The sequence below is a fragment of the Aphelocoma coerulescens genome, chromosome 2 (assembly GCF_041296385.1).
Source record: "Aphelocoma coerulescens isolate FSJ_1873_10779 chromosome 2, UR_Acoe_1.0, whole genome shotgun sequence".
In the NCBI taxonomy this organism is placed as follows: Eukaryota; Metazoa; Chordata; class Aves; order Passeriformes; family Corvidae; genus Aphelocoma; species Aphelocoma coerulescens.
The window spans coordinates 90754043-90826131 of record NC_091015.1 but is presented as its reverse complement, the minus strand read 5'-3'; positions in this window follow the sequence as shown (position 1 = coordinate 90826131).

The following is a 72089-nucleotide window of genomic DNA, read 5'->3' as shown; positions in this document are numbered from 1 at the left end:
TCCCTCTTGGGTGACAACGCTTCCGAATAACCGCTCGAGAGCCGAGGGCTGTCGGAGCTCTGAGACCGCTCTTTGCAGCATCCAGCGGGGAGTTAAGGGCAGCGTTGAAATGAATGATATCAATGCAAAAGGATGCAAACCACAGCGTGTGAACAGGAGCTTTGGTGCCCTGGGCACACAGGATATTTCGGAGGAGAAATCCCCTGGTGCACCTGGCCCCAATCAAGAGCGGCCACTGCTGAATGCCACACTCCAGTGGCGTTTTTTATTTAATTTTTCTATTTTATAGGGTTTCATTTTTGCTGAGTTTTGGTAATGCCTGAGGTGTGATGTCATTGACCCGCCGCCTCTCGACCAATCCGATTGCTCCGCTACGTTCTGGCCTCGCCCCTCACTGTTTCCTCACAATGCGGAACCTTGGCGCTCGATTCCCATTGGCTTCCGCCCAGGGGGCAGGGCTTAGGCTGCCTATATAAGGCGGCGGCGGTGGCGCGGCCTCAGTTGCGGTCCCGGCACGGAGGTGGCCGCAGCAGAGAGGAGCGGGCGGAGAAGAGCAGAAGCCCCAGCGCTGGAGCCCCGGGAGCGGCCCGGCCCTCAGCGCCGCGGCCCTGGAGCCCTGGGCAGGGGAGGGTGTGCGGGGGTGGCTGGGAGGGAGATGGGACGCGCCGCTGCGCCGCTTCTCGCCGCCGTTGCGCCTTTTCTCGCCGCCGCCCTTCTCGGGTACCTGCGCCGGCCCCTCCAAATGGGAGTGGGAGCACCAGCACCCCCGGCTCAGCAAAGGTAGGGACGGGCAACTGCCGGGGCAACGAGGGACAGCAACCCCGGCTCGGCAAAGGTAGGGCTTGAGCAGCACCGGGGCAACGAGGGACAGCAACCCCGGCTCGGCAAAGGTAGGGCCCCAGCAGCGCCGGGGCAACGAGGGACAAAATCAGAAGAGTTCAGACACCACCCGCAGCCTGCCAAAAATAAAACAAAATAAAATTGGCAAAAATCACATCAAATGCTTTGATTGATCTTTGCTTTCCCAGCGAGTCGCTTGTGATGCAAACAAATGCCAAAGCCCCACCCTCCCCATGGGAGAGGAGGCTGGAGCCCCCCCCCCGGCCTCAGCCGGGGTGAGGAGCACGGATGGCCCGGGACTGTCTCTGTCCCTCTCCATCCTGGGGGGACTTCGGGCCTCTCCTGTCAGGGAATGATCGGGGGTGGAGGGATCTCTGTCCCTGTCAGCCCGGGGGATGCTGGGGGCGGTCACCCCAGGGCTGAGACAGAGAGCCCCTGGCCCCTAGAAAAAAAAAAAAAATAGGAGGGAAGGTCCGGACCAAGCACGGCTATCCCGCTGTTCTTCCCTGCTCAAAGGCTGCAGGCAGCTCTTCCCGCTGCCCCGTCTGTCTCACAGCCGGGGAGCCCCTTCTGGCCGCCGGGTCCCTGCGCCGGCCGCCCCGAATCGGAGGGGGACCGAGGCCATGTCGACAGCCCCGAATTAAAGGGGAACGAAGAGCCCCTCCCCCCCACCCCCCAAATCGGAGGGGGACGGAGAGCACCCCCCGACCCCCTAATCAGAGGGGGAAGGAGAGAGGGCCGGGCCCCCCAAAAAAACAGGGAGATGGAGCCCGCACCGGGCCCCCCGATATAGGAGGAGGACGGAGCCTGCATTTGCCCCCCCAATCGGAGGGGGACAGACAGCAATCCCGGCCCGGCAGTGGGAAGTCGGACAGAGAAGGGCCGGGAGCTGCGAGGATGGTCACAGTGCCGTGCCCCCAAAATCGGAGGGGGGCAGAGGCTACGCCCGCCCCCCCCAAATCAAAGGAGGATGGAGCCCGTGCCGGCACCCCAAAATTGGAGGGGTTCGGAGAGCCTGCGCCGCCCCCCTCCCACTCCGCCCTCACCCCCTCCCCCCCCAAATCTAAGAAAGAAAGAGAGGCCGTGCCGGCCGCCCCGAAAGTGGCATGGGGGAAGCCACTATCCCCTGCCCCCCTAAATCGGAGTGGCACAGACACAACGCCGGCATCAATCGGAGAGAGACGGACAGAGAGGGCCCCCCCAGAAGCACAGCGGGACAGAGACCACCCCCGGCTCGGCAAAGGCAAGTGGGATGGACAAACTCCTGATCATCCTGCAGGGTGAGAGGGACAGGGACATTCCCCCCCACCCCAGAGTCCCTGCCAAGCATCCCCCGGGGCGAGAGAGACAGAGACCCCTCGAGCACACCCCCTAAAATAAATAAATGAATAAATAAAATGGCTGAAAATGCAACCAAATCACAAAGCCCCGGCCCTCCCCACGAGACAGGAGGACGGAGACAAGGTTGGCTTTGCCACAGGGGAGACGAAGACAGAGGTTCCCTGGTCCCTGACAGGGGAAAGGAGCATGGAGAGCCCTGAGCCCTCTCCCTAGGCAAGAGGAGGATGAGACCTCCTGGCAACCGCAAAGGTGAGATGAGAATGGCCAAGCCCCCGGCCCCCGCAAAAGAGAGGAGGACGGAGAATCTCCCACCCCTCGGCCAAAGTTAGGGACCCCCATAGTCCGCCCTCCCCACCCCCCATCCAAAATGGGAGGAGGATGGAGACCCCCAAGCCATGCAAAAGGGGAGAGAGGATGAAGGTTCCCCGGTCCCCCATAGGGGAGAGGAGAACGGAGACACCCAGCCCTCACCCATAGGGGAGAGGAGGATGGTGACCCTTCCCCCCCCCGCAAGTGCCCCCAAAATGGAGGAGCACGGTAACCCCCTCGCTGCCCTAAAGGGGAGAGGCGGACAGAGAACCTGCCGTGCTTCCCCCCCTTGCCTTCCCCCATGCACCAATTCAGGCTGTGCGCTGCTCAAAGGAACAGCAGCTTAGCGGAAAACCATTGGGGGGTTGTCTTGGTTTGAAAGACAGGTGTCTGCTAAGGAAGGCAGAAGCCTCCCTTGGAATGGCAGCTGTAACCCCTTTCCCTCCGAGTTATTATACTTTTGAAATCAAGGGCTTTTAGGCAAAGATGCGGGAAAATAGGAATAACAGTTCTTTACTATTATATATATAACCGGTCAAACAAACACCAATAACTCTGGCAGTAACAGCAAACACAAACCCAGTCCCAGCCTTCTCGGCTGCCGGGCCCTTTCCCCTCGGGTGCAGTTCCGCTCGCAGCCGGCAGGGATCGCTGGCGGCTCCCGGTGAGCAGGGCAGGTGCGATGGCTCCCCCGCGGCTGCAGGGGATGTTCCGGAGAGAGCTCGGGGAGCACGCGGCACTGGTGCCCTGGGATCCCGGGGAAGGGTGGAACAAAGGCTTCACAAACCCCTGGGCAGCCGATCCCCGTGTCCAGCCGGACTCTCGGGAACAGGAGGCTGGAACGGCGGGCTGGAGCGGCGGGCTGGAGCGGCAGGGACGAGCACAGATCCCAGAGGACAGACGAGATGTATCCAAATGGGGAACCCCCCGGAGTTCTGCCCGCAGGTCGGGCAGGCAGGGCGAGCAAGGCTACACAGAGGCGAAGGCTCGAAGCGGCAGCGGGGCAGGGTGGCCACAGCCCAGCCTCCAGCGAGGCAGGGAAAACAGCTTTGGGATCCCGGCGTTGTTTCCAGCAGAAAGAAAAAAAGGCCGAAGAAAAAAAACCCCAGCAGCTCCTTTCTCTGCAGCTTCTCTCTCCGAACGCCGCCGAGAGCGAACTGACCCCACATCCAGGTGAAAGAAAAGAGTAGCCAGGTCTTTTGTCTTCTCTTAAGCACCCAGCGATTTGTATCTTAGTAACAGAATGGGGGAAAATTCCTTTAACAGAAAAAAAAAAACTAGATCTCTTAAAACCCCAACAGGGGTCACGCTTGACAAGATGGACGTGAGACAGCAAGGTGCACTTGCAGCGACGCAGGGCAAAGATTGCCTGGGCTGCCTTAGGAGGAATTTGGCCAGCAGGGCGAGGGAGCTGAGAGGCTCTTCTCAGGGCTGTCCAGTGATGGGCAAGAGACAATCAGCACAACTTGCAAGAAAAAGAAAGAAAGAAATATTGCAGTGGCTAAGTGTCGCAGTTTTGGAGACAGACAAGCGACAAGACACACTGGCTTCATGCACAGCAGCCAACTTTTATGGAGTCCTCCTTTCCTTAGCTAGAGTTAAAGGTGCGCGCCGTCGATCCCTATGGGCTGAACCAGTTGCCACCCAGCCATCCAGCCCACAGCTGCTTGCGTCCCCAGCGGCCTGGGCCTGCTCTCCAACAGTCCGCACTGGTCAGATTGCATAACCTACTGGGCAGGGTACTCCTATCATTTCAGTTCTGTCTTAACTATTTCAGTTATAAAACATGGAGTTATAAAATTGGATGAATTCTTATTGTGAGGCCTTCAGGCCAGCTGCTGACCACCACAATAATTCCCCCTTTTTTTTTTAAATATAAAAGCAGCATCTGTCATCCTGTCTGCAGGGCTCTTGGAGACAGGGTTACAAACACGGTACAACAGGCCGAGGCCCTTTCAGCCAGAGATGTATCCCATTGTATCATTGGCGATGTAACAATCATATCCAAAAGCTGTCAGATGGCATTACCAGCGATACAAACTCTCAAAGTGGTACGTGGCAGGCTTCTTAACTTAAAAGTTACAACTTAACAACTTAACTCTAGGAACAGGAAACTTTAGAACCATGGTGTCAGAGACGGAAATCTTATATTTTATGACTTAAACATTTTCTTAAAGGACTTTTAAAACTGTATTACAAAAGCTGAAGACCACAGCCCAAATGGAGCCCTGACTGAGGCCTGACACTGCTCTCTGATGAAGGTAAGATAAAGCAACAACTCAGGGCTGGGGACATTCACTGAGCACAGGCTTAACACCTCCAGGGTGACGACCACAGCCCCAGAGCTATCAGCTGCCGGGCTTGCAGAGAGCCTCGAACCTCAAAGGGGTGGAGGGAGGAGAGGCTCTGGGTACCTTGGAAAAGCCTGTGGTCAGAGGTGCAGTGACTGCCCATCCTCCACTGTGCAGAGGAGCCCAGCTGAGGGGTCCTCACCAGGGGGGAGGAAGCTTATCCACAGCAGAAGGGGGTGACATGGCCCATCAAAGGGGCCCCCCGCCAAGGGGCCCCCAGACCCTGCACCAGAGCACCAGAGATGATGCAACACACCCTCAGTGTTGCAAGGGACAGTGTGTCAAGCTGGCTCCTGCAAGAAAGACACGTGGACGTTCCCACCTGGCCCAAAGTGTATATTAATCCCTGGAATTCTGCACTCTTCAGCGTGTGGCGGCGTGTGGTGTGGCAGCATGTAGCGGCGTGGCCACAGCGGCAACGGAGGACCCTCACCACCAGCAGACCGGATGGAGGGGAGCAACGAGACGTCGTTGGGACCCTCGGATGGGTGATATGCTTCCACCTAACCCCTGTCACCTCTCCCTGTTCCCCCACCCCCCACGCACACTCCTTTTTTCTTTCTCTTTCTCTCTTTTTTATCTGTTCTCTTCTCTTTGCCTCTCTACTATTAAATAAAATACATCAAAGTTTTGGCAACAACGTCTAACCTCATTTGGTTTTAATCTCATTTCTGGGAATATTTTGAACCTTCTAAGTTCTTTCTGGTTTATGCTCAGAGACTTAGCTTTCTTTTCTTTTCTGGGTTTAAACCGGATCGTAGCGCTTGGTCATTGTATTTTCCAAATTTTTTCAGATATCATGTAATAGTTATTTGTGGACTACTTTCTTTTTTTAGCACATCAATATTTCCTACCTCAAAAAAAAAAAAAAAAAAAAAAAAAAAAAAAAAAAGGAAAATAAACAAACAAACAAAAAACCCCCAACATTTTTATTTGTCGCAGTAGGTACATGTAATTCAAATGTTCAGGACTGACAATTCAATTCTGATTGGGGAACACTTCAAGACACACGACAAACACTTACTGCTTTCTTCTAGCAGGAGCACAATATGGCAGCAGTACAATGCTATTCCCATTCCAAATGTACACTATACCCAGGGATACCAAGTTACCAGCTACTGCACTGGCATACTATTGCATAAGTTTCCTTCTACCTGATAGATTTCATGTCCATCAGTCACAAAGATATTTGTTACTATGTTACCAATGACTTATGTGGGTCTTCTGTCCCTCTCTTTCCCTATATCAAATAATCTTTAGTACAGAATACTTTAGAGTAGCTCAAAAGTGAATAAAACAGATAGACAGACAGAGATATATTCAGCATTGAAAGCAAAGTGATATTAACTTTGTCTTTTTCACTTCAGATGAGCTTAGTTCTCAGTTGTCTTCTGAATTCAGACAAGTCAAAGGACTTTTTTTCCTGCAGTTATTTTTACGTGATGAATTAAAAAGTTGCAAAAACCATCTCTAGATGGAAAAGAGAAACTGCTTAGTTACACACCACTTTTATTTTCCTTCTTCATCAGACATGGAAATGAAAATAGACATCAGCAAAAGGATAGGTAAATTAGACAACCTTCAGGTGTTTGGTTTTATTTGGTGTTTTTTTTCCACTTCTGTACATACCCACAGAATCTATTTTAATTTTATAACTCAATATACATTTTAAAGGTTCTCTGTGAGGAAAAGAAAAATCACCAGGCTTTTAGGTAGATGCACAAAACTCCAGGAATGGAAATTATTCTTCTTAAGAGATAAGAGTAAGAATTTCTTTCAATAAATGCCATAGCTGACTATCAGTTATGCATGAGAATACAGACAGACAAAAAAAATCTAGAGTTAAACATCCAGTCCTTACAAGACCCTCCTTAATGTAGGTGTAACTGGAGAATTTGGAATAAGCAAGCTGCAGCAGATAAAAACATATTTTGGCTCACTAGCATCTTGCTGTTATGGTAATTACTAAACACTCACCACCATATTACATCTAGTGAGTCCTTATCCACTCTTCTAAAAAAACCTTGAAATCTGAGCACAGCAGATAATTGATTTTAAGATGCTGCATTAAAATCATAAGTCAGAAAACTGTCACATGCATGTTGAAGTGCTTAGAGTTTACTGTTAAGTAGCTGGTTGCTCATCAAACTGCTGAAAAACATAAATAAAGACAGCTATGGCAAATAAATATATTGCTTAGTGATTTTAACTTACATATTTTCCTGGTTTTGTTATTGGCAATGCAAAAAAAAAGTACACTAGATGAGTGACTGCAACAAGGACTGTAGTAACAGAAAAGTAGATTACTGCTAAGAGGAGAGTTTGTGTACATCACATTTTGGGAGTGTAATAGAATTTTAAGTAGTAAGCATACAAATGTCTAGCCAAGCTGTAAGAAACTTGTTTTATTGCTACATTTAAAAGTTAGAGGAAGAGAAATCCTGAAGGTGCTATTTCATTTATACAATGTAATAAATAAGTTTCTAGCAAGGTATTAAATATTAAAATGAAGATGACATTTTAAAAGAAAACTGATTCTGGAGTGGCATTCTTTGCACCTGGAAGAAAATATTAATAGAAAATAAACTGAAATTAGGGAGAGAAAGACACAAAAATATTTAATTCAGAGATATGGTCTCAAAGCTTTAATTTTTGAAAGGCATATAGTTCAACAGGTCATAACAGGACTCTGTTGATTTCTATCCAATAAAGATTTGGTACCTAAATACCAGGTTTTCATGGAAAAAAGAAAAATGCTTGTCTGTTCCTTTCATCTTGCTTTTACAGGCATTTGATGTTGATAATGAGTCTTATGTGAAGTACGACAAACAAATATTATAGCCAGCTCTTTCTAAACAAAGATAAAAATTGCTTCTCTTTCCGGGTTATGTGCTTTTTGAAACATATGCTTCAGGAATTCAGGAGTTGTAGCATGCCTCCTTGCTTGAAGGGTACCAACAAGGGTAAATCCAGGGGGATGTGCGTGGGGCAGTTGTTGAAGATACGTGTTCAATAATCAGTTTTACAATGGCAAATGTGTCATATGTTGGGGTTTTTTTTCTAATTTCCAGTGCTTGTGTTTCTTTCTTAAGTGCTTTCAATATATAATGTTAATGAGTCATAAATAGACCACTGAGAGTGAACACATGGCCAGAGCATGGTCTTGTATTTTCTCTTTGAGTTCTGTCCTGAAACCATGACACGGGTAACAGAGGAGCAAAGGGAAACATGAGCATTACCTGTGACCTTGATTTTTTAACTCAAAAGATACTCGGGTTTAGTTTTCCTTTAAGATATTCATTTATATTCTATTATATCACATTATATTGTATTATATTATATTATATTATATGTTATTATATATTATAATATATTATTATATAATATAATATAATATAATATAATATAATATAATATAATATAATATAATATAATATAATATAATATAATATAATATTATATTATATTATATTATATTATATTATATTATATTATATTATATTATATTATATTATAATGATTCTTCTGTGCCCCAGGTAAAGCCCCAACATACGCAACACTCACGTTAAAAAGGACCTGTGTGGTATTTTTAATAAGTATTTCCCAGAGATACATCATTTCCCTTAACAGGGCATGTTTTGTTCTCCTTTTCCTACTCATTACTGACCACATTTACAAGCTCGATGAGTGGGTCCGTGGGAATCTTACAAGGTTTAACCAGACCAAGTGCAAGGTGCTGCACCTGGGTTGGGACAACCCCTGATATCAAGAGAGGCTGGGGGATGAACAAATCAAGAGCAGCCCTGCTGAGAAGGACTTGGGGGTGCTGGGGGATGAGAGGCTGGACATGACCCAGCACTGTGCACTCACAGCCCAGAAAGCCAAACATGTCCTGGGCTGCATCCAAAGCAGCGTGGGCAGCAGGGTGAGGGAGGGGATTCTGCCCCTCTGCTCTGCTCTGGTAAGACCCCACCTGCAGTGCTGCATCCAGCTCTGGGGTCCCCAGTACAGGAAGGGCACGGAGCTGTTGGAGTGAGTCCAGAGGAGGACCATGAAGATGATCAGAGGGATGAAGCCCCTCTCCTGTGAGTACAGGCTGTGAGAGTTGGGGTTGTTGAACCCCATTAATTCCACAAAGTCTATTTCTCGAACTTGTCAAGGTCTCTCTGGATGGGATCCAGTCCCTCAGGTATGTCAACTGTACCACTCAGCTTGATGTCACCTCCAAACCTGCTGAGGGTGCTCTTAATCCCATTGCCTATGTCACTGATGAAGACATTAAACAGGACTGGTCCCAATACAGACCTCTGAGGGACAGTACTTGTGACTGATCTCCATCTGGACATTGAGGCAAAATATTCTTCTTATTTTGTTGGTTCTTCTGAGGTATTGGAAGCCCCAGATACACCATTTTCATACAAAATTTCATTTTCTGAGCTGCAGCAGAAGATAACATTTCTCTGTTAAACACATTCCATCAATTACTCATCAAATAATTTCAGAAAACACTATTTAATTTACTATTATGATTGGATGATCTATATGAAAAACTAATTTCACAGTATAATAGTTCTTTTAGTAAGACCCCTTCTGTTATTTTTAATCTTGTGGGTATTGCAGGGGTTTTCATCATTTCTTAGCAACAACTTTTTTTTTTTTTTTTTCCTTTCTGGGAATCATTGCATTTTTGCTCTCATTCTAGCTGACCACAACCACTGATACTTTTGAAGCCCTGTAGTAGTTATAACTGTATCCCTCTTAATTAATGAAAAAAATAGCCTAAATCCTCAATCCTCTTCTTTTTTTTTTTTTTAATGAACCCTGAGTTTAGATAAATTATTATCTTTGCAATGAGACATGTTTTTCATTAAAAATACCTGGAGTGCCTATATTTGCAATTCTGTAGGTTAACCATTTTTGAAACATTTTTCAAATATACTTATTTTGCATTTATCTGCAAAGCAATTTGATGTAGTATTGTTGCAGCACAATAGAACATGCTGAAGGATTCTGATGGATTTATTTTTTGTTTTTTTTTCTTTTTCATAAAAATATATTACTTTCAACTGAATTCAACCCTGAGAACAAAATACAGCCACTAGTTACTGTATCTAGTCTCCTTTTCTAAAAAAAGTTTAATTGATTTAGGCCTGCAATTTTATATTGAACAATAAAAGATGTGAAATTTGGGATTTCAGGAGTAAAAGTGAGCAAGACACTTTCATTCTGCAGTAGAAACAAGTAATCTGGAAGATAACTCCACAATTCATACAGCCAATTATATATAATTTTAACAGTAATTTGGATATCTTGAAAAACATTAAAAATTTCCTGCAGTATAATTTAGGGTGTGCAGTTTACCATAGAAAAAGGAACAGGCAGTTCTAATAATCAGTGTCATCACAACTGAATAGCCCTCAGCAAGTCTGAACAATGTAATTCTACAATTTTCTGTTTGGGTACAGTTCTCAGACTAAATCTGACAACTTTTAATAAAAATAATATCCCTTTAAAGAAATTCCCAGCAGAGATAATCCAAACCTGTATTTTTTGTGGAACTCAAGTAATAAATCCTGATAGCATGGCTTGCAATTATCTTCAGTGAGCCAAAAAATGTTTTCCCCTGAGAACAAAGTATCTTTCCACTTTATTAACTAACACCACTATTTTTCCCCAAAGAATAAAAAAGAACAGAAGCCATGACATTGCATACATTTTTGAATATCAGAATATCTGAAGTGGTACTAAAAATGTGCAATTTTTAATTAAATCTATGTCATTTTACAGAAGATTTGCCATTGATTTATAGAACATCAGGTCTGAACATTCTTCCATTTGACTAATGAAAGCCCATAAGTTCAAATTGTGCTTAGGAAGCTTTGTTTAGATACAATCACATAATTCCAGTTGATAAATTTCAGCATTAAGACTCTTAGCTTTACACTTACATTATCAATTTTCAGAAGAATTTAGGAAAGCATAAATTCCTTTGCTCATGAGACAAGGATCCAAATCTGATATTGCTATTTTGCCTGGTTCTTGGAATAACTGTTGTCACCATTCTGGGTAATTCCACACTCAGATATTATTGACCCTTAAATTGTCACATAATGTAAGTCTGGGTTTTGCTTCGAGGTTTCATGATTTTCTAGGATTTCCTGATTTCTTTTTTTTTTCCAGGAATGGATAGTGCTTGTTACTATAGTGAAACAAGCAAGTAATTTAGATCCATACAGACAATAAAGAATTGTTTATTTCACAGCACTACAATGGTAAGTTGAATGAAGTGATCCATGTAGGAAAAGGAATATTATTTTTCATATAAAAAAGTCAGCTGGGAAGTTCAAACCCATTGTGATATCTCCAAAAACCCAAAATTCTTCTGTTGCACTTTAACAAGAATTGCCAAGAGCCTAATTAAATTTTTACAAAATATTACACTCCATCTTGAGGGTGGAAATTGTTGTTGCTCTTATTTTCTTTCTGGTGTAAATATGCAGCCTTTCTCTTTGCTAAGGAATTGAAGAAGCTTTGCTGGAAACATCAAACTTAAAGACATAGCCTAGACATTTTCAATTTGACTTCTCTTTTTATTCTAGAATTTATTTATCCGCCATTAAAATCCAAGTGGTGGTGCCAAAGCCGTCTTCTCTATCATGAGACACAACTATAACAGCCATATTCCAAGAAGTTAACATTAGAATGAAAACTTGTTATAAAATGACATGTTACAAAGGTATAGAGGTTAAAACTGAGATCCCTCCTGTTCTAGGAGAATTTTTTTCTGTCCTTTTACATGAACCCTATAATTGATTAGGAAACTAATAGGCAAGTAATGCAGAAATGACACTAAATAGTACTGTGAAACCATAGTCTAACATCTCCAAATGTAATCCAACAAAATTTGCTGTTGTCAGACATAAAGATATTTGCTTCAGTGATCTATGATTTTACAGTGAGAATAACCAGGTAAACACATGAACCATTAAGAAAAACAGCCAATCATATGCTGAACATTTTTCATAAACAAGATCTTTCAAAAATCTTCTTACACCATGTGTCCTATTAAGTTCATCAATATGAAAATTGCCTGTCATTTCAAATTAACAGAAGATTTAACTGGCTGCAGCAGTATTAAGCTGTAACAATGTTAAAGCAAACAATAATAAACTTGCATTATATTTGAAATTCAGACATTTACACAGGGCTCAATTTAATTAATGTAGTATAGGTGAAATATGAAATATTCAAACAGAAGATACCTATTCATAAAAAGAAATGCCTATCACAAATCAAAAGATTATGAAATAATAAATATGGAAATGAAAATTGATTGCTGTGGGAAATCTTGATGCAGTGGACAATAATACAGGAGAATAAGAAACTAAAGGCACATTGCAACACACATATAATTGATACAAGAAGTTCAGATTCTTATCTTTCACTTGAAAGAACAGTATGAAATTTAAAAGATCAGTAGAGCAGTAGGTTAAAGTAGGTTAAATTTGAAGAATACATAATATCACATGTCTAAGTTTATATGGGTAAGAATTAAAAGTTAATCATATGAGCACACTTGTTAGACTATTCTATCATCTTCATATTAAGAAAATTAAATATTCTTCTTTGGAGACACAAAGTAAACAAAGCTTAACAAATGTGAATTTCATACTGAACTGAAAGAGACAGCCATGGATCACAAAAAGACACAGAAAAAGAAAACAATGGGATTTGAAGGGCTTCAGCTTCATAGAGCACTTTAGAGTATTCACCCTGATGAGCCAAAGCTGATTGAGCTTTTAAGATGTCACATTCAGAGGGTGCAAAGCACTGCAGTCAGAGAGGTAAACCTCTGTCTCCACCCTGAGTGGGAACCCAGTCAGCTCTTTCAGAGTCCTTCCTTGTAGAAGTACAAGCAACTCTCCTAGCAGGAAGTGCCTTGTTTTTCTTCAACTTTCTCCTGAGTATATGAACTGGGGCTTTTGTAAGTATGCACAAATACTTCTTGCATGATTCTGCCTCGAGATTCACTTAGGAGCCATTTAATTTTCTACCTCCCTAAAACAGTAGGGTACTATTTTATCAGGCTTTCACACTATTTACTCTGAGATTTCACTGAATTTCTATTTATAATTCAGATAGTGCAAGAACTTTCTTTTCAAACCAAAAAATCCTACAAGAAACAAACTGGTCTTTTACTAAACAAAATGAAAAGAAGAAGCAAAGTCTTATCTTGGGTAATTGTGTTCCAAGAAAATACGAAGAACACAGTAAGCCTGTGAAACGTGTTCAATTCTGCAACCAAAGAGCATCTAGAATGAGAATATGAGAGTGTTTATGATATCAGCAGAGTGCATATAAATACCAGCTATTGGAAAACTTTGTAATATTAAGTGATGTACTTTGCAAGGATATATGTCAGAGTAAGGGACCTGAAAAGCAATGAGGTTTGTTGTTCTTTGACCAATAGAGAAGAAAAACTGTATTATAAATCTTGTGGTTTAAAACTTGCTATGTTATTTTAGTTAGGGTTTCAAGATTTTTTTTTCTATTTTAAATTTATGTTAATTTCATGCAGGATTACAGTTGTCCAGATTAAAATACCCTTTTTTTTCTAAAGACTAGAGTACTCCTTAACCTATGATATTTCCACTTGTTTTCATGTCAATTGAAGCAGCAACTGCAATAGTGTTAAAACTGATGCTTGTAGTTCCAAAAGTGCCACCAGAAGCAAGAGACTGAGGCTACAGGGGTAAAAATACACAATCTAGACAGAAATTATATCTTAATTTAAAATGCTAAAATATCCTCCTGCTTTTGAGGAGTATCTTAGAAACATCTGTTATCTGCAGGACAGAATATGAGTTTTGGTCAGAATATATTTCATTTCAATATTTATTATGTGTTATTTGGCGCAAGCTGACTCTTTAGGAAATGAGTTGTGTTACAGCATTGATTTTAAGGTAGATGTTTTATTTCTTTATTTTATGTTCTATGAATAAATGAAAACCATGATCTTATTCAGAATTAGAAGAATTGAAAATGTAGTGGTGTGCTTCTCAAGTCATGGAGCACTTAAAATACTGGAGGCTGCTTTAAATTAAGTTCTTCATCAAAGTACTCAAGGTACCTAAATATCTAGTCAGTCTGAAAAAAAAAATTACTAGATGTGTCCCAATCTTTGGAAGGGTGTTCTACAGGATTTACTTCTTCTGAAGAAAAATTTAACTTGTTTGATTGTTGTAGATGCAAAAAGACTTAAATGTTAGAGAACTTTGATGTAATACCACTAAATCTCAGTTAACTTTGTAAGACAACAGTGGAAGGTAAAACAAATCAGGATATATTTTCTTAGGTCTGTCAGTGTGAACTAATGACTTTCTGCAGTGGCTTCTATTAGTCCATCAGAAAAAGTCAGATAATTTAATAGTACATGGAAACAAAATGGATTGATTCAAACTTTCCATGAAAATAGAGTATTCCTTTCTCATTAAGCAGTGTCAGCAGATTCTTTTGAACAGGAGTCAGTACTGATATGAATTCACCCAGGTAAACTAATTTTGTTACATTCTGAACAGAGAATGCTAGCATGAAATTAACCATGTAATTAACAAACATAGCACTTTGCAGAATCAAACAGCTTTTTAAGAGGATCTATTATTTTATTTTTCTGCTTGTTTGTACCTTTACAATCAAAAATTAACATGATTATACAAAAAGCACAGCCTCATTAGTCCCCTCAGGGAATTAATTAACCTATTTTATCAAGGAAACCGCAGCAACCCTCATAAGTTATGAGTTGCTGTGTTTAAATACTGCCATGTAAGCCCAACAAATGTAATGAATGATTAAGTCTTGGAAAATGAAGTAACACATTTATCATCTGTCTGAATGAGAGACTACAGAAAGTAAAAAGTGTTTCCTTTCAAAGGATGAGATGCATGAAGGTATATAATTTCCTTCCCATATATTATGAAGAGTTTAACAGAATTTTATTACTTAACGCCAGCTCTTGTCACTTTCATAAATCAGTAATCTAAATTAATGAAAAGATGACTGATTTACCCATGATTTAAAAGCCTTGGAGTACAACCGAAAAGCCAATAATTTTACAATATCAATTTTGTGTTCTTCCCAGAATGTTTGACCTCACTGAAGGCAGAGCTTAGGTAGGTAACAAAGTGTGAGCAAACAGTCCATGCAGAACTGTTCTTTGGCCAGTGTACCATACTACACAATCCCTCTTTTTTCCTGGGCAAAATAGATTATGATAAGGCAGTGTTATTCAGAAAAAGTTTGGGTAAGCTTAGCAGCAGATAAGATGAATCATAAATCTTTCGTTTCTTGCAGTGTGAAGTCCAAATTATGAAACCTCAAACCAGAAGCAAAATAGTCATAGCAGCATAAAGATGTACCTTCTAGTATTTAGTACTAGTAGCCTCCTGCCAATGATGCACTGTGCCAGAGTCCTTTGCTTGGCACTGACTCAGATGTCAGCACTCTGTGCTTCTCCTTGCTACCATAGAGGAATGACTGAAAGCAGCACAGCTTATCCAGGCTGACAGCACAAATGCTGAAAGAAGCGTGGATCAAAAATAAAACAGAGGAACGAAGAACTGAGACAGAAGACTTCACTGGCTTGTGAGCAAATGGTTGTGGAGGGACAAATGCGTGTAGAGAAGAAATGGAAAGGTTTCCAAGCATCAGAGCAGCAAGCTGCACAGCTGTACTCCCAATTCAAAAATCAAACTTTAGCCAAGAGCTCATTACAGCCAAGACGTCTACTGGGAGCTGTCACCCTCTGACAACTGATGATGAGAGTACAGTTATTAAGTCAGTTGGCATATATAAATCTCCAGAAACTTCTACTAGTTTATCAGGTCCATGCTACAGGGAGCTCTTCTTGTCTTCTTTACAGTAGTTCTATGAAATAATGAACTCAGTTTCAATCCAATGCTTTCACAGCAATTTTAGGTGTCCATTTCTAAAGGCAAATAAGGATGAAATGTGCATAAATATTCTATGACTGAATTCAAGGTGAAGAACTATGACTCTTGGCTCAGGCTAACACAAATATCATCATATTTACAGGCAATTCATGATCACCCATCAAAAAGCTCAACTCCTTTTCTTCGAGGTTTACTAGAGTGGCATCATACAGACCTGACAGTATATGGTCATGGTACAAGCTAATTGTGACATAAAATTCTTCCATTCTGAGGCTGGATTATTTTTATAATTTTTCAATACCATAGCTCCAGTATATTTAGCCAAGTACAGGAAACCAAACACTCAAACACTTCAGCTACATGGAAAAATAAGATCATTGAATCTTTAAACTGCATTACAATCTTGTTTGAACTTCCACTAAGAGTTAAAATGGTGTTTAGGTTTATTTACATACAATGTCACTCCGTGTGGACAAAATTTGAACCTCTTTACTTCTTCTTAGAAGCATCCATTCATGAATTAGTTGTTTAGCTAATCTATTTTAAATTCGTACACAAATGATTTAAAACTCTTCATACTGTTTAATTTTACATACAAATATTTTACTCTATTTCTTTCATAAATCTAAAAAAACAAGCTAACCACCATTCTATAACTGTATTTCATAAGCTCATATGCACATTTATATCAAACTTCATTTTTCCTCTTCTAAGAAAAACATCTCATGTAATAAAATATTTCTTCAATACAAATAAATAGCACTTACTGTAGTAACTTTATATATGAATAAATCTCATGGACTACTAGAACTGATATATTACCTGTAAAATTACTTTAAGTGTTCTGAACTCACCTTTAATAGTATTTGCAGGATTGCAGACATCTGAAAGAAATTATGTATTCAGTTTCTTTTCTGTAGTTAGTATGCTTCAGTGCTGCAGCCATAAAACTCAGTTTTGATCCCTAAATTAGTTTGGATTTCTGAAGGTGAATTTTCACAGAGAAGAATCCAGCAGTAAGTGTGGCAGAGATAGCTATTTACAAATGGAGAAATGAGCCCAAAATAGTGCTAGCAATTAAAGCTCCATTAGCTGGAAATTTGTCATGCCGTCATCATTAGAGAGCTTATAAAAACAGTAAAGAAAATTCTGTGACTCAGAGCCCCATTGGTGTTGGCTTTACACAGTAGCCTGAGGTAGCATTTACTCAGACACAACCCTTTTCTGCAAAGAACAAAAAACACAATAACCTCCCAACAAGAGTGATGACCTCTTTGAGGGTAGACTTATTTGTTCATCATGGAGATGGCAAAAATAGCACCAACTACTTTGTCCTGTTGCAGAAAGTTTTCAGTTTAGTCACAGCAACTGCAGCAGTAATCACAAGATCATGTAAATAGCATTTATCTGAATTATCTGCTAAATTATATATCTAGATTATCTAATAAGCTACTTAAAAACCAAGCAAATAAAAAGTAGATACATACGTAAAAATCAAAACCAAGCAAATAAAAAGTAGATACGTACGTAAAAATCAAATATCAAGCATTCAGAAAAAAATGTTCTTATGAATAACTACAATTTCATTTAGTACCTATCTCTTCCAATAGAAAATTAAAGCCAAATTTGGCTTTGAGTAGCAGGTTTGCTGGTAATAAGAAATAAAAAGAGGAATAATTAAAAAAAAAAAAAAAAGGAAGCCTTACTTAAACCTTCCCTAGTGAGAACTCTGCCTCAGTAACTGATTCATACTGCTCTACATTGATGTCTTCTCCTATTACAACTCTGTTGGGAGACTGTTTAGCATGAGAGTGGGTGGCGATAATGCAGCACTTTTCCCTTTTTGATTCCCTTAAGACTAGGGAGAACTTAGAGTCTCTTTGATCAGTCTTGATTCATGTCCAAATGACAGCCCTCTATCATTCAGAATTCATTCATTTATATCACACCTTCATCTTCCCACTGACATTAATATCTGCACATTAACATTCAAGAAAACTAACCTGATAAATGCACAGGCTTTGTGTATGACACATTAGAAATTTGACAAACGTTAAATTCACTCACATAAAACTGCTAAGGACTTTCTAAAGGAAAACTCAATTAAATTAATATGAATTCCAGTTACTGAACCAGCAAACCCTTGAACCTTTTGGTAGGTCAATGTGTTGCAGCAAGTGATGCATTCACTCAAAAGGCTTCCTACGTCTGTACCGATTCTGAGATGCAAGGAGTTCCTGGAAGTGCAGAAGATAATGATCATAAATAATGATGATTCACTAATCTCCACTATGAATAGCAACAAGTTTAAAAAAAAAAAAAAAAAAAAAGACATCAGTAGAATTCCAATAGAATATAATTCTTCACAGTGACATAGGTCAAGCACAGGAAGGGGTTGCTGTGAGAGGCTCTGAAACCTCTGCCCAGGAGGATTTTCAAAGCTCAACTGGATGACACCTTGCATGATTGATCCAACTGTGAAGCTAGCCCTGGTTTGAGCAGGGGATTGGTAAAGATGACCTGCTGAGATCTCACTCACCTTTTTTCTTACTTTGAGTCCTGTGATCTACTTTTCTACTGAAAAATACTGAACAAATTTTAAAATAAAATAAAGCAATAAATTGAAGAAATGAACTCTATGTGGAAAAGTATGTATGTGTGCAAAGCAAAAATTTTCATTCTTAATTTCCAATGGAAAAAGTGTGTTTTAATACCAAAAATAACCCCACTGATAACAGCTATCTCTGAAATAGAAGTTCGAATAACTACAAACAGAAAAGAATTGTATGTACTGCTGCAAAAGTTGAAATGGTGAGCATGAAACAGCCAGAATTCAGAAATCCATTCCTATTCAATATATGAAGAAAGAAAGTAAATCTATCTGAATAGATATTTCTGTAAGAGGCGAATGGAAGAATATGCACATGTTGCAAACTGCTTCATAGAACTGAGCTTGTGAATGAAAACATGGAAATCGAATGAATATGTATTATTAAAAACATGAACAGAATTAAGGCCAAAGGCAACACTTCACTAGAAAAAAATTACATTTCACTGAAGTGGTGAATGATGGAAAGAATCCCATGGACTATGTCAAATTGGGAAAAATATGAAATTTAAATAAATTATGGGAGGCAAATGAATTATATAAGAAAAAAAAGTCTCAGACTTTCTTTTTTCTCTGTTACTCAAAGATTTCCTTTTCACAAACATTTCTCCAAAAGGGTCAGAGCATTTGCTGAAAGAGCAGCACCAAGCTTCTCTTCATCAACTCACCAGGATGTTGAGCATCAACCAATACACGTGTCAGAGCCTGACCAGAAGAGGAACATATATGTCGTTTAGAAAATAAACAGAATGGAAAAAGATATCAACACCAGTTAACAAGAGTATGGATGAATACCTGTTCTTGAAGCACTGGAAGTTAGATAGTACTTATTCTAACTGCAGATTAGGCCATTTCTCTGTCTCTCAGTAGGTGTAGCATTTACCTTTGCTTGAAATATACGTGTAATCCAGCCCTACCACCCTTCAGTATGCATCAGCACCTTCCTCCCTACACCTTGCTTTCCCAGGCTATCCAGAACTAGCTGGAGGCAGAGGTTGAAAAGATATTTAGGCCAACTCGTTTTATGTTGCATGTGTTATTTAATTCATCTGATGCATGCTCAGGGCAATGGTTGTGTTTCAGGTGTCTTGACCTAATAAATTTTTAGGTAAGCTTAGCCTTGGCCTACAGTTTCAGCAAAAATTTATGTGGTATGTGAAAAAGAAATCCAATCAATTTCATCCACCTCTTAAATCTACACAGCCTTATTAAGGCTTTATTGTTTAATTTTATAAGCTGCAGATTATTGTCAATAATCTCGAACAGTCCTTAGACATTCATGACTAAACATCTCTTAAGTCGTTAGTTGATTGCTACCAATCAGCAAGTTTGCAAGGGTTATGGTTTCAAAATTTAGAATAGGAATATTAAACTCTTTCATGAGATCTATAATTACAGAGGTAAAGTAAGCCTCCTACCTAAGTGGCTTTTTATTAGAACTTTTAAAAAAACCCTCACAACACAGTAGTAAGATTATCATGTATTGCTTTTAACTCAGAATAACCACCACACTGAGAAAATAATTATGTGGTGTTCTGCTCTTTTGCAGTATTATCATCTTTCATTATATATACTGAATATTGCACTGAATGTAAGGGGAGTGGTTTTATTTCGGGGTTTGCAGGGTTTGGGTGAGTTTTTTCTCTTACCATACCTGTAATGCATATATATATTAAGCAATTATTCTTTGGATTTTTAAATTTTCCATCTCCAAAGTACAGACAAGCAAAAGTCATAAACAATTCACTAAGAGGAACAAAGCATAGATACTTTAGGCTAGTGTTTGCAGAACGGGTATCTCTCATAAGTTGTTTCCAGGATTAACATGCAGGCCTTGATATTTTGCTCTTTCTCTATTTTTAGTATGTCTTATTCTCACTGGTTGTATATTTGATTACAATTTTAGGCATTCAGTTCAGCCAGTATAGCTGCATCTTACTCATATCATAAATCTGACACAAACAGGACCATTAGCTACAGAAAAATTAGGAATAAATCCTCTTCTTCTGGACAGCATGTGGCTCTTTGAATAACATGCAGGTCCTTTCTCTCTCTAAAACCTTGTGCTTTATATGATATGTACATTTCAATTTTAGCAAAGCAAGAAAGCAGGAGTCTTCTTGCACATTATACAGTCTTCTATTATCTTCAAAGCTGATCTAATTTATCCATTATAAGTGAAGCAGAAAAACATGACATCTGATGGTCTAATTAATATAATCACTTCCTAATAGCATGGGTTTTCAAGTTCAGAGTTTACTTTCATCATCCTTTGTGCAAATAAATTTGATAGATCAAATGTTGACATGAATCCACAGAAATGGTGATCTAACCAAAGCCTTTTTAGCAAGTCATGAATTTTCTGCTTGAAATCTAATCTTGGAGGAAAAAAAATCTGCATTTTTTTCCCTCTTTCAGGATGTGAGCTGAAAGAAAAATGAAGCAAACATATAAGGAACTGCAGTTATGGTTTCCAGCTGTCATTTTTCACCACTTGGTGCTGTGCATTAAGTGAAAAACTATGAAATAACCTCTTACAAAACAGAGGAACTGTATTATTATTCATTTCAAATAGTCTTTAATAGAAATAGCTGTACTCAATTTCTAGTATGGTAATGTTGTAGCCAGCCTTTCAGATTATATTGGACACAAACTTTACATGTCAGATGCATCTTGGATCCCTAATCATCTTCTGAAACTTAGCTACACCACATTTCCAACTCTTCCCAGGCTTATCCAAGCAAAGTATTTTGCAGAAATACATTCCAGTAACTGAGGAAATTCTGAGGACAACATTTACTTTGTTAACCCTGTATTCCTTTGACTGTCCAGACTCATTTTACTCAAAAAGATCCACATTGTATTGAAGCAGTGACTGTCACAAAATTAGACTTTAATGAAACTAATACTAAATTATTTTATTCCAAGCAAGGAAATATGTTTATTCTAACTAACCCTCTGTCATTGTTTAATCCTAAACAGCAACTAAGTCCCACAGAGCCACTTGTTCACTCCCCAAGCCCAGCATCCACTAATTATGTATTCCTAAGATTGTCTATGTGATGTCCATGCCTTATAATATTACAATAAAAAGATTTGCAGTTAGTGAACACTGCCTATCTTTGAGCTATTATTATGGCAGTCTCAAATTACTGTGGAATAATGCACAATGCCAAGGAGAGAAAAGGGTGGGCAGACCGTGTTTCATGATTGATGCCGCCTATTCTGAAAATCACTGCCTCAGTTCTTCATTTTTTTCCTTCTTCAAGGACTACAAATGAGCATAAAAAGGCAGGTTTTTGCACAGAGTTGTTATTAAGGCCAGATTAACAGGGAGAAAAAGTATGTTAACATGACTCTCTACAGTACACTCCCTCTCTCTGAAACATATCCTGGAGTTTACTCTCGGTCACAGCTCTGCCTGCACTCTCAGGACACATCTATTTGAAATGTCTTCATCGTCTTGACAATCAGAAACACAGAGCTGTAGTCCAAAATGGGTGAAGACACTTCCTCACCTACAATAATCTATTTCTCAAATTTTGATGGTTCATGCTCCTTCTTTTTCCGCAATGGTTTTCATTGCCCCAAGAAGTTAAATACATATTCTCCAACTTTTCTCAAGTCTGAAATTTTGTGTGTTTACAGTTCTTCTCAAGACTTTTGATTGTATGTTTTATACAATTTTTTAATGAAATCATAAACTACTCATAGATTCCTCTAGTCCTTAATCTCCAGAGTAATGTCAGATTTTGCAAGAAGCTACATGCAGCTCTTTTGACTCCACATATAATGCATATCATAGCACAAAGAATGAGTTCCTTAGTTGAGAGAGATTAAATTGTGATGTGTCTTGGGCACTCCTCCTCTTTTTAACTATTGTCATATGAAAATACAATACTTTTCAGCCTTGAGGAGAGGTGACTGAGAGGGAACCTCATCATGTGTATAAATATCTAAAGCAGGGGTATCAAGAAGATGAATCCAGGCTCTTCTCAGTGTTGCTGACCAATAGAACAAGAGGCAATGGGCAGAAACAGATTCACAGGAAGTTCCACCTGAACATGAGGAAGAACTTTACTGTGTAAGTGAAAGATTGCCCAGAGAGGTTGTAGAGTCTCCCTCACTGGAGATATTCAAGAACCATCTGGATGTATTTCAGTGCAATGTGCTCTAAGATGACCCTGTTTGAGCACAGTGGTTGGATCAGATGACCCATGGTAGTCCCTCCCAACCACAAGCAGGGAGGTTGACCAATTCTGTGATTCTGTGACTGTCTATACAGTGTATCCATTCACAAGAGCAGACATTTACAAAGGATGCATTAATACTTTACTTGTATGAAGAAAATAGATTTTGTTCAGCACTGTGTGCTAATATCCAGATTTTCTTAACTTTGGACAGCAACACATGTACTTGCTTCTTGAGCAGTGAACAATGATGCTTTATTCTAGTAACCTGGATGGCAATAAAAAAGTATTCCCAATAGATGTTTGTTGTACATATGTGAGGATGATTGCCATAGGGACAGCCTGCAGGAAAATCAGAACAACCTTATTTATTCCAACAAAGAGCAGTTTAAAACAAAGAATTCTCATTATCGTGCTGATATGGTAATATTTTTTTATATCTGATGAAACCCTGGTTTCTCTTTCTTTTTCAAATTGCTCTTTTTTCAAACCTCAGCCACATAGTCTGCATTTCCTGTTGTCATGCAGGTCTCATATATACAACTTACTTTTCTGAAGTGTGAAGCTCTTCCCTTCATTTTGATGGGCTTCAAAATTTTGGTTTTGCCACCTTGTTTTTTAAGAAACTCCCATCCCGCCACTACATTGGGTTTTGTCTCAAGAAAGAGACAAAGACCAGAAGAATATTTTTTTACTTTTCTGTACTGTCTTTTATCTAGTAGCATCCCATTGCACTAAGAGTCGTTACTATATGCTCAATATTGATGGTATATAAAGAAATAGCATTACTTTATTGCTAGATAACACAGGTAAACAGCTGTGAAGTGTCTAATTACCTAAATCAGAAAAGGAAGAACATCAGTCCTAAAAAGTATGACCCAGGCAGATTAATGGGGAAGAATGATGGTTAAAAAAACCCCAAAAGTTAATATTTTTAAGGAAACAACTGATCATGATATAAAATAAAAGAACAACAATCAAAGATGCTGATACATAATGCAATCTGGTCTGTTCTTCAAACAGCTATTCTTGAGTATGGTAGACAAGTATTGCCAGTCTATGAGGTTGATTTGAAAAGAAAACACATTCAGAGAGACAAGAAATCATTTACTGTCGTTTTCAAGAAAGCAAATAATTCTGTTATTTATACAAGACCTGACATTTCTGCAAGATTGGTTGCTTTTAGACTGATGATCAGAACTACACCTGGGCACTTAAAAATAAATAAAAAAACCAAATAAAACAACCTAACTTTAAATGTTTTATTTAATGCATTATCTATTCCTATACAAAGGGTATATGCAAATTATTAAAAAAACCAAAGAAACATTATGTTATTTGTATTGCCTAAGTTCCCTACATTTACAAATTATTAAAATGCCCAGTGACAGCCTTTAGTTACAAAAATATATCAAAAATACTGATCCATAAATAATTTTCATTCTGGGAAGAACTTGGGATATAGAGTGAGACTTTTCTATGTTCTACATAATATTAAAAGCAAAAAACAAACAAACAAAAAAACCTTAGAATTTTTTTTTACAGAAATCACTAGTGAAATGATCACTGAAAAAAATATTCTACCCAAATCTCTGAACTTCAGACTAATGTGAACATGTACTAAGCAGAATTTCTACTTCCTTCAAAATTTCACAAACTGCTGCATCACTCACAGGTTACATTTGTTTATCTGATCTGTAATCTGTCTTCTGGATATAGGTGAAGCAACTGAGTCAAAACACCCTACAGTTCTCCTTTTCCGTTGCAAGAAATAATATCTCAAAGGAGAAAGGAATTTTCCCTGCATTATTGTTTGCAGCTGTGGCTACACTATACATGTAATATATTAGTCAATAAGTAGATTATAGCCATAGTGAAGTTCTTTAGCATAGAAACTGTGACCATAATGTTTTTAGACTATTTGAATGATACTGTCAGTAGCACAAGTAAAATTTGTTTTCAAACCACTTGCATAAAAAAACAGAAGGCCATACTGTCACCTTGGTCTGCATATATAAGTCAATTTAAAAATATTTCTCTCTTCTTCATTTAACTTTAGTTTTATTCCACAAGAATATTTCATGAAAGGGAAATAATGGAGAAAACTCTGTCAAATAAGGCAAGGTAGATAGCTGTTACTTATTGACAATATTGACTGCACGTAAGTCAGACTTATTTATCCAGTCAAAAGCTGAATTTCAAACCATAAAAGCTACAGTATCTTGCAATTGAACTGAGGGAAAATATGTATTCAAGCAAAATATAATTGACATGGATCATTTAGCAACAGAGTTACAGCACTTCAATTTGCAGAAAGGAAAAGGACCTTGATTCTCAACACAGCAAGGCACCCAAAGAGCTTTACTTAGGGGTCAGGAGGCACAGAGGTCCTTGACAGTTCAACTGATTTTTTTTCTTTTATCCCTACTTCTGCTCATCAACTCACCTAGAAGATGCTTTTCTTCCCCATCTCCAATAATGGAAAGAAAACACATTGCTCTCAGAACAAAAACTACAACCACAAAGCTTGAACACGTAAGAGTGACCTGGAGAAGAGGCTTGGTAATTAACATGAGTATGCTGATGGTTCATGGCGTGAGAATCTACTAGTAAACATAAAATGACAGAAACTAATGGCATAAGTCATGTTTTGACAGTATAAATGAGGAAATATGGAATGTCCACTGTCTTTGTATCACTGATAATACAAGAAAATGGACTAATTGCCTGTTCTTTAGAAAAAAAAAATAACTGCAAGAGTTTGTGGAGCTCATTAAATTCTAGGTGATCTCCAGGAAGCCTTGACTGGTTTACAAAATTTTGAATTCCTTAAATGTGCCTACACTAAGGAAGAGAAAGCAAAATGAGACTGGATAGATAAATTCAAGCCTACTTTTTTCTCTCTTGATGATTATTATGGGGGGAAGGGAAGTGGTGGTTTTTGTTTTATTTTCTTTTATTTTTCTATGCCTGCATTTGTGAGGGCAGCCAATGTTTAAGACCACTGCTAATGACCAGTGATAATGACAAGTGCTACCTGCTAATGATATTGCAACAGCCTGTTACAACTGCAGTATTAGTGAGTTTTCCTTACTTTTGAAGGCATTTGATATCTCCCTTGTGTGTTACCATTAACCCTGAATATTTGGAGCCATTTGTACCTCAGACCATATATTTAGATTTATTAAAGTGCTTTCTGGATCTTAGAGGGTTCTTCTCGCCTTTGAGGCTTCTGGTATGCTAAAGACAAATGGAAGTTTGGGAAAAGGGTAGCAATCAGAGTCTGAGCCCAAGCCCACAGCCTCATTTAAATTTGGTTGCAGACCTGGTCCCTGACCAGGTCTAACCTTGGGTCTTTCAAGGTTCTGGTATTCTCCCCCTTGTCAGCTAGTCCTCTTTAAAGTATGCTAGTGAGGCATCACCACCAGATCCCACAGAAAAGAGTTAGGAAGAGTTAGGAATGGAGTTTAAGAACATCCTTAAGAAGTACATGTTTAAGAACTACAGTGATCAGGGACAGAGCTCAGACAAACATACATGGCAACCAGCAAGCAAGTTAAAATGGGACTGTCTCCTTTTGTCCTCCTTATTTCCATTTTCCCATGCTTATTTCTTCTCCAATCCACCTCCAACCCTTTCCCTGCCTTTGGCTCCATCCCTAACATCATGGAATAATTTTGTACATTCCCACATTGCCCCTATAACATCCCACTATAAGTTTCACATAATCCCACAAGCCTCAAATATCTCAGATATAAACATCCTCCACTTATCATTTACAAAATATTAATCTCCACGACTTTGAGTTGTTCCCTCAGTTGCATTTCCTCAATCCTCATCTGAGATATGCTCTTTGGTCTCTCTTATCTCCTGTGCCTTAGTGTTTGTGTATCTAGGTGGGGTTTATTACTCTTTCTGTCTCTGGTCTTTTGTTTTTATCTTTAATACCTATTAACTATATATGCCCATAAACTAGATGTCCTTACATTCCAAGTATCTAGACATCCTGTATATTCTGCCTATCCATAAGCTTCCTGAAAAATGTACTTAACACTAAGCAACCTTTGGTAACATCTCTCACTCTGGTGACATCTGAAATTTGACACATAATCTTTAAGTACCCATTCCCGGTTTGTTTTCAGATGCCATGAAGTTTTCCTAGGCCTTTGTGAGCTCAAAGTCTGTGATTTGATATGGCCCGCTGACTTACAATGCTATAACATTCTTTTTACAGGCATCTTCTGCACTAGCACAGTGTTTTGTACAAGGATGTGAAACAAGACATGGAGATAGTACAAAAGCAGTAAGGTTTGCTTTAAGCATGGGCAAGTAACATACATGCCAAAACAGAGGGAAGTAGCTAAACCAAGATGCCATTGGGTTGAATGCTAGAGAAAGCCATTAATTAAGTCTAATTAAAACAGGCTCAGAACTATGCAGTGGATTACAGGGCTGTACTACTATCACTGCCATTGAAGACTCTCTGCAGGCCTGTAACCAGTCTCATGTTTTACTGTCTCTGTATCACTTAGTGTAGAGATTGTTGCTGTAGCATTTCATTAATCAGAAATGACCTGGCTCAGACTACTCTCGCTTTCATATAAGAAATGTGACTAACACAATCTCATGTCCAATTTGCAAACAGGTAAAGGAGAACTTTTAGCAACTAAAGATGAAAACACCAATTCTAATTCCATACCCAGAAAACTCTGATTCCCGTACTGTAACCTTACCCATCTTCTGCTTCCTCAGCTGAGCCCTCTAACCAAAACAACTCTGTGTTCCTTTGCTCTCTACAGTTTCCCAGCTATTGATTTCAGTCTCGTGCTACTCAGTGCAATACTTCAGTCTCAGCATGAGAAAGGTTGCTTCCGCATTTTACTGTCTTTCATTCCCAACACATTCCTAGCAAAACAAAAATACCCTGTGACTGTCAGGGTTTCAGTCCTGAGGATCCTGCAGCACTCCAAAATGTTACTGTTACAGATTTGCTGCATTACACATAAGACAGCATACATCTAAACACGGCCAGAAGCCACATATATCCATCAACACCAAAGGCAGTATTGGCACCCAAACAGAGGACTCATTTTCAGGTAACACTGAATCCAGATTTTGTCTGGCCATTAACTAAAAGGGCATTGGTTCCATATTTGCCTTATATGAGAGTGTAGTGCTGAATATGGAGTTGAAAAAAGGGGCTAATCTGCAGGTGCCTTTACCCTCTGTGGTCCAGCTACAGTTATGGATCTCTACATAATGTATTTCACAAAGGCCAGTGTATAAATTGAGTGCTGGCTATCTCCAGGTTATGCCAAATTATTCCTAATCAGATGCATGTTTTGTTATGTCTGTTTCAAGGGCACAGTCATCAACATTACCTTAATGATTTTGTGGAGCACTGTAGTCCATCAGGATAATTGGAAGCACATCCATATTCTAGAGTGCATTCTTACACTATAGAAATATTCTTCAGAACATTTGGAAAAAAAAGAGCAGTGCTATATCCATCAAACACCCTGATTCAAGAACTGGAAGAGAATCAAACACCATACACTTTAACCTTGAATATCAGGGGATGGAACAGATTTATTTTATCATAAAAATTCTGCCATGTAACTGAAGAAAAGCTATGCTATATGAAAATCCTTCGTTTTGCAAAGCACCCCAACATGACCACAAAATGGGGATCTTTATGCTAAATATATTGGCAGCTATCAGTAAGGAGTATCAAGAGTGAGTTGCTCAGTAAAGGGAGGTGACCTGGCACCTGAGTGTGACAGCAAGCCTGAAAGGGCAGTACCTGTGCATGAGCACAGACTCACGGTACCCACAAAAGCTGAACAGAGTGAGCCTGAAGGCCAGTGATCTCCAGAGAAGCCCATGGTGATGAGGTAAGTCTAAGGCCAGCCAGCAAGCCAAGATGCAGCAAGACACAGCCAGGCAAAGGCACAGCTGCAGCATTGCTCTGACAGATCCCAGTGGAAAAAGCCTGAGTTTAAAAACATCACCCATGTGAAGGGGACACATGCCTATCAAGGCTTTGGAAACCTCTTGCTCAGACATGTAGCTAACTCAAGGCCAGACAGGTGCCACATCAAATTTGTTCTGTAGACCTGGCAGTCAGAACAGAAGGATATTTGGGAGGGTGTTTGCTGTCCTGACAGGTACAGTCAAGAATAACATAGTACCATTATATTCCCAGTTGTCTCTCTTTTAAGCTAAACAGACTATGGCAATAGTCTAAATATTATGGTACATTATCCATTTAAAATATCTTTGTCTTTTATAAACTGCTTTTGCTATAGGGCAGAAGTTACAACAAAGTTTTTCCGTCACCCTGGTCTTTCTTAAAAACCCCTAGACTATCTGCTGAGAAATATCTGCTCTATCTGGCTCAGATTTGGCAGGACACAGTATTTCCTAGTCATTCCAGTGACCATTTACCTAACAGAAACAAGAAATATAACTGATCTGCAGGCTTGGTTCAAATGTTCTACTCAGCACTTCAAGACACTAGAAAGCAAGACCAGCAATTGTAGTTTCTCAATTGTTCCTCAGACCAGCACTACTAATAGTCAATATTAGCATGCAATTAACATAAAACAAAATAATTTTTATTACAGTAGAAACCACTCCCACAAGATAGCACAAGAAAGCAAGATGGCAAAACACTGACTTTGATTCTTTTTCTGCCACTGGAATAAATATTAATGTTGTCCCTTGAGTAGGGATTCAGTCAACCTAAGAAGCTCCTCATGAGCAGTAGTTTCCACTGTCTTTTTGTTACCTACACAGTATAAGTTGTCCAGAGTGGTCCTGGTAATCTGTTCACTCATACTGCTTGCAGCTTTTTGACCTTTTCATAGGAGCTACATAGGCTGTTAAGCTTTAAAATTTTGACATCACTGGACTGCAGCCTTAGATTTCCTCCAGCATTCATATGGCACTTAGTGATTTTCATGGATTCAGAGCTATACAGCTGAAACCTGCTATCAAGGATTTGGTTTGATTCAATCTTTACAGTCTGAATAGACTTATTTTTTTCCTGGGTTTAAATTTGTGCCACAGAAGAAACCTCAATGCCATGTAAGCTTTATAAGCACTACAAATTATGAACTGAAATAGGATGTAAATATTGTCTCTAAATGCATCTTGAGATAAGCTACTCCATCAAACAACAAACAAACAAAACCAGCCAAGAATGAATTTAACATGGAAAATATCATACTGCTAACCAACAGAGCACTCATGTACCAGAACAAACTTGCAGAGGAAGAGGCAATAACAAAATACCCCATTACTTTTGAGAAGATCATCAATGAATTTATTTAAACAAACATATAAAACATAATGACCGCATAATAAATACTGGACTTAACTGACAGGTGAAATTTTTGAGTTGCTATCTTACTAAAATATCAAACAACACTATTCCAAATTTCTGACAATTATACTGTAGGATTGAGTCCTAAGAAAATTCCAGGCAAGGAGTGAGGGGCTTGTCCTCTTAATATTCCATCTAAGTGGCTAATGTTGACCCTTCCTCTTGCATGCATTAGAATACTTGTAACAGCCTCATTTAAAAATTTCTAAAGTATTAAACAAATGGCTGAAAGTTGTAGGTCAATGTGAGAGCAACTGTGAATTACCCTTGACTCTAATACTATCAAAAACATATCACCACAGCACACTTGGCTTTAAAGTATGACAGCAACTCCAAAATAATGAAAATTTTAGGCCAGTTTCCTAACCCAGGCAGTATTTAACAATCTTCCTCCAAATCACCAGTTGTTTAAATAAGTAATGTGTATGTTCCAGTCTATTGCCATAAATATATACATTTTTACAAAACCTATATTAACATTTCCACTTAGATATATCACCATTCCTCCACTGAACTTTCTGTTCCTTTCGCCAAAAATAGATGATGAAGTACAAAAATTATATTACTAAACACTGCAGTATTTTCCCCCCTAAGAAATACCTGTAGGTATGCAGGTCACATGGTATTTTATTAAACTTTCAAAATATTTAGTGTTTGCCTATATCTGTCAACAATTTAAAACACTATTAATTTGTCTAAATATTTAGACCATAAATATTGGAAGCTGTGGAAGCAGAAGAGAAAAAAAGTAAGAACAGTTTATCCTTTCACACAAAAGCTAGTAAAACTTTGTAACATCATAGGACTAAAACTAAATAAAGAGGTAGTAGGGCTAGTTACTATTAAGGCATTGGACCACAGTTTTAAAATTTCTATTTGTGATCCTATTCCTCTCCAGCTGAGCTAATAAAGACCAAAACCATGGAGACACCATGAAGGGACAGCAAAACAACCAAACTCTACATATTTAAAAAATAATAGTGTTTTCAAAATCAAAAGAAGCCAGAACCTAAGTAGGGTTGGAGCACAATCTAAGATTGTACAATTTTAATTAGGGATGGGAAGGTGGAGAGAGTCCTTGTTCACATTCCAGACATTCATGTCAAGCTCTCCTGAAGCAGCACTACATCTGCCAGATAAATTCACCTCCACTTAGTTGGCACAAGGCTTGGGGGAGCAATAGACTGTTGGAACTTCATCATGCTGTCCACAGTGAAGTGCTAACATCAGACAGCCATATGCTGCCATAAAAAGTTTGAGAGCCAACAAGTGCTGAAAAAAGCAGCGGGAACACAAAGTTATATTGCGGAACGCGTGTCACAGGATTCTGAGACATCGTGCACCTGCAATATTGGAAAAGAGTACCGGACAGGATAATTACATCATCAAGCAAACTGTGCGATGCCAGACGGCTGTAAAGGAGCATCTCCTCTCCTTCCCTATACCTCTGCTTTCCTCTCTTCCCTTGGGAAAATTTACCATTATCTTTTGCATAAAACTCCAACTGTTTTATTCAATATACAGCAACAAAGCAAGTTCCTCCTCTCATCAGAATATATGGGCTTCAGCTGGGATCTAAAAAGAAGATGAAAACTCCACTTCTAACTGAAGTATCTGCATTTACTGGAGCAGAACCAGCCACAGGGCAAAGTTTCTAACCAATCCACAAGAAGAAAACCACATTTACAGCAAGCCCAGCTGCTCTCTATTAGTGGTATTGCCTCTATCTAGCCCTACTTTAATCACAAGTGTTAACAAAAGTCACTCTTAAAAACAAATCATTAACATTTGACACAAACTGTGAGGCTTACTTTTTCAGAACATTTCCCAGAAGTCATCAGGCAAAGCCACATTCGTAATCTTCCTTTTAAATCGTAATGTTATATCAGTCAACTCAGCAAGCAATTAAGTCTAACATTTGATCAAAGTAAAAGAAACACAAACTTGCTTCCTTTACCTTGATTATTGAGGATTTAAAGTAAACATTGAAGTAAGCAAACACACATTTTAATTATTTTAAAAACAAGGAGCAAGAGACAAAAATCTCTGTGATTTGTAGTTCATTAGAATCTGGTATTTGAGGGGGACTTTTAAGAGTTCTTTTTCCTTTGGAGTAGTGCAGAGTATTTTTGCTGTGGGTAATTAATTGTTTGCCAAGAAGTAAGCTAGATATCTGCAAAATGGGGAAGTTAGAATAAGTGCTGAGATTTTTCAATTAAAAAAAATTCTAGTGCCTTATGTCAAGCTTTAGCAAGTCTTTTTGTAACTAATAAAGAAAAAAATTATGTTTGTATCTCTCTGCTGAGGTTCTGGGAAGTTCTTTTCCTGAGCTGATGTAGAAGCCATTGGATAAAAGCATGTGTTCATGTATATAATCTGTGCAGGTCTGGACATCTGCCTACAGTTTTTGTTGTTATGATGTTCCCAGAATTGTCAAGTTTAACAATAGGACTGTGTGAAAGTCCGAGCATCCAATTCCATACCTAAACCCCTTGAACACCAATTGCATTCTAGATGTATTAGGATCTCTGCCTTTTAAGTCAGAGTTTAACACATGGCAAAAGTTATACAAGTATAGGAGAGAATCACTGCTCTGAGAGCAGGGACAACAAAGTTGACATAGATCATGGAATTATTTAGGTTGGAAAGGACCTCTAAAACCATCAAGTCCAACCACAAATCCAGTACTGTCAAGTCCAACACTAAACTACGTCTCTCATTCATCTACACATCTTTTAACTACCTCCAGGGATGGTGACTCAAGAACTTCCCTGGGCAGTATCTTCCAAAAATGTTTTAAAAGGATCATTGGTAGAGCAGCAGACAGAATAATAACACTGTGATCTTATATCAGCAGCATAATACACGGGAATTTAGGTCTGTGAATATGGCAGAGGAGTTCATTACAATCTCTAAGCCTGTGCATCCTGTAATTTCCATGTCATCTAGAGATTCTCATTCAAATTCCCCTCTATGATAGGTTTCAACATGTGGTCATCCGGTAATTACATTTCCTCTCTAGTGCTATCTTTGTATTTATTATTCTTTTCTGGCAATAAGTAGTATATAGTTAGTTTCTTTTTTAATTTTTAGTCTCCAAATATGGTTTATTAAAATACACAATTTTCCGTACTATTACTCTGGAGTTTTATGTACTTGTTTTTTTCCTGCCTGGATATTACCCTCACCAGTTTGAATTCCTGTGTTTTAACTAGGATTTTACATGAAAAGTCAGGCAGACAAGATACAGTACCACTGCTAAAAGGATATTTTTCAGTTTGAAAACAAAACTCAAGCTATGTTAATCTACCTAGGGAAGAAAATGAAATGGAAATGGTGCTACTCTTCTGCTTAGTAGTCTGATTAACTTCAGGAGATGTAACTTCTTAAATTTCACTGTTGAGGAAAACTCTTCATGCATCAACCCAGATAACGGCATTGATTTATCCACATTAAATTAACAACTTATGAGTACTGCAATAGCAAAACATTAAGAAAAAAACCCAAACATAACTTGTGGATTAATCAAAGGAAATTTATGCTGAAAGTTATTGTCATCAAGAAATGTCAGACGAAAGGCTCAACATGGAGGTGTTGTCTCACAGGACAATTAAACCAATCTAGCAGGCAGCTGCAGTGTGAAGGGGTGGTCCTGCCCCCTCACTGTCCCACACTCCGACCAGGAAATCACCCAATTTTCTTCATACTTACATAGGTATCAAGTTGATTGTATGGCAAGGCAATCCTAGGAGCTAAATGGTGAAAAACTAACCTTAAAGAAAAAACAAAAAACGAAAAGCACAAGCAATCTCAGAAGCAATCTCTCCTCTTCAGAAAATAATGGTTACATTCTACAGATTGCCTTTTTAACTACTGGAAAGATTATTCCAGGTGATCACATGATTTCTCAAAGGGCTTAGGAGTATGGACAGGTCCCAGTTGACTGGGAGCTCACAAATGCTGTCCCAGTTTTCAAGAAGAGCAAGAAGGATGACCCTGGAAAAGACAAGCCTGTGTCAGTCTCACTTCAGTGCCCAGTAAGATTATGGAGAAGATTGCTCTGGGAGTCACTGAAAAACACCTGAAGGTAAACACAACAATTGGTCACAATGCAGAGTTTGCCAAGAATTCTAATTTGGGAGAAGCTGTTGATTCCCCCACAGGCAGAGAAGCCCTTCTGAGAGACCTCAACGAATTAGAGATGGGCAATCACCAACTTTACGAAGTGTAACAAAGTGCCAGATTCTGCACCTGGGATGGGGCAACCCTGGATGTATGGACAGACTGGACGACAAGAAACTGGAGAGCAGTGCTGCAGAAAGGGACCTGGGGGTCCCTGGTCAATAGCAAGTTGAACATGAGTCAGTGTTGGAACCTTGGGTTTAGAGAATTTAGGTTTCTGGGATATAATTATATATAAGTGTAACAATATGGAGGATTTGGGGTGTGGATTTATGTCTTCTTCTTTCTCCTTGTGCTTCACAAATCTGAATGCTCTGTCATTGGGTCAAGAGTCCCACACTGCAGGACATGAAAAGTTAGCAATTGGGTTGTAAGTAAAAACATATTAGTTGTATTTCATAATTGGTTAATTTAGACTTTAAAAAGCCTTGAAAGTTAAAACTCACAGCCATTTTCTACCCTGCCAACTAAGAGGCACATACCGTGCAGCTGTGCTATAGATAAGGAAATAATAAACATCAATTAGAAGAAAAGCCTGGCATCTCCTGCCTTTTAATCCAAACTCTGAGTAAAAGAACTCGAAATACAAAAAAAAAAAAGGAAAAATAATAATTCAGCAGTGCCCTGGCAGCCAGGAGGGCCAACCCTGTCCTGGGGTGCATCAGGCACAGCATCACCAGCCGGGCAAGGGAGGGGATTGTCCCACTCTGCTCTGCACTGGGGCAGCCTCACCTCGAGTGCTGGGGGCAGTTTTGGGTGCCACAAATATAAGAAAGATATTAAGCTCTTAGAGAGAATCCAAAGCAGGGGTACAAAGGTGGTGAAGGGCATTGAGGGGAAGCTGTATGAGGAGCAGTTGAGGTCACTGGGTCTGTTCAGCCTGGAGGAGACTGAGGGGAGACCTCATTGCAGTTACAACTTCCCCATGAGGAGAAGGGGAGGGGCCAGCCAAGAATGAATTTAACATGGATCTCTTCTCTGTGGTGACCAGGGACAGGATCTGAGGGAACAGCATGAATCTGAGATGGGACATTTAAGTTGAGCGTCAGGAAAAGTTTCTTCTCCCAGAGGGTGATTGGGCACTAGATCAAGCACACCACGGAAGTGGTCAGAGCACCAAGCCTGGTAGTGTTCAAGAAGTATTTGGACAATGCTCTCAAGACACACAGTGTGGCTCTTGGGGATGTCCTGTGCAGGGCCCCAAGTCAAACTCAACAATCCTTGTGGGTCCCTTCCAGTCCAAGATATTCTGTGATTCTAACAGAGATTTTCAGCCTGATGACAGAAACTGAAGCTAAAACCCATTGCTCTGACTGATGCTGAGGTTCAAGATCTAGGGCAACATGCTATTAATTTATCTAAAAAATGAATAGCAGGCTCCAGATATACCAAGAATGAATACTAATACTTTTATTGTTTTCAGGGAAGAACTGGCACAAAGATTTTCAGAAACCAATTTTTCATGCAGCAAGCTGTTTTTATTAGGGTATGATGAAGGAGTTCACTGAAAAGATTTGGAATTACAATGAGGAACATTTTAACCTATAACCTTTTCTTGACATTCTGTTTGCTCTTAATCACCTGTACTTCATTTAATATCAGAACTATGTTTTCTTAAATATCATCCTGGTTATTCTATGGGGGAAGGGGGAAAAAGAATGTACACTCTGAAGTGAACTGAAACAGACACACTGGCATTTGCACAGCATGTCAGATGTTGGGAGAAATCAAACACTACATTTCATCTTTAGCTGTCAGCCTGGTACTGGTACTGTTGCTGCTGCAAAGATGTTTCCAGGAAGTCTACAATTCAAAAGGAAGGGAAAGGATGAAACCATCTTAAAATATGAGAAGACTGTGTGATAATCAGTCTAAATGGTCTTGCCTCTGATTTTAGCACTGCATTAAAAGTCATAGGGCACACAATAACTGTCACAAGCATGATTCTGCTGGTGCAGAGTGCTGGGCAACAAAGAAATCAGCTGCTGCTTAGCCCACATCCGTGCACAATAGCTGCTAATGGAGATTCTCTTGGCAGAAGATGTTTATCTTCATGTTTGTTGTACTTGAGCATTAGTCAGATCGTCAAAGTGACTGGCTGCATTTAAGCTGCAGTGATAGAGGAGGTTTGTGTTCAGCCACTGAGACAGAATAGTAAATGAGCAAAAGAAGGGAAACATGGAACTGGCTTGCACAGATTACCACAGCACACATAGCCTGTCAGACACGGGATGATTTGCCTTATTAAGTATTCATTAAAGTATGTGGGGGACTTGGTGGAAGGAAACAGAGTTTGACAGACAATCTGCACACACTACCTGAAAAAAATGCCACCTAAATCCTCAGTAGAACAGAGAATTTGGAATCAAAAATTGTTGCTTATATGTAATTTCTTGTATTAGTGATCCCAATACCTGACAGTCCACATCCATTTATAAGTTTACAGAATGAAAGGTGATATAGCACTTTTGTATGATGCAAACATTTGCTTACAAATTAAATCAGTGGAAGATAATGGGGCAATCCAAAGGGTATCTATTTTCTTTCTTTTCTTATTTAATCCCAAGTGTATATACAGAAAATATCTCATGTGTTTGAAGCTGCCAATTAAATTATTATAAACTCAAGTAGTTAAAGGGTTTCTTTTATTATTCTTTCAATAATTTGGAGGTTAAAAAATGGCTGCCAAGGAAAGCTTTTAAAGCTAGTATTTATATTAATACAAGTTAGTATAATATCTTAACTGCTACTGACACAGATGACCAGAGGCAAGGAAGCCAACTTCTTTCTATTCATCCAATATTGAAATTTGAATATTCAATATTGATACTCAAGGAACAACTGTTCTTCCCTGAGGCCTACAGCAGCTTTGCCTCAGTTCTATACTAGACATCCCAGCTCTAGTTCCCAGCTCCTCAGGGAATTACAGCCTAATATAAATGAGTTGAAAATCTTAAAAGAAAACTTCAGATATGTAACACCGTTTCTCTTGCAGACCCCTACAGCTATTAATCCATATGGTTGCTTGCTCCATAATCAGACATGCATGCACTAAAATTACTGCTAAAACTGTTTTCAGTGCCTCAGCAAATTTTTGCAATAAAGTTTGCTGTTCAGTTCTGAAAATAGCTAGTTGACCAAAGGACTTGCATTCCCTGTGCAATGACCTAAAGGATTCATTCTAATAAACAATCACACACACCCCAAAAACTAATATTCAGTAATTTAACTATAAGACTTGGAAGAGTGATATAAGACTTGCAGAAAGTGATATCCTACCATAAGAATGTTTAATTGTATCTTCAAAACATTTAAGATACCATCTGTCTCCTACAGAAATGCTTTTTTTTTTATGGTTTCCTCTATTTTTCCCAACCTTTAAGTTGGTAGACAGGGGGAGCAGGAGCTGGAACAGCTTTTTTGATTAATTTTACACCAGCATGTTTTAGGGCATGCCCTGATCTGTTGAGTTCCTTCCTTTTATGATTTTAGCTTTGCTCTTGCAAATCATTCCCACACTTTCCACCAGTAGAACAGTAACCTTTAGCTTTTATAGAGTAATGCTGTACAGAATCAATGTACAGGCAGCAGTCAAACACTGCACTGACATTTAAGAAGCAGATGACGCCACTGGGGAGCAAAGGGCCTCACAGCAAGAGTAATGCTGCTGAAGTATCTCTGGAAAGTTAGCTTCCAGCCACTTTAAATGGATAATCCTGCCCAAGGGCATGGTTGCCTGGACTGTGGTTACAGCAGATCTGTGTTAAACTATTATCACCCTGGCTAGCTCTCCATGACGCTGGTAGTTGCTGCTCCATCATATCAGTTTCACCATTCTCTTGACAGAAGGCTCTTTTATGGTTTGTTTTTTTTCTTAAAATCAGTTTATTTCAGAGAAATGAAACTGAGAACTGGTAGACAAAAGTTAAAGACAAGGAAAACCAAAAATATTGAAAGGATATTGTCTCCAGTGTAGAGCAGAGAAAAACAGGAGGACACAGGAAATGAAAGAAACTGAACAGAAATTACTTTGTCTTAGGCAGAATAATCCATGTAACCAAAGAACTAAATCTCTTCCATGAAATTGTACTTAATATTCCTCACATTTCAGGGAAACTACTGTGTAATACATAGTCCCTTATATTTTCCTAAAAGAAATTATTTTTAAATGTCAGTGTTTTCGCAATGTACAGAGATATAAACATTATAGTGTAATTGACTATGGTTCATGTCTGAATCATTAAAGAATTACAGCACTATTACTGACAAAAAATTTCCTGTGAAAATACACCCTTCTTCTGCCAGTGGAAGGAACATGGCTTTCTCCATATCATAAGCTGTATCTTTACATGCCAGTGGCTTTTACAACAGCAAGAAAAGAAGTCCTTAGTGAGAAGATAAAAATTAAACATTTAGTTATCTCCTAAGCTGCCGCTATAAATTTTACAACAGTATGGCACAAGAGCCCATGAAAGAAAGAAACAAATAAAAACCCCAGCCCTCTACTCATGTCAAAATATGTGCAAAGGTCATCTACACAATCCCCTGGTATGGGAGTGCCACCTCTGGTATTCCACCACTTTGGAATACAGGACACTATGCCCAGTTTTATATTTACTTTAAGCAGAGAGACAAAGGCTTTTATGTACAACCTTCCTTGGGAACCGCTAAAATAAAGTTTGAGTAAAGATTACCAGTCTACCATTTAGTCCTGGGCAACTAAAGAGTTCTTGTCAAAATCTTTTCATTCAAAAGCTCTGTAGTTATGAAGCAGTCTTGCAATATTTATATTACTGCAAGGCTGCTAGTCAAATGGAAAAAAAAAAAGAGTTAAAAACAGGTCTGGTAGAAAAACAAATCATTGCTTGTCAGTAGAGGAACAAAAATTGAGAATGACTATGCATCTTTAAGAAACACCTCTTTATTATATGCAAGTTTCTTCATGTATGTACATGTGAAGGAAACCCAGGATAATTTCCAACTGCATTTACCAATCAGTTGTCTACCCTTGTATTTTCATTTCTTTTTTTTTTTCTTTTAGAGACTTTGATAGTAGGTGACAAAAGAGCAAACACCGTATAAGGAGATTCATCTAACAAGCAGATGTGTGTGACTTTACTTCAAAGATCAAAGAATTTCACAGAAAATTCTCCCTGGCAAAACATTTTTTGACATCAAATATTCCAAATGAAGTAATTTCCAGTCAGATACATGCAGAAAGCTTTTGAGTTCTGCATATTACTAGAATTGTTAGAAACTAGGTAAATTTTTGAGAAAAAAGTCTTTTCAAGTGAGCCCTTCTAGGTACATAGTGATATATTATCCATACACATTGTACTTTTCTGGAGTTTCTATTAAATTCTTGAGAAATTAAAATCTCAAATGAGTCAAGCATCCTTGCTTGTATTAGACAGTCCTTTCACATACCATTTTCAGGCTTACCTCAAAGCTTTCACTCATAAACACAACAAGCACAAACAACAAGTCACCTTCCTAAAAGTCACATACAGAAAGTCTCAGAATGCATCCAACTCAGAAGACAGAAAGTCTTCACCTATCCTGTAAAAAACACCCTATTGTAAAATTTATAGTGGTATTTTAGGAGATAACTAAATCCCATTAGAATACATCTTAGAAGTCACCTTTTAGCATCCTAAAAGGAACATCCACAGATAGAAACAGAGTTTTCTGGAGTCAACTAATGCCTTTTGATGTAACTTCCAGGTGCATAGTTAGCGCATGGAAATAGTGCGGCTCTTCGTTTGCAAAGTTCTTCAAAAACTGTGCATCATCATCCAGTTCTCCTAACTCTTCCATCTACTGCCTCATCAACAATTCATAGAGTAAGTGCAGGCTTATCCCTCTGAATTGAGAGGATCAGAGTATTGTCTCTAGTTTTTTTTGCTTGCCATCTTGTCTTGACTCCTTGCCTTGTGAAAGAGGGCTCCCACATTTCAAGTGGGTGAATAGTTCATGTAACAGCAAGTTGAAGTTTTTATTCACTGTTTCCCATCCAGAGTCACCAAAGTCAAAAATGCATGGCTTACATAGGGCATGATTTCTCAAGGACAATGAGTTCTTAAACCTCTGCATGAAAGAGATTCAATAATATATAAATTATATCATATTAAATAGAAAAAAACAACCCAAACAAAAATGAAAACCATTAAACTCCTTCCAAGATATTCTGATAATTTTTGTAGAAAGTAAGGAAAGGAGTGTTACTGCAGAAGATATGACATCTGTGTTTTTGCCTTGTGAAATACAAAAAGTGGCATTCAGCCTTCCCTAGATGTTGATAGATTAAAAAGCAGCATTTCACATCAAAATGGTTAATTTCAGTGACCTTTCCACATTTAGAAAGAAAGATGAAAAAGCCAACATGAATTACTCTTGTGGGCAACTGACAAAACCAGGGCGCTCATTTTATCAAACTTCAGTAGCTTTCTTAACATGCAAACCCCTCAGAAAGGACATGAAATTCAGGACATTTGCTGCAATTTCAGGAATGAAATGACAGCAGCCATAGAGAGAATATCTGTTTCTGTACCTTATTAAGGTCCAAATCTAAAGCTGACACAGTGCAGTAAGCTCTTGACAAGAGATGAAATTGCAAGGTTGTACCAGCCAAGGAGCCATGTCTCCTTGCTTCATTTTTCCAGAGATGACTGCTGTCATAAGTAGATCATTTTGTTCTCCTATCAAACTGAGTGGCAGTGAGATGCCTGGTTCCATTTGTGGAAGATGTTCTCACTGGGAACACCAGCAAGTCAAGCTGAGAAAATATTAGCTGGTGCAAAGATTACAAAGAAGTTTGGGAAAAAAATGCTTTTGTATAACTGTTATATTTTTAATAGCTACCTCCTAACAGCCATAGAGAAAATTCAAGGTTATTGCTATATTGCACTATGTAACAAGAAAAGTGTGTTACTTGAATACACCACTGGAAAGAAATTAAATAGAACCCAAACTGATTACTTGTCCCACTCCTTCACCAAAAAAAAAACAACCCCACATTTGTGTATCTCAGTCCTGAAATCATCTTAACAATTACCAAGCATACTGTAAATGAAGAATTATCAAAAAAGCAAGGAAAAGCCTAAGGCTGGAAAAGAGTTTGTCACACACACACACACACACACTCACATACGCATGTATATGTAAATAAGCATACTGTTAACTTTGCTTTGACTAATGTAAAAAAACCCTGTATCACTAATGAATGACACAGAGTACAAGAACTACTGTGAATGAGAGGTTTGGCACCATTAGAAAATCAGCTTTCTACATCAGAGAGGGCTTGTCCTGTACAAATTTCAGTAGTCATTGTAACTGAACTATACAAGTCCATACATTCCCCCAGTTCAGGTTCAATTATCATGACTAAGCTCCCCAGGAAAGGCAATCACGTCTGTAAAAGGAAAGACAACCATGTCTGTAAAAGCAATGTGCAAACAATATATGGTAGAAACCCAGAAGTCATTCAGGAAAGAAAAAGAGATATCTCCTACTGTTCAAGAGAAAAGTATCAATAGTGAGAGAACAAAAAGAAGTGCATAACAGTTTCTCTTTCTCTGACACAAAATGACTTTTATGAACATGCCTGTACTGAACTTCTATGTGAACATTTTTTCTAAACATTTGTTTGAAATTGTAATAAAAAAAGTCTATTTTCTGCACTCTCCTATACAGTTCTTTAGAAACACTCACAGGAACAATGCCAAAGCTTAGTTTGCATGTCGTTTGCATGTCATGGTTCCCATAGTCCAAGCATCTTCCTATTTCCTTTTTTTTATTTGCCATTGCCAGCAAAACAAGCATTAGCAATACTGTGAAAGCCTGTTTTAAAATAATAGCTAGTTGATACCTTTTTCCTTCCTTCCTTCCTTCCTTCCTTCCTTCCTTCCTTCCTTCCTTCCTTCCTTGCTTCCGAATTCCTTCCTTCCGAATTCCTTCCTTCCGAATTCCTTCCTTCCTTCCTTCCTTCCTTCCTTCCTTCCTTCCTTCCTTCCTTCCTTCCTTCCTTCCAAATTCCTTCCTTCCGAATTCCTTCCTTCCTTCCTTCCGAATTCCTTCCGAATTCCTTCCTTCCTTCCTTCCGAATTCCTTCCTTCCTTCCTTCCTGCCTTCCTTCCTTCCTTCCTTCCTTCCTTCCTTCCTTCCGAATTCCTTCCTTCCTTCCTTCCTTCCTTCCTTCCTTCCTTCCTTCCTTCCTTCCTTCCTTCCTTCCTTCCTTCCTTCCTTCCTTCCTTCCTTCCTTCCTTCCTTCCTTCCTTTTTACTCAGAAATGAAGATTTCAGTCATTGAAATGTGATCTCTGCTGCTCTCCTCTCAAGTTAACATGGACCAACTGCCATCTGGCTGCTTATTGTGATACAGCCAAAGATGTTTTTAAAAATGCAGCATACTTTGACTGTGGAAATATATGGAAAAAATAGAACAACACTTGACATTTACTTTCCCTCCATGGATCCATTCTACTGATCAGACAAATAATTATTCCAGCAAAATTACTGCAAGCAAGCATAAAACTGTTCTACTAGCCATTCAAACCCCCTGTGACTGCTCACATGTTTAATTAGGTCATTTTGATCACAGATGAAAAATGTAGTCATTTTGTTGAGATTGCATATAGCTCAGAAAAGTGCTTGTGTCCTGCATGTTCTGTATAAGTGGTATGTCACTGGAAGGAATATAACCAGTATCACCATTAGGCTTCTGAAGTGAGGCATTCTCGGAAACACTTCAACACAAGGAGAAAAAAAGGTCAAAATATACATAATTTTGAAAAATAAAAGGAAGAAGGTAGATTAAATACTCAAAGACATAATGTCCAGAGAATTTATAATGTAAAACCTCATTAAAGCTATAATCAATAACTAAACAGTTTTAAAACATTCTGATAACTTCTGTTATGTGTGGTGAGTGAACCCATACCTCAGGGATGCCCCCTCAAATTATGTCATCTGTAATGGATTCTACAGGTGTTTTAGACATCTAGCTGTGTTCTTGCACAGCCTTCCTCCCCATGTACAGTTACCCATACAACTGAAATACTGCAGTTCCACTATATTTCCCTGGTTAACTACACAGATAAATAGTAAATATGTGACTTTTCTCCTATCATTCAAGTCCTTTAAGAGTCACTGCCATAGCACTCCTCAGCCTTTTGCAAAACCATAGCTTTCCTTTTTTGTGGACAGTAGTTGCAGTTTCACATTAAGAGCTGGAGATAACAAAAGAAGACATGTGGTGTATCACTGAAATAACAGAAAAAACAGTTCCAGCTTTGAGATAATCCGTATTTTACCATAGGTTGTATTTAATGGGGTTATATATTGTTTTTAAAAAAGCACTTAGTATGAACAAGACACAGTATATGAGCATATGTGGGAAACACTCTTCCAATTCCCTCACTAAGCAAGCATATTCGAAACCAGACAAAACTGCTATGGAAGAAAATTAATGTGCTACAGTGCATTTTTCTGAAGAGACTGATTTCAGCAACATGCAAGAAAGCCCTAGAGCAACAGTAATTCTGGGGTTAGGGTGAGGATGGAAGACTAGGAAGCATTCACCATTAAGCAAGATCTGGTTATGATGCAAGGAATTGCAGCCACACTTTAAACCCACTCCCAAACCCATGAAGGACGTCTGCAGTTTTGGGTACATCAATATAAGGAGAACACCAAAATATTAGAGTGTGTCCAGGGCAGCAGAGACAAGGTGGAGAAAGGTCTCAGGCACAAGACTTATGAGAAGTGTCTGAGGTCTCTCAGCTTGCTCAGCCAAGAGAAGAGAAGGCTGACAGCATCCTCATACAGTGACACTGTACTCTCTTTCCTCTGTGCGTGTCTGTGTGAACAGTAGCTAATGTCCAGTTGGACAGCAGAGAAGGGTGATAGGTTTGAGTAGCATCAAAGTGCCTTCAAAATCTGGATCATGGGTGTGAGGGGTTTGAGCGTCTAGGGGACAACAACTCCATGACACCTGGGTGTAGGTGCCAGACACTGGGTCAACTTCTTCCAACACCAGCTGCCTGAGAGAGCCATCATGTGTATTTTTGTGCCTGTTGCAGATATCAAACTCCAATATTGCTCAGCTGGAACTGAGAAGCAGAAAAAGTCATCTAACATCGATGCATGTTTATGTGAGCCCTGTGTTTATGAGCATGCAGATAAAAGCACTGCTCTCTCTCTGTTTCAGTCTGTGTGCCTGGTCATAGGTACAGTTTATAGTGGGGGCGGGGTGTGTGTTTGCACCTGCTGGGAATATGTGCTCAGCCTCACTACAGCCTGAAGAGACAGAACTGCACGAGCCTTGTTGATACAGGAGACACTCTCTAAGCCCAGACCCCTGTGGGCATAGTTACCTCTAACAGAATCTAAGACAGATGAGAAAAGGCAGAATATAGAGATGAATGGAGTCCTGATTAAATATATTCTATAGAACAGCTAGAACAGTTCTGTGACAACATTGCTAAAATTTGGAAGTGCATAGTGCAGGCAAGCAGCTCCATTTTGCATAAAACTGGCAGTGAAAAAATCTTCATTTACCCAAACCAGCTGCATAACAATGTCATTTGCTTCTTCCTTACAAGATATTAGCAACTTGCAGCTTGAAAAATCTTCTGAGATGTGGTTTGGAGCTGGAGTCAGAGAGATTGGGCAGGGTGTGTGCACCAGGAGTCATCCTGAGACATATATCAACATGTAGAAAATCAGTGTTCAAGTACTTGGGCAAATATGTAGAAAAAACCAGTCTTTTCTAAACACATGGGTTTCTTACAGTCACTTAAAAATGTGTGTATGTTTCATTTCATCTAATCCTTTCTACTGTATTCAGGAATATAAATAAAGGATACTTTTCCAAAACCTCGGAATGTTGACTGAGCAATATATTATAAACTGGTATTGAATATTAAGTATGGAATACAGATTTGCCAGATTTAACCATTTTTAACAGTGTGAGAAGTAAATTGACTGCCTGAGTATAGTGTTCTATAGTGAAAATTTTAGGTCTTAAAAATCTGTTTTGAGCAAAACAGCTCATTCATAATGACTTAAATCTTTCTGGCTCTATAGAAAAGTTGCTGTTAGCTGAAAAAAGAGGTAAGAGCAGATGGAAGCATTTCTATGTCTTATTTCTTAGGCATGAGTAATGTATGAGACAGCTGAAGTAAACATTTTGATGGATTTTCCTTTTGTACTGTTACTGTGTCTTGTCACTTTTGATATTAACCTAAGTCTACTATACAAAAAGTGAAGGCAGCAGCAAGGACTTTTTTTGTACCTCCGCACCCTGTGAGGACCCCCTCCCTTCAGGCTGAGTTGAAGAGACATTACTTAGCATTAATGCATCTTTATAGGACTGTATTTATAAAGTAAACCTACTGGTGCTTAATAAAACAAAGCAGCTGAAGCTGAGGACTAGAAACCCACACTTACATGCATTAAGGGGACTTACTCTAGACTAACTCTGGTCTGGTCTGCAGTCCAAATTGGACTGCATCTTCTGGTTCAGCCCCATGAGAAAGAAATGCTGCTCCACAGTGTGAACCAAAGCACAGAAAGTGGGGAGAATCAAAAGATTTGTTTCAACTGCACAATTGTGAACTGATCTAAAATGGTAAACACAATCTGCCTTTGAAATGCTTCATCTAATGTCAATGTCCCATTAAGATTATTTTCTCTATACTGTGACAGCCAGCCTGTTTTTCACTGAACTGATAACATTTCCAGTCCTGTTCTAAACTATCAAGCTGTCATTTAGATGGGATTCATTTTACCTACTTTTAGTTGAGTGAGATTAATTTCCTAATATCAGTCATCCAGACTCCCCTGTCTGCTAGAGAGAAACACACCTCCAAATGGAGATTAATTTTAGGATGGAATGAATCACTTTGAAAGTTCTGCTTTCTCCACAGGATAGAGTGGGATCCTAAGCCTGAAGACTTCGAAGGGTAGGTCATGATGGAAACATTTTCACAATAAATCATCAGAGCACATTTTGAAATCCTTCCCTATTATAATGGCTTGATATTAACTTGCAAGGTAATCTTTGTCTTTTTCTTAAATAATTTGAATGAATTGTTAATTAAAATCACAAATTCATAGAATAGCAGAAGTTGGAAGGGACACATACAGATCATTGGGTACAACTCCCTGCTCCTTGCAGAACCACCTAACACTACACCATATGAATAAGAACATAATCCAGACACTCCTTGAATTCTGGCAACTTTGGTGCCATGACCACTTCCCTGGCAAGCCTGTTCCAGTAACCAACCACCCTTCAGTGAAGAACCTTTGCCTAACGTCCAGTCTGAACTTTCCCTGACACAACTTTGTTTCATTTCTTTGTGTCCTGTTGCTTGTCATCAGAAAGCAGAGATCAGCTCTTCCCCCTTCACTGCTCCCCTTGAGAAAGTTACAGAACACAGAATTAGGATTTAATGAGAACACAGGACAAACTGCAGTTCAAGCACAAGAGCTGTCACACAAGTTTACTGAGCAGCAAGATGCTCAAACATGACCAGACCTATTTAGCCTTTGCCCCTCTCTTTTCCCATGCCAGTTCATCCCAGCCCAGCTGGATCCTTCCTTTTCCAAGCCTTTGCTCTTTCCTCTAAGCATCCCATAATACACTAAACACACCAAAATCCCCTTCCATAAAATCCCTGAATTTATGACTGACCCATTGCAAATTGTTCTTTCCCCTGCATCCTATAGCAAATCCTATTTCTCTCTAAGCTGTCAGTTTAAATGGTTCTCTAGGGAGAGCATTTCTGTCCTGTTGTCATCCTGGGGGGTTTTACACCTTTTGCTCTCTTTGGTTGGCTGTAGGAGGATCTAACTGTGCATTTTTTGTCCTCTCTGGTAAGGTGGTGCTGTGCCTTTGATACTTCCCATGTGTCTGTGTTTAATTTGCTTAGTGAATGGTCAAATAACTTAAAATATCCTACTGCCACTAAACTGCACAACTTTTTCCACACAATCACACCAGCTTTAAATACAATTATGCCGAGCTTGCAACTGGTGGACAAGCTTGGGGCAGACTGAGACACAGCTCTTCGTTCTTCATGTGCTGCTGCTACAGTGGGTGCAAATTACTCAATAGATTTTTTTCCTTCCAGGCTCCTTAATTCTGATGATCAGATACTGAGTAGGGAAAAACCCCACACTAATCAATAAGGCTCCTCTAGCACAGGCTTCTTACCTCTGACATACCTGATACACCACAGCACTTTATCTTCAAGTTAGGGGTGAGCTTACAAAGGATGTCAGTGCCAGCTGCAGCATTTAAAAATCACAACATTAAGTCCCATTAAACTTCAGGAGGTCTTTTGAGTGCAGCCTTTCCGGTTTGACTGACCATGACTATTTATTTAAGATTAGAAATAAAATTTGTTCAACAGAAGCTAATCTTGGCATTTTTATTTTCAGTTTTGTCAGGTTTTGTATAAAAGCAAGATCAAACAACTTAAATACCAACACCCTATTCACTGTCCTACCCAGCATCTTCCTCTTACACTCTGTCTTTTATTCCTAATTTACTTTATTGATCAAGATAATTATTTCATTGCTGAGGAGTCTGACTCATTGACAGAACATATATCACCAAAGCAACACAAATTTATGGTTTATGATCAACTAAGGGACTTTATTTAACTTATTCCAAGGTTGAAAAAGACATTGTGAGAAGGTCTTTTGCATTTATTTTCATTAACACATCCTGGAATAAACTACTGCTATATCTATCTAGTGCAGACAGGGATTTTGGCTTGAAAATATTCCTTCAAAATGAATCTGCAAAAGCAAATTAACTACCTATTGTACATATATTTTTATTATGATGGATTTTTAAAAATTAGTGTTATAAAAATGAGATTAAGTGCTATAAAGTAGTGTTTCAGTATTTATTATCTCTACCAAAAAAAAATTAAATAACTGTGGTTAGAATTACATATAAAATGTGTGATTCATTCAAGTAAAATCCTGCCTAACTCACTTGATATAGCATTCTACAGACATCCAGAAAATATTAAAAATATACAATAGTAGCTTAATAATAATTTTAATATTATAAAATTTCCCAATTCAGGGGGAATGGGGGGGGGCGGGGAGAAAAAGAAAAAAATAAATCCCTGAAAGACACTAATATTGGGGTCTAATTTCATATTTAGGTCTGTGTTATAAATGCAGGTAGCTCAAGACCTATTTTTCCAAACAAAGTAGCCACCACATTTTCTTCACAGCTATATTGCCTATAAAATAACAATATAAATGGTCATTCTGAATGGGAATGATACTTGAGTTGGCATATACAACTACACTTTTCAAAAACAGTTGTTTGAATTTTCATGTAATCAAGAATTAAAAATTAATCTCTGTACTTACTCTTTTCAAATGTTTCTTTTAGAGGCTCCTTTTTCTTGTACATCTGTAGCAGTTTTCCTCACCAAAAATAAGCTGCATGTGTATAAAAAAGAGAGAGAGACCTTGCTTTCCATTCTACATTTCACTAATGCTGTTGAAGACACACTTGTAAAACTGTAGAGAATTTTATTCCTCCATATAGAAACAGAAGCAGTACCACAGTTGAAAAATGAACATTAAAAATAAATGCTCCATCCAGCATTTAAGTAATCAGCTAACTGAAAGTTTTTATGTTTCAGTGTTTTAACTACTACAATGTTTTAACTATAAGAAGGGTAAAACTTCTGAGATGTGATTTGGGAAAATGTCAATAAAACTATTCTGACTGCAGAGATTTCAACAAATGCACATGGCCTCAGATTATTGAGGCATTCAATCTTCTACCAAGGTAACTTGCTTGTCTTGCAAAAAAACCGTAAAAATTTCTGATAATGTTAAAATGTGCATGCAGTCAGACTGTTTAGCACAGGATTGTGCTTCAAGCACCAAGCACACATAGATAGTCTCGTCTAGGGTCTGCTAATTTTTTTGTGAAAATGGCAACAAAAATGCACCAAGAGTTCAAGACCTCCACCAGGAAATTGGTGATACATCAGGGAGTTGTAAAAATGCTCACACAGGGCAGTTCAGATGCAGTATTTGACCAACTTTAAAGATGGCCAAGAATGGCAGAAGCATAGAAGGCAGCTCTGCGTTGGAAGGAAGGCTACAGTCAAGAGGGCATTTTGGAACAAGCTGTCTGTGCTGCCATTATTGCACAGCACTCTGTTGGCAACTGCAGTTATGAATTTGCACATGTTAAGATGCCAATGCAGCAAGACACATTTAAGCTTTTACAGCCAGCTAACAGCTGGTGCAGCTGAGAGGTGTGAGTCATTTCTCAGCTATACAGACACAGGGTATAACATGCAAAAATTCACCCAGTTTAGCCTTCTGCAAAGAGCTCCCAGATAAAGAGGGTAGTAGAACAAAAACTGAGTAAATGACATACATGTGGGCTTCCAGCAGGCCAGTTTAAAATTAATTGGGTGATACCACCTGAGGATGGTCAGCCCAAGAAGCTGAGTAAAATTTGCTTCTACAAATCCTCTGAAAAACCATTGTAACTTCCCCAGAGGCATAATTTCAAAGTGCTGTTGTTCCTGCAACCAGCCTTGGGCAAGAGGTCATTTCACACACCATGTTGCCACTTTGGTGAGTGAACCAGCCTTAAGGCAAGTCCTCCCACAGAAAACATTCAAAGTTCATGAAAGCATTAAATATGGGATCAGACCAACATTAACAGAATCCAGAAAAGCTTTCATTCATTCATTCATTTCAGTCTACCTATTTCCCTAGAAACTGACATACATATGGTTGTATAATAAATATTGTTTTGAGATTTTTCTAATTTCCCTAGAAATATGTTTAATTTCAACTTTTTTATTCTGTTCTGCTTCTTTCAACATCATAACTAAAATTGTAGAGATTAATAAATAAAAGAAACATATAAAATTTTCAGCTTTGATTATATATTTTCCTACAAATATCCAGCGGGAGAGAAATCACTTAGTAACCCTGTGTCTTAGTTTTGATGTTAGTATATTACTGTTTGCAATTTTACTCAGAAATCACTAATAATAGGTCACACCTATTATGTCCCATCATTTGAGCCACAGATTCATTCAAACAGTCCCCCCTTCTCATGGTCCCACACAATCAACAGCCCATCACAGTTTACGCACTTTTTTAATCCTGCACAAACTGTGCAGCTAAAAATCCCAGTGGTAACCTACATCTAATTACTTATTTTTCATGGCTAGGATTTGACTAAAACAAACACAAACAACCCTAAACTCACTGATCACTGTAATATATTTCTCAAAAGAGCTATTTGTATGTGAGGGTGTGTGTGAGAATAGTCCTGGCACTGGAGCCATGAGCACTACATACTTCTAGGGCAGTGAACAGCCTCATCTCAGGCTGAGATACACAGGAATAACAATTATGTGACTATACTAGTTACAGTCATTTCAACTGCACTGCCACCACTGCCAAAAGTACTGGACAAAATAACAGCTGAAAAACATCTTCCCTCTAGTAAGTGCACCTTCTTTTTTTTGCAAACTTTCTTGTATACTGATTTCTCAATGTCCGGTTATTGTAGTTGGTATTTGGATTGTATTTCATGTTCTTGGCAGATACAAGACTTAAGTTCATTTATTAGAACACATTTCTGACTTGAATTTTATCCAATAATACTGTTATTCATCTAAGATTCTTGGATGTAACAGTCATCTATAATTCATGAAGTCCTCACTACTTCACGGACTACAACTGCTGTGACAGTAAAAAGTATGCATTGAATATTGCACACATAATCCAAAAATAAAATGGAAAAGAATCCAAGACACATAAAGAAGAAAAGGCCCACAGAAAGAGAAAGGAAGAATGTATCTTTCATGGCCATTTATTATGGATCTGCCAAATCTACAGCAAGGTAACAGAAACCTTCTTTTTTTGTCACTGGGTCTGGATAGAAGTTAAATACATGCAAAACACTAAAAAACTTGTACTGCTACCTAGCAGTTATTGCTTTTGCTGAGTGATAGGCTCAAAGTCTTTTTTATGGGCAAAAGGAAGAATGTCAAGAATGACCAGCAATTATAAACCAAGGTTATATAAACCAGCTTATATCTCAAAACAAGGGGGATCTGGAGGGTCCCCTTTGTTTTGGGTATTTGGCTACTCCAATGAGACATCAGTTTCTATAAACAGCCTCCTCTGAGATAACGAGTAGAGAGAAATGTCCTTCTGGTGTTTGACCAACCTGGTGTGTGCAGGGGGAAGTGTGTATATGCCTCATCCCAGCATAAAGTATAAAAGTGGACAACTAATAATACAATCTCTGAAAAAACCCAAATTTGTGCTGACTTCAACCACATACTCCTTGCCAGTGACTGGAGATACCCAGCATCAGGACACAAGGACTAGTAAGAGGAATCACATTTGTATCATCATTAAATTATTTACTGTAATTGCTATATTATGGAGTGCATTGCTGTATGCCTCTGCTAAAAAAAAAAAAAACAACATGTAATGCAAAATATATCACATTAGTAAATTTGATAGTAAAGATTAAAACCTCCTCGTGTAGCATCTAAAAGAACCTGATTAGAGACAATTGCCTCTGTTTGGCAACAGCCCAACCTTCACCTGAAAAAATTCAGATGAAGAAGAGGCAGAGGGTCCCAGCAAATGAAGAACAAACAAGGGTCAATGAGAGAACCAGGCCAGCAGCTCCTGCTCAACAGTTCTCAGTATGGGGCTCCAGGAGTAAGTGAGCAGGCTGTGGAACATCAGGGAAGACTAAGGGCTTGGGACCAACAACCCTGGAGGTTAACACCTTAACCCCCAGCACCACAGCACAGGGACAGCCACAGTCTTTGGCCCAGGTCCCGGCTGGGGTTCCCCATGACAGCACGGGCATTAATTACCAAGCTGCAACGAGTGCCCTGCTACGTGGGCAGGTGGAGCACAGAACCCATGGGGAGATGCTTACAGAGCTGGCTTAGATCAATCTGGAGAAGAAAGACCAAGGAGGCTTTCTCAGCTACCTGCTCTCTTCAGCTACCCTGGGAACTGCAGGAGAGGACACAGTCAGGATCTTGTCACAGCTAGACATTGAAAGCCCAAGAGATCTTAGCTGCACCAAGGGGAGGACTGTATTTCTCATCATTTTCCTAGGAGAAGAATTTTGTGTTATTTTACAATTTTCTAGAAATTGCTGTCATATCAGATAAGATGCAAAAGAAAATCATGAAGGTGTTCTATTCTCTAAAACATAAAATCGAAAAACTCACTCCCTTAATTTGAAAAACTGGAGATGAAATAGTCAAGAAGGAACACACATCATCAGCCACTTTGGGTTTCAATTCCAAAGTTTTTTCTGTGCTTCATTTAGCTATGAGATGACAAGAGGGATTCTGTGTTTCTTAGATTTGAAGTCTCATTCATCAGAAAGCATACATCCCTCTGGAACTGCTTCCCAGATTGCAACTTGAAGAATCTTTGCTGGAATTCTCCTTAATGTGAGTATATCTTTCCACATTTCCTATAATCCAGATTACCCTTGATCAGTGCAATCAGGATATCAACTCATGAAACACCTGCTAGAGTAAAGCCACCTGACAAAATACTGGTGACATGCAGAAACATTTTTGAAGTACTAACTGCTTGGGTAACTGGCCTCTATTATGAATTAGCTTGCCAGGGCACTTTTGGGGCAGATATATTCCTTCTGGACAAACTGGTGAGAAAAGGAGACATTAATCACCTCTGAGTTTATGAGTCTCAGTACATATATTTTTCATGTCATAAAACTCTAGAAATAGTTATACAGACACATCAGTGTTTAGCTAATTGCTAGTTTCATAGTGAAACTAGATAAAATGGGATGCAAGTGATTTATGGGGTGACTGAATGATGGACATAGCTGCTCAGGACTCTCCAACTTGTTAAAGAGACATTTCTTTGGGAAACTGAGCAGGCTGAAGAGAAAGCTGCCTAGAAGTCAGGAACTGGATCCCTGTGTAGTTAGGTTCAAACAGAAACAGAGAGCTTTGGCAGGACCCTCCTGCTCCCCTGACAGCACAAGGGAGCAGCATGGCATGAAAACTGAGAAACAAGCAGGCTGGACAGTATCTCCCGAGAGCAGACCGAAAATCAGTCTGTTCCCATCGAAACATTTCCTCAGAATCTGAAAGTGTATTTCTTATGGAAGGTTTTCAGTGGTTCTTCCTACAGTGCCAGACTATTAAATTTGTCAAGTGTCCCCTCAATGTTCTCACAGAAAAAAAAATTCCAAAAAGCCTTTATTGTAGTTATTCCCTTCTCTCCTGTTTTTGCCCTCCCTTCCTGGATCTTGAACACCACTCTGTATAAAATGATTCATAAATATTAATCAAAGGAAATACATGGGTAAGGAGAGCACAGTTAATGACTGCTTAAAGAAGGATCTATTTTATGGGAAATTAAATTATTTCATTACATTATTATTATTATAAGTTGTTAAAATTATAATTAATTTTCATAAGTATTGCAGCAAAAATAAATGAATGTCAAAATGTGTTGTCTTTGCAGTTTTTTAATATTGAATAAAAACCTTATACCAGGAAAAATGGTCTCTTCAATATCAAGGTGTGGTTTTTTGCTAAGAGAAAAAAAATTTTTATGTAGATGCTCATGAAAACACAATGATGTCCAATAGTTAGGAAAATATTGAAAGTGTATTTGGCAGGGACCACCACACATTTCCATTACAAAACCTATTAAATAGTGGATTTATACCCCTTTCTACACAGTCAATCAGAAGAAAATCTTTACCAATATTCTGGAAAAGAAAAACAGTATCAGAAAGCCTATGGAACAAAGCAGAGGAAGAAATACAATATTCTATTTTCATTTACTTTATTAATAGTGCTATTTTGGAAATCTTCAGTAGTAAAAGAAAAGAGTTAAACTACAAGAAACTTTTTTTTTTTTTTTTTACTCATTAAACACTATTCTCACTCAAATTCTAATTCATCAGGCCAGGTCATAGCTACAGTTAAGAAGTACTCACTCTCCTCATCCTAAGAAAAACACTTCAGTCCTATAGAGGAGTCATCCTTTTTGTGACTGTACATAGAAAATTATGCGCATTTACATTGCCACACACAACAATCCTGTTTGCATCAGGAAATTAATTTGCAGAGAACGTTATGATGCACAGTTAGGGAAGAAAGGGCATGGCACATCAGACAGAGTCATCCTGAAAGAGGTCTGTTTCTACAGTTTGTCTCACTAGTGAATAAAGATCAACTTAGGAAACTTTTCTATTTATAGGTAGCATTATATTAATTTCTAGACCAGAAGGTAAGAGGTATTTCTGGTAGCAATATGCACCCAAGATTTACAATGTCATAGTTTGCTGACAGAAAATACTGAAAGAAAGGCACGGGTGAAGAAGATACAGTATTAAGACACTTACCAGAAAGGGGAAAAAAAAGCCAAGGACACAGAGGCAAAGAGAAAGAATGAAAAGCATGGATGATTTTAAGGAAAAAAATAATGGAAGGACAACTGGCAGCTTGTTATGCTACTGTAAACAGACAACTCTCAAGCATTCAGGCTGAAAATCCAGTCACTCTGCAATAGCACATGCTATCTACGCTCATAGTTTGCATTTCCACTGAGACCAGACTCCATATTTTCTTTCCAAAACTGTCTTTTCAAAGCTTAAGTGTAACTCCCATGTCTTACAAAATTTTCCAAAGAAAAGAGGGGATACTAAGGGAAAGGTTGCATAGTTGGTTCGTTTTCTTGTTAGTTTTTCACATTTAAAAACTAAAAATTATCTTCCAGCAATTTCAGCATTGACAGTCATCTTATAAAATACTTCTTCATCTGTTAATATCTGATGCATCTGATGCAAATGCAGTCAGTTCAAATCAGGTTAAATCAATTAATTCAAGTTCACAAGTTGATAATGTGACTTTAGAATAGGATGACAGAATAGGGATGATCTTAGGATAGGACTTTTTAATGGTTTCTTCTGACTAGAGAAGTTCTATGTGTTTGAAAAGATAATAGCTTAGACATAGCATGCAAGGACTATTTACATTTTGCATACAGTCCTTCTTATTACTCAGAGAAGAAACTGGAATTAAGCAGACTAATTTAGGATTAATTAGTCCTCAATGTAAATTGCTTATATCAGCAGACTTTTGTTCCTAGCACCTTACCTTCCATGTTACGACCCCGGATGTATCATGGGTTCTTAATATTTAGCTAAATTCAAACTGACTCCCAAAACTACCCACTCCAGATCTATGTCAAATCCATCTGTTCCCAGGCAATGCTGATGTTGGCCTTTAAAATGTGCATTGGGAGAGAAAACACCTTGAGATAGAAGTGTAATTTTTCCATCATATTTCCACAGGATATAATAGGAAGAAAATGCACTACCAACATAATTTTATGATGGCAGTTCCAGTTCCAGCACTTCTGGGATACTTAATACCTATGCACCTAATTAATGCAGCAAGTTAAGGGAATAAACGAAAAAATGAGAAAAAAAAGAAAAAAGCCTATCTTCCCTGGACATCTTTCTGTATTTGAGTTAACCTGCACAAAAGGTAAAGAAGGCAAACCTTACTCAGTATTCTGAACATAAAATCTGTTAATTTAATTTTCTTAGAACTTAGTATTTGAGAAAAATACAGTTCTATCTTATAGAAACCACGATAATGATTTTTATGCAGATTTTTTTTCCCTCTATTGAATGCAGTGTGAAACATTGAAACTGTCAGGTTACTTAGACCATCTTAATCTACAGGAATTTCAGGGAGTGAGCTCTTGGTTCCAATTTCATTCTGCCAAGTCTCACTAGAGTTGAATACTTTGTCCATAAGCTGAGCAGTAGAATAGTTAGAAAAGTTGGACGTAATCTCTTTATTCTTGACAATATGCCAGAAGAAATATAAATTAATGTAAAAAAAACCAAAACAACTTTACAGAAGAAATCACCTCAAGCAGAAAAACTCCCACCATAATTTTAGGTTTAGCTTTAGAATCACTCTGAACCACTAACATTTTTGAGGTCGCCATGTATCTTTGAGTTCCACTACTACAAAAACCTTCTATTTCAGTATCTCCATAGTTACCTTTCACTCAAATGGAACAATGCAAGACAGAAAAAATCACTAAAAAATGCACATTTACTCTATGAACACAATACATTGATACTGCAACAAGGCAATATCTTACTCTATTTTCCTTTTTCAAACCATGACCTTGTGATGCAGTTTCCATAAAGAATGAAGTATTAACAAAAAGAATCCCTGCATTGCAAAGGGCATTTTCACTGTGTTAACATTTTCCTGTCTGGCTCAAAGTTAAAACATCGTTCTACATCCCACTGAAATCAGTTTTCTAATACCCATAAGGATCTGTGGCTATTTCACGGAAGAATATTCTGCAGTGACAACTAATAACTTCTGATACTTTTAAAGAAGTTATAAATCTCTGTAATCAGAGAGCAAATAGAGCCATTTTTCACATCTTATTTGCCTTAAGCAGTATTTTGATATAAAGCCCTACTTGAAAAGCCTTTTATTCATATGATCAAATTGAAACCTAAATATCTAGGACTGGCTCTGCTAATAATGACAAACACTGCAACAGCGTCTATTGAAGCAGCAGAAAAGAACAGACCAGAAGGTAGAGTTCTCAGAAACATGACCAGTTTCTCAGTAATCTCCCACTTACTACCAACTGCAGACCCACCAGTTCTGCAGGGAAAGATTGGTGTGGTAGTTAATGGTTTTAGCCTTTTAGTGGTGATTTAGCATTGGAGTGCACTTGTCCTGCTGAAAGTATGCAGAAGCTTATCTGTCATTAATTTGAAGGCAAATGGCCTTGCAGTTACTGAATGGTAAAAAAAAAATCTGCAAGGGCAGTGCTACACTATAGCTAAGGGACAGAACACAGTGTTGATACCTCACCTTGTTTCTAATATTCCATTAAAATACAGTTTATGACAAACTTTGCTCATTGTCTTTTCCACTCTCATTTTCTCTGGAAACAATTGCTGCTTGTAACCCTTTTCTACCCTGGGAGATAGAGAGGTGGTGGAGTTCTTTACTGGATGGGACTGGAAATAAATATTCCCTTTAGTAAGGAGCTTTACTTATCTCAAATAACTGTATCATGACCACTTTAAAGGGAGGAAGGGTGACACTGATCGTGCCATAATTATACCTCTCCTGATGGGAGAGATCTTTTAAAGTCCTTGCCAGGAGTTCGAGAGACAAACAGGACTCTCAGCTTTCGCTGCTTCTTGATAGTTGTTTATTAAGTCTATCAGAGAAAAAGAATCACTAGCATGATCCAGACACAGCACAAAGCAGAGAATGCAGGAGAAAGCTGAATTATCAAGATTACGTGGCCTTTTTAAGGGTAAATTAACCAATGGTTACTAAAAACGTACATTATTTTTACTTTTCTGCCAATTATTTAGTAACAGAGCCTGTTACTACTGTGGAATTCTTTGTCCAGTCACCCCAAACTACTTTTACTGCAGAATATGGAGCAGTAGAAGAAGAAGAAGAAAGTTTGGAGAACAACAACAATCCTCCATTTTGATGGGGGTTTTTTTTATCTATTTACTACATTAACAAACCCAAAATCTCTAAATTTTTCACCCTGTGACAATCTTACATAGTAGTCTATCACCTATTTTACACCAGTGTAGTTTCTAGTTCTTCTCTAAGAGTAGGCAGTTTTTTCCAAGGACAGAGGTCAAAAACAGTGTTGTTCAGGGGGGTAAAATTCTTCAAAACAAGCAGAGAAATATTCTCTGCACTCTGGGTTCCCACAGAAGGGGACAGGGAAAAGCAATACAACAATGTGATTTGAAAAGATGACTTTCAACAAAGGGCAGCAAATTTATTGGTGCACGACACCTTTGATTTTGAGGGATGTTGTAGGGAGACACTACTGAGAAGTGAAAATGAAATTCTGCAAATCGGTCTTTAAAAGATGGATAAACATAATGCAAAATTGGAATTTAGGTTTTTTATTTCAAACAGGCCAGATATTCAGGGAGTTAGTCAAGTTGAAATTCAGAAAACTAAGTCTCTTATCTGGACACACAGGATGCAACACAGGGCACAAAAGTAGGGAGTGATATGGGCTCAACTACTCAACAGGCAAAGTACTGAATATTGCTCAGTATGAACCATTTGGTGCATGAAGATTTTCTTTCCCACCATCAGTTTAGATTACCGAAATAAAAATACCCTGTCCCTTCATCAGCGCAAGCCACAAGAGCAGGTTTATAGTTCTGATATCAACAGGCCTATGTTTTTCTTCTCTCAAATCACCTTGTTAATTTCCTTAAAATATGAGCTAAAATATACAATAATGTTTCATTCGACTGTGACTCACTGCAACACTCTTCATAGCCACCACAGAGCCAGTCTAATGACTCTCTCAGCAGCTTCTGCACAGCACCCCAGCTGCTGTTCTCAGCTCCCATGTGAGCTTCTTCACCTATTCAAGTCAATATCCACATAATGTAAAGCTTCAAATATGTATTAACATACCTCCCACACTACAGGACTCCTACATAAACTGTTCCAGTTTCTCAAATATCTTAAAGACATTAGCACAACATTGTAATAAGATGCATTTGTTTAATAGTCCTCCAAGGTCACTGACTTAGGCACATATTGTAAATTCTGAGACCACTGTATCAAAGAATTCTTTGAAATAATTATTTATATGTTCTGTCAGGCAAAAAAAAAAATAGGAAAGAATCAGCTTTATTATTGTCTAGCCATTAATCTCATAATAATTATTCATGCTTTTTTTCAAATAAATCAGTTTACTGGATACTGGGTTCCAAATACAAATGAACAAATGGCAGATCCAGATCACTTGGTAAGTTTATAATTCATTCATTTCCTGATACACAGGTCTACTAATTCCCTCACCCAAGATCCTCCTCTGTGGTAACAGAGTGGCATCACAGTTACACCAGCTCATGCAATACAAATACTGCCCACCTCAACAGGTGCTTGAAGAATAATTAAATGTTGCTTTTTTTCTTTTCCCATCAAACACCAGGAAACATAAAACATGCCAAACATGACCACATACATCTCCACATACTACCTTTTCATCCAGACTCTGAACTGCTATATTTTTCTTTGAATCTCTCATTTAATAATATTTTACCGTAACATTTTGGATTTACTTTACTAATGGAAGAACCAGTTATTGGCAATTTCACCTATTTGCCACTGATTAATTATGGTCTTTTCAATGTCCTCATAATTTTATACAAGAGGCTAAAATAACTTGAACTCCAGCTGGCATCCAGGCTGTTAAAACCCTTCTGTTTTCAGTCTTTTAATATATATGACATCATGTTTTATATTAATTTTACAAACATGGAATACCTGTTCCATTTTGCAATGGCCATAGCAATTACCTTCAGTTCAGTAATAGTTTCCCTTACTGAGCTACATGACATTATTCAAACTCAAGTGTTTCAAATCCTAGCTCTTGTCACTAATTCACATTATGGCGATTTTCCTTCCCACTGGCGCCTGTTGGTTTTAAACCCTACGTCAGTTTCAATTCACATTTAAAGAGAATTAATGTTACTATGGGACTTTTGAAAATGATATTATTTTGCTTAAGATATTTACTTCATTTATCCTATTATTGATAATACGTTCTGCTCAGAAATAATTCAGAGACAAGAAATCTGATGGATCTTCTATGCTGTCTGGATTTGACTGATCATTTTAAGCCTCTGCACAACAGAATCTTCCAGATAGCTTCCTACAAGCTGCTTTTATAGATAAAATGTGCAATTATTATGATTTTTTATATTATCAAACCTAGAAAATAATAAACGTTAGTGATGATAGTCCTTCACAGAAGAAGAAAAAGCAAATGTTTCTGTATTTCATTGCCCAGGAGGAAATAATGTGAGTAAGACTGCTGCTGCTGTGAAGAAAATTAGTTAGAAATAGGCTGCATGCACACCATGTACCAGCGCAGGACAGACGCTTTTGCTCTATTGAATCTGGAGAACTGCATTGATTCACAAGTGGTGCACAAGAAAGGCAGTGGGTCACACAAGCTGCCTCCATGGAGAATAAGCACAAATTCAATACTACGTCACTATCATATACATTTTAGAGATAAGATTCTGAAAATTAATTCATTGACTAAATAAAACAAACAAACAAACAAACAAAAAAAGTATTGGAGACTGATTTATAAGTGAAGCACAGAAAAATAGCCAGAAGGATCAAAACATATATTAAATACTTCCCAGATTTGTCACATATCTGTTAAAATCATACATACTCTGAGACAGAATGTAGGACCTATTTTTGTAAATATTATTTTAAAAATCAATTATAACATTTAGTAGACATATATTACTATTTCTCTATCATAGTCTGGTCCTAAGTGCCAAAACATGAAATTTAGATAGCTTTGGAAAGGAAGCTATTGTAAACATACACAGACTGAGAATGTAGTTTCCCTGGCAACCAAAAGATCTGAGAACTCATTCCTTCAGGTTGCAATTCTGTTTATGAGCTTCCACATCTGCTTGCATAGGAATGAGACACCTGGGATTACATTTCTAGAGTGATGAGTGAGAAATTAGAGAACAATAGACAATATTATTACATAGCTAATTTTGTGCAGTGATGAAAATGGCTCTTCTGATGTTCATTGTCACGGACCACCCAGAATATCTGAGGACACCGGTATTCATACCCTGATTAAGCATCCAGGCTTTTCCCTGCTTACCTTGACAGAAGCCAACACCTGTAAGAAAACCGATGAGGATGCTCTCCTGCTTTGTACTAACGTGGGTTAATGGGTTAATGGACTATTTTGTTAAACAGCCTGTAAGCATTCCTTCCTGTTAAAACAGACTAAAAGCCAGAGGAAGGAGGAAATATTGCATATTAGACGGTGATCAGGAAAGAGCAGGCACTTCTGTTGGCTATTTTCAAGAACAACAGGTGCAAAAAGAAGTTATTTCCTGTAAAATTTTATTTAACTCTCGACATGAACAAAGCTACATGTCCTCAGCTGGCTTAGATGGAGGGAATTACTACAGCAGGATACTTTTATTCCCTAATGTGTTCTCTGCAAATACTCAGTGTTTGCTGTATGCAAATGACTTTGTATGAATGCTGTCACACCAACAGGGTTATTTTGTTCAGCCCAACGTCTGCAGGCAAACTACATCAGATAGGCTGTGACTAGCATGTCTGAGGACTAAGAACATTTTCAACACTAGTATTCAACATAATTAACTCACTCAGTCCTATATTAGATCAACTGAAGTTATTGGATTTGTTTTCATTATTAAGTTTATTAATGATTTTTGTAAACAAAACCATTTTTGAAGAGGTTGTGGGTTGGTTTGTTTTGCTTCCAAAATCATTTAATATTATTTCATTAGGCAAAAAGAATGGAAAAATTACTTCAGTAATCCTCCTTTCCCTACTAAATTTGTTCTGCTTCTGTCTGAACACCTTTTTGTTGTAGATTTCTAATGTTCAGAAATGTGCAGGAAGGTTTTATATATATAACCAGAATTATCCCAAATAATCATTAACCAAAGAAACTAGTATCCCTAAAAATCATTGAGGTTTGTTTTTTAATGTCTCTTATTTCTTTTAATCCAATATACAGCATTTTACTAAGTTTTTGAAAACTGAGGCTAAAAAATATTTATGATAGCACCTGTGGAATTTCAGCAGCAAGTTTTCTAACATACACAGCCTTCAATGCACTCTACCAAAACCAAAAGATGAACACCACTCACCCCCCCAAAATTCCTCATAGTTTTACAGCCTGATTTAAGGTTCCTTAGAATTTGACTCAAGTAATAACATACCCTCAAGTTTTCACTGACTTGCATGCTCAGACTGACTGAAAATTTCAGACTTTTCTGAGTAGGAAATGCATTCAACCTTTAATCATCAGTACTGGGTAAATTACCACTTACCCCTCTACTTGATGGCACAATTTGAAACTGAATATTGAGCTTCTTTTCATGCAGCAAATGTAAGTGAAGCCTTGCACACAAAGCCTAAAGTTTATCCACCTAAATGTGAATATGAAGTGGTTTTCCTTTCTGTGGCCACAAATACAAATTAAAGACTTACAATGAGGAATATAGCTTCCCATCATACAGACTGCACATCAGTGATAATAGAATGAGATAAAAATGCATTATTTTTTTTACAGAACAAGTATTTTGAAAATTCAAGTGCTTCACATTATGCACCAAACTTTCCCATACTTTCTCGAGATTTAAATTTCCAGAATTTGTTTCAGAGAGTAGTGGAACTCATACCACAATGTGAGGGGAAAACAGGAAAAAATGCTGAATCCAAAATTTCCAGGCAAACCTGACCCAAAAAGTTTGTAGTCTCTCACACTGAGCCCTCTTATCTGCATGTCACTTACATAACACTTCATAAGCTATGAAAACACAAATTCAATCAACAGCAAAAAATTTAACACCTCTGTTCTTTATTTCCCATCTTTGTAAATCCCAGTTCTCAACTATACTGTCCAAAAGTGTAGGCAAACTTGAAAGGAGGAAAAAAAAGATTCTTAATAGGAATCCCCTTAAGGAACAGGAAGCCTGTTATGTTGTCTTAACATATTAAGCAATTAAAAAGAAGAAAACAGTTCACTGTCCTCATTTCAGCTGGGATAAAGTTAATTTTCTTCCTAGCAACTGGTACAGTGCTGTGTTTTGGATTTAGTATGAGCATGATGTTGATAACGCACTGACATTTTTGTTGTTGCTTGGCAGCGCTTACTCTAAGTCAAGGACTTTTCAGCTTCCCATGCTCTGGCAACCAGGAGGTGTGCAAGTAGCCAGGAGGGAGCATGGCCAGGACAGCTGACCTGAGCTGGTCAAAGGGATATTCCACACCATAGAATGTCACGTCCGGTATATAAACTGGGAAGGCTCAATCAGTGCTCAGGGGCAGGCCAGGTATTGTTCAGTAGGTGGTGAGAAATGGTTTTGTGCCTCACTCATCTTTCTGGGGTTTTATTACTCTCTGGTTTTGTTATATCTTTTTTCATTACATTATTGCTGTTGTTGTTGTTATTGTTGCTAATATTATTATTATTAAATATAATTTTTATATATATATTATATTGGTGGCAGGAATTGTGACTAAGCAACTGCACAGTACATATTTGCTGGCTGGGGTTAAACCACAAAAATTCAATTGGCTTAGGCTGAGTATATGAATATTTAAAATATTATGTCTAAATTAGGATATGTGTCTCAAGACACATTAAAAGAGGTACTCTTGTAAGACCAAAATAAAGTTTTAATGATTTCTCTTCAATGCACAAATCCTTTAGAAAATCTCAAATAAAACCAGAGACATCTTACACTGAATATATTATTAAATATGGTTTCTATTATATTTGTATATTATTACATAGATATATTATATAAAGTAAAATTATATGTTACTACACCATTTATCTCTATATTAATATATTACAAATATATATAAATATATAAATATATAAACATATATATATAAAAATATATAAATATATTTATATATAAATATATAAATATATGTATATATGAATATATACATTGCAAAGAACGGCTCAGAGCTTAATTTGATTATATTAATTAAGCTGAGAGAAAAGATTACTTGTACCAGCAGCAAAGAGAGGAGCAAGGGAACTAGTAAGGGAACCTATAAGATTCTTAGCCCATTCGACAGATGGGTACACAATTGCCTGGGGAACACTGAAGTCTAAGCTGAAGTTTGGGAAAACTACAAGGTATTATAAAATGAATAAGTGTTAGGATGGCAACAAATACTCTCTAGGTGTTCCCTTGCCAGCACTGGGGAAGGCATACCAGGCCCCTCCAACCTTGGAAGCCATACACAAATGTGGTTGGAAAAAAACCAGATGTATCATCATGCTCCAGAATACATTTATCAGATATGGGGCTTTCAACAAGGGACTCTTAAACCACCCTTATCAAAAGGTTTGTTTAACTCTATAGTACCTTTCATCCTACCTCTCAATTTATTTCCCTGTATCACCTCCATCCTTTCCCAAATACAGAACATACCCATTTCTCCTTTTTCCAGTGGCTATAGTTTGATTGATTTTCTATGATGATCTGGTATTTATGCACCTTCAACAAATTTGATAACAAACAACCCAAATTAAATCAGTGGACATCTGTTTAGATTTCTGAAAGACTCATCCTCATATAGCATCAAAATAAAATCTATTTGAAAAACTCACCTCAGGACCTGCTTAGATCTCTTTTTCTCTGTTAATTCTCATTACTATTTGTACAAATAGCATAAGAACTCCATGGAGCATGAGTATATTATCATTTCAATGTCCTAAGAATACTGCAATTTAGCCAAAGCTTGTGAGAAATAAAGAGTTACTTCCACCCATTTTGTTAATTCACTCCATACTGAAAAGTAATGTATAACACGTTAGGCAATGCATTACAGACCTTTCCTTTTTACATCTCTCAGTTAAACTTTTTCCATTTGATAGTAGTAGGAAGCTGTTATTACCTACAGGCCTCACCAACAGAAAGTGTACATAAATAATTCCTAATCAGGATTTCCATTACTATATTTTTTTATTTTATCTTATTTTTAACTGTGGTTGGCAGGAGGTATCAGTCAACTGCTGTTGTCACTCTGGGCAAGAAGAAGAAGAAGGATACATACACCATACCTATCAAATCCTATGCAAGCTGTCTGTAGCGGGTTGTAAACCGGGCAGAAACACCAATTAGAGTGTAGTGGTTTGGTCCAAAATACTCATTATTTACTTATTTACCTTCTGTGAGATAAGAATTAGGAGAAAGCAAAGCAGGCACCAAGCTTGAAAGAATATAAAGAAGTTTATTAACAGACCTAAAAGGAAGAAAAAAAAAAATCATACCACACCTTCAGAACACTTCTCCTTCCCCCACTTTTATCCCTTCACCCACTCACAATGTAAAAAGACAAGCCTTGAGATTTTCAGTCAGTTTACCACTTCTATAGTAACCTTTTTCAGTTCACTTAGGGAGAGAAGTCTGTCTTGCTCATGCTATGGAGACATCTCCACAAGAAGTTCTCTCATGGCTCAGTATCACAACGAGAAAACCACCTGGGTTGGTTCTCTTGTCACATGTGAGTCCCCTCCCCCGACTTGCAGCTTTCCCCACAACTGCTTTCAAGGGTCCAATCTTGAGATACTGGGGTACCATTTTAAAGTTGAGCTGTTCAGAAACAAAGGTTCTCTTCACCCATCTCTGGGAGCATTTTCATCTCTAGGAATAGAGGCCCTCTCCCTTCCCTGGGAGAAAAAGGGTCCTCATCATCTTCATTTCTAGGAATAGAGGCTCTCCTTCTCCCCTGGGAGCAAAGGGGCCTCATCAAATTACAGCTACTTCAGCATTTGCTTATTTCAGCACAGCTACTTTTGCTTACAAGTACAGTTTGAATGCTCCAACCCCCCGTGCTTTCATGAAGGTACAACAGCTACTCTGATATATCATATTCCATCACCACCATAGCTTTACAACAGAATTTCAGCTTCTAAGCATCTCCTCTTTCTCCTCCCTCAGGGTTTCAGGTCTTCCTTCTTCACTGACTTTGGTGTCTCTATGGTGTTTTCTTCACCTTCCCTCTCCCTCAGACTCGGAAGAGGATTAATGTCTGCAGGCTCCATCTGTTCTGGAGGAATCTTACAGCGCTAAAAAAGGGTTAATCTCACCCGGGCCCCGGAGCTGGAATTTGCTTATCACTGTTGGTCACATGATCTTTGCTGGGCAGCAGAGCAGCTTCAGCTGAATCTTCGGCCGCACTGGAGGGGTGGGGTGTAGAGCCAGGCCGCACCGTCTGCATGTAACAGAGCTATGGGGGGGACCACGGATGGAACAGGGCCATACAGCTCCAGGATGGCTGTGTCCCGGCCCAGCCCAGGCCGAGCAGGGCCCAGCCCATCCCCACTGGGCCGCATGGTCTCCCCTGCAGTTACCTGTCCCAAGGCCAGAAGCAAGACAGAGCTTTCCCAGGGTTTGTTCATTCTTAAATGTGGACCACAGAGGCGTGTCAAAATTTTTAAGTGGCTTAAAAAGTTGTCAATATTCAAACTAGCCAGTTGATGGGTTCTGTTAGGTCATAGAGGAAACTGTAAGCACCTCTTTGCAAGAGAATCATTTCCATAGCTATGATAACCCATAACACTGTCATAACAGCTACTATTGTTGCAGGGACTGAATACATGAATTTCTTCTTTTGAAGTGTATCTTTGGTTCCTTCAATATATATTTTGCTTAAGTTTCAAGGTCTGAGACATGGGATAACACAAGTTCCTCACCTTTGGCAAATTACTCCAGCCCTTGATACTCTGGAAGGCTGAAAGTGAAACAAGTGAAGTCCACCAAATAGGTGTCCACAAAGAATGTTGGTGTTATAGACATCTCACTAAATCATCGAGTTCTTGAACTCTCAAAGAGACAGTATCTGACATCATAGTCCACAAAAATGCCAAGTTTAGAACATTCACATTATTGCATTCAGTTTTTCAAAACACACATGAATGACAGGGGGAAAATATCTGCTTTATTCATCTTGGAAAAGTGCAGATAAGGCTGCTAAGTGACTCTTCTAATAGGCTTTTTTTATGGTTGGATATTTTTGTATAGCTTTATTAGGTGCCTTCCCCTCTACCCTCCCTTACCATCATAGTCCAAGTTTCTCTGATCAGGTTCTTTTAGACTCTTAGGTATTTTTAGATATACCCATAGGATTCAGCTGGTCACACATCACACATGTTTCTTGTACCTATACTTACCTTGATAAACCTTTTAAATTTTCCTAGTGTGATAAAGGGAATTATATAAACATTTACTGTGTTCTAGTGTACTGTAACGTTGTTTATGTGATGTTAGAAGGTTGTAGCCTTGCAGCAGGAGGGAAGCTACCTGTTATCTTTGCTCTAGATGCTGTGCTCTGAATTGGGTTAAAACTTCTGTAAAAGGAGAAGATGGTAACTTGCTTGAAATGACTGAGCACAGGTAATTGCAAGGTGTCTTGAGAGAACAGATTGAGGAAGCAGGGAGAGAAGAAAGGACAGATGGTGTTAGCCCAAGTAAGGAAGGCTACACAGCACTAGCAGAGGCTTGTATACTTTACATCGACTTGATTGTTCAGTTGCTGCACCCTTCTCTCTAGTGCAGCTGTCACACACTATTGTTTTAGTGTGCAAGAACCTAACCATTTCCCTACAGTTTCCACAGAAAGTGATTCCAAAGATGCTAGAGTTACTGAGTAGGCAACTAGTTCATCATTTTTCCAATGTAATGGTGTAAAATCTCTGACTTAGCAGCGTGTCTAATACTTTAGAAAAGGCTAATTAATTCTGGAAAATTCTATCAAAGCTGATGAATACCTAAAAGGAAGCCTATGACATCATCCTGGGCACTCAGACAATCACTCATAGTGTCTGTGGAGTTTTTTCCTGTGACTGCTTTTTGAAATTTTTATCTTTAAACTCTACATGGAAAGTTTCTCAAGGTTTCTAATTTTGGAAACTTCATCATGCTGGGTGGAGTTTTGCTTTATAGCTTCAGAAAAAGCCATGGAGCCATGTCTGGTAACTACCAGCTTCTATAAATTCTTGGGTCTTTCTAGTTCAAAATGACATTGCTTATGGTTCAGTGAAGATCCATAACCACTGCAGGCATTTCTGAGCTAGTAAACCTCACCACATCATTCACAGAAATATAGCCTCTGACATTGCATTCAGCTCTAAATATTTTGTATGAAATCTAATTTTTACATTGTTTTTCACATATTCTGCCACCCTAGAAGAGAGTATTGTTAATTCACCTGCTCTGTTGATCAGCATTTCCCAAGTCTTATAGAGACAAACCAGCTTTGATTTATGCATTTTAAATTTATAATATAATTAATAGAATATTTCAAAAGAACCTACATACTTCCGTACTGTAAAGCCTGAAGTCTCATTTTTTTAAGAACGCAGATATTAAGTTTAAAAATTGCTCCATTATGACTAGATTTTACTGTCTGGCCAAATTGTTGCTGTCAAGGTTATTAATCAAGGTGGAAAGAACTGCACTGTACAATTACACAAGGCTCAGTACAGGGGAATACTTTTTCTCTGTTATCATTTTTGCTTTAAATACTGCAAATGACAACCACACAATGTGTATCACTATCTAATTAAGTGATTTTAGGGGCTTTTAGGGAAGGGAATTAGATGACCAACTGATTATTTTGTGGTTCATCACTGTGCATGATGCTTTCAATGCATCTGTATAAAAAAATGAAAAATCTAAAGATAATGAAAAAAATTGTTTTTCACTGAAATAAACAGAAGACATTTTTCATAGAACAACAGGCTGTAAGTGCCATCTGATGATGCAGGAAAGGGACTACAAGCTTCAATCCAGCTGCACACAACCCTGAAGAAAAGGCAGGAACTGTATTAGAAAGCCAAGAGCGTGCCTTTTTTTTTCAATTATTTTAATAAAACTCCATCTGTACAATAGCTTCAACAATTGCAGAGATCATCTCTAAAGGGAAAAGAATACCACCTACACTGGCAGAAGCAAAACATAAAATAACATCTGACACCTTAAGTCCCTCTCAGGTATCTAATTTGAAGCAGTCCAATAGTCATCCTCCCCAAAAGGAGAAGCAATAAAACTAGAAGGAAAAAACTAAAATATTCATTGAAACAAAACCAGAAAAATATAAGAAAAAAATACAGCTGTGTTTTGCTACTTCCACTATAAAAACAACAAATTCCTGCATGTTTATATGCTAAAATATGCTTCAGTAATGAAGAATACCTTGAAAGAACCAACACAAAGATAATGATAAACCGAAAGAAAGAAGTTAATGGAGCAATTCAAAGAATGTTGTTCTATCTAAAATTCTTTGAAGTTTACTTAAGAAAACAGTATCTGGTCCCCTATTGATCCTATTGATACCCAAGTGTTCTTTCTTCTCAAAATTAAAAGTCACAAGAAGAGGCTTTTCCTTCTTTTCCTTTGTGGAACATTGAACCTGTCCATTTATTGATTCTAATATTAACATGCATATTTCAGTTTCCACCTTCTAGACCAGATAAAAAACAGTCTAAAAAAAGTTTCAGAAATAAAACACAGACCATTTTCCAAATAAACTGGGGGGTTTATTTGCATGGATATCCAAATCTCTGTATCTGCTGGTCAAAATATTTTTTTGCTGTTAGAGATATTAATGCCTGCATTGTATTCTAGTACACCAAATTGTTTTACTTATTAACCTCTATTTCACTCAGAATTATTTCAATGATAACAAAGAACAAAAGTTTGGTACAGAAATAAAATTTTGTCTTCCCTAAATATTTTATAAATAGGTATATTACATACATACATGTACTGCAGAGCTATATAGTTTACCTATACCGTGATAACAAGCCTTTCTAGGAAGAAAGGGTTTTCCTTTAGCAAAAAGATGAGTGGGACCATAAACTCTGACACTTCAACCACTTTAACTCATGAGAAATAAACTAGACCTTCTCTCTAATGTTGCTTTTACAAGGGTTTACCTATTAATTGTTTCCAGCAAAAGATTTTCAATGTGTTTTTTGTACTAGTTTAATTTTTTAGTCTCACTGATACAGTATGCAAACCTGAAATCTGAATATTCAACTGAATTGGAAGAATGACTAAATGAATACATGAGTATTCTATATGACAAAGCTGTTCAAATATTTATTCGTCTCTCTATCCTAAATTATGAACCAAAGTTTTTGTTATCCCAGGTATTAAAGACTTAGTTTTACATCTGTATGAATGCCAGTAAAAATAAATTTTTACTAAAATTTAGTTTTTCCTGACAGCATTTTCGTGACATTAAGAACTATTTTATAGTTCTTATGTATTATTATAAGAACTTATATGTTCTTATATATATTATAAGGTTGATTCACATAAAAGCCTAATGACACAGGGTCAATAAAAGCATATGATTCACATTGGTTTCTTCCACTGCCAAAAATTATTAGAATCTTCTTTTTCTCCCTCTCAAGAAAATGTTCATCTCATCTTTCCTATTGGTATGGTTCAATTTTCTTTGAATGTCTAACCAGTAAGTAACTGGATATCCAATTATAAATATTTTATGTTCTAAAGCAGTAGTTCCTAATGGCTGATTTCTTACATGCTCTCCATTTTTCCACAAAGGTTTTAAGTACATAATGGGTGTGCGTAACTTGCAGTTTATTTGTTTCCTCAAGCTGGTAGCTAGTTTAGTGGCAGTATTGCACTAAATGACAGAATAGGACATATTGATGTCAAATTATTAGACTGGAAACAAGCCTGATGATGCCTAGAGAGAATCTGCAGCACTACATCTGGATAATTGCTCTTTTGAGAAGAGTTGTTTGACAACCCTTTGATAGAATGGTTTCTGAAAACAGCTCAAAGTTATTAAGCAGAACAAACACTAGCCAAGCCTCCAAGGGACAGGGCTCTTTGTTTGTTGTTTTCCTCTACTCTGCAGACATGGCAAAAGAAGCTACAACTACCCAGATGGGAAAACATGACACACAGGAAAGATCTACTTGATACAGATTTTGTGTATCTATACAAGTTAGGTGTTGTCATAGGTTAGCAAGCATAGTCCCGGAAGGGATGTCTTTGCTAAGGGGTGCTTACAGTTTCCTCTGGGACCTGATAGAACCTATCAGCTGGCCAGTTTGAATATGGACAATTCTTTAAGCCACTTAAAGTTGTGACCGCCTCTGTGATCCACATTTAAGAATAGACAAACTCCCCCCCAAGCTCTCTCTCTCGTTTCCGGCGCTGGGACAGGTGGCTGCAGGCCCCGTGCGGGGGCCAGCGGGCCCGGCCAGGCCCTGCTCAGGCCAGGCCGGGCCGGGCCACGGCCAGCCTGGAGTCGGTGGACCTGTTCCACCCATGGAACCCCCCCACTGCCTTGCCCTGGGCAGCTGGAGCAGCTCGGCTCTCCCCCCACTCTCCACTTCGATAAGAAAAATTCAACATTCCAGCTGCAAAGCTGCAAGGCCGAGGTGAGATTAACCCTTTTATTGCTGTGAAGAGCTGAAAACCTGAGGGAAGAGAGAGAGGAGATGCTTAAAGCTGAAAGTCTGTTGTGAAGCTATGATATATCAGAGTATCCTGTTGTAATTTCATGAAGATATGGGGGGTGGAGTGTTCAACTCGCAAGCAATAGGCAGATGCTGATGCAGCTGTAATTTCATGAGAAGTTTGGACAGGGAGAGATGGAAGCGATGAGGACTTTTGCTCCAAATGGGAAAGGAGAAAACCTCAATTCCTAGAGATGCTCCCAGAGATAGTCCTAAAGATGAAGATGAGGAAGACCCTTTGCTCCCAGGGAAGGAAAAGGGCCTCTGTTTTTTTGTTTCTGAACGGCTCAACCTTAAAATTGTACCCCAAAAAACCTTCAAGAGTGGACCCTCAAAAGCAGTTGTGGGAAAAGCTGCAAGTCAGGGGAAGGGACTCACATGTGACCAGAGAGACTCCTCTTCCTAAATGGACTGAACAATATTTGGAAGTGGGCGGCTGTCTCATTGTGATAATGTTTTCATAGCACGAGCAAGAGACTTCTCTTTCTAAATGGACTGAACAAGGTTATTATGGAAGTGATAAACAGACTGAACATCTTAAGGGTTGTCTTTTTACATAGTCAGTGGGAGAAGGGAGGAAGGTGGGGGGAGGAGGAGAGTTCTGAAGGTGATATAATTTTTTTTTTCCCTTCTTTTAGGTCTGTTAATAAACTTCTTTATATTCTTTCAAGTTTGGTGCCTGCTTTGTGTTTCTCCTAATTCTTATCTCACAGAAGATAAACAG